General features: G+C 43.2%; 3 protein-coding genes across 11 annotated transcripts; 1 reads left to right on the forward strand and 2 right to left on the reverse strand.

The window, feature by feature from the left end:
* The first annotated feature begins 6,098 nt into the window (after positions 1–6,098).
* Positions 6,099–44,290, forward strand: LOC311104577 (RNA binding protein fox-1 homolog 2-like). 9 transcript variants are annotated; one of them, XM_084146447.1, is made up of 13 exons: positions 6,099–6,934; positions 16,452–16,502; positions 27,639–27,836; positions 28,056–28,229; positions 28,655–28,708; positions 29,284–29,376; positions 39,525–39,612; positions 39,737–39,793; positions 39,933–40,077; positions 40,959–41,004; positions 42,577–42,665; positions 42,946–43,084; positions 43,213–44,290. In XM_084146447.1, exons 1-13 carry the CDS (start codon positions 6,680–6,682, stop codon positions 43,255–43,257), a joined length of 1,434 nt encoding a protein of 477 aa, XP_084002573.1. In that variant the 5' UTR covers positions 6,099–6,679; the 3' UTR covers positions 43,258–44,290. The 9 variants fall into 9 exon arrangements, with proteins under 9 accessions (XP_084002573.1, XP_084002575.1, XP_084002574.1 ...); XM_084146449.1 differs by having other exon boundaries at positions 42,946–43,021; XM_084146448.1 differs by having other exon boundaries at positions 28,059–28,229.
* Positions 44,291–46,869: 2,579 nt separating this feature from the next.
* LOC311104641 (G-protein coupled receptor family C group 5 member D-like) lies at positions 46,870–52,416 on the reverse strand. Its single transcript, XM_084146490.1, has 4 exons — positions 51,929–52,416; positions 49,018–50,312; positions 48,676–48,731; positions 46,870–47,881 (listed from the first exon to the last, which is right to left on the reverse strand). Exons 2-4 carry the CDS (start codon positions 50,240–50,242, stop codon positions 47,783–47,785), a joined length of 1,380 nt encoding a protein of 459 aa, XP_084002616.1. The 5' UTR covers positions 50,243–50,312; positions 51,929–52,416; the 3' UTR covers positions 46,870–47,782.
* A 2,452-nt stretch (positions 52,417–54,868) lies between these two features.
* Positions 54,869–57,025, reverse strand: LOC311148528 (retinal cone rhodopsin-sensitive cGMP 3',5'-cyclic phosphodiesterase subunit gamma-like; the record flags this gene model as incomplete). Its single annotated transcript, XM_084185508.1, has 3 exons — positions 54,869–54,945; positions 56,659–56,699; positions 56,880–57,025. The coding sequence occupies 3 exons, from the start codon at positions 57,023–57,025 to the stop codon at positions 54,869–54,871; spliced, it is 264 nt and encodes an 87-aa protein (XP_084041634.1).
* Positions 57,026–72,089: the final 15,064 nt, after the last annotated feature.

A 72,089-nucleotide genomic window follows, 5' to 3' on the forward strand; every position in this document is an offset into this window, starting at 1 on the left:
AGGAGGAGGTGTTATGGTGTGGGGGTGCTTTGCTGGTGACACTGTCTGTGATTTATTTAGAATGTAAGGCACACTTAACCAGCATGGCTACCACAGCATTCTGCAGCAATACGCCATCCCATCTGGTTTGGGCTTAGTGGGATTATCATTTGTTTTTCAACAGGACAATGACCCAACACACCTCCAGGCTGTGTAAGGGCTATTTTACCAAGAAGGAGAGTAAGGGATGTAGCTCAGTTGGTAGAGCATGGCGTTTGCAATGCCAGGGTTGTGGGTTCGATTCCCACAGGGGGCCAGTATGAAAAAAAATAAAAAAATGTATGCACTCACTAACTGTAAGTCGCTCTGGATAAGAGTGTCTGCTAAATGACTAAAATGTAAATGTAAAATGTAATGGAGTGCTGCATCAGATGACCTGGCCTCCACAATCCCCCGACCTCAACCCAATTGAGATGGTTTGGGATGAGTCGGACAGCAGAGTGAAGGAAAAGCAGCCAACAAGTGCTCAGCATATGTGGGAACTCCTTCAAGACTGTTGGAAAAGCATTCCAGATGAAGCTGGTTGAGAGTGTGCAAAGCTGTCATCAAGGCAAAGGGTGGCTATTTGAAGAATCTCAAATTTAACATATATTTTGATTTGTTTAACACTTTTTCGGTTACTACATGATTCCATATGTGTTATTTCATAGTTTTGATGTCTTCACTATTATTCTACAATGTAAAACATTTTAAAAACAAAGAAAAACCGTTGAATGAGTAGGTGTGTCCAAACTTTTGACTGGTACTATATAGTGCCTTGAAAAAGTATTAATCCACTCAAAATACTTTGGAATGTCAAAGTGGAAGAAAAATTAAAAATACAAATTCAGATTAATACAAATTAAATAACTAAAATATAGTCGTTGCATAAGTATTCAGCCCCTTAATATATTCCGGACTCTGACATTGCTCGTTCTGATATTTCTTAATTTCTTTATTTTTACTTTTGGATTATGTGCATATTGTTTTGTATTGCTAGTTATTATTACTGCACTGATGGAGCTAGAAACACAAGCATTTCGCTGCACCTGTGATAACATCTGCAAATCTGTGTACGCGACCAATAGACTTTGATTTGGTTTTGATTTGATTGGAGCCACAAAAAATCTGAAATCATCATCAGGGGCCGCAGTGGCTCGCGGGTCTGCGTACCCACATCCAGCTAATTTCCTGCAATTCTACACATTCTGCCATAGGGTGGAGAGAAATGTTTGCAGTTTTTAATGACATCTGAGTGAGAGTGACTAACAAAATCAATGGGGACCCCATGTTTACTTACCAAAATAATCAATGTTAGCTGACATGGGCTAATTGAGTGACTGCCAGTGACTGCCAGAAAAACTGCTGATGCACAACCAAATTTCAAAATTGCACCTTGTATATTGTACTATTCTAACTCTCAATAATAAATTGAGACCCTGACTGGGTTGTGACTAGATTGAGTACAGCTACAACCGGAAGTTACTTTTTGTAGCATGTTAGGAGAGCATTTTAGCTAACCCTAACCCTTTTCCTAACCTTAACCTAGTTCTCCTAACCTGCTACGAAAAAGTCACTTCGGTCGTAGCTGTATTCCACCTAGTCAACCCCCCCCCCCCCCCCCCCCCGACTGAGTTCCCCCACAAAATTAAACCCAAACACAACAATTTGGTTTGGTCGGGGGCCCCTAGCGGCCGGGGGCCCTAATTGCACACTTATGTCTCGGGCCGCTTATGCCTGGGACTGGCTCTGGCTCCACCAATGGTACAGGAATTTATTTCTGAGGTCAGACCTACCCTGAGCACAGCCATCACACACCACAGGAGGTTGGTGGTGGTTGGTGGGACCTTAATTGGGGAGTCGTGCTCGTGGTAATGGCTGGAGTGCCATTCCATTCGCTCCGTTCCAGATATTATTATGAGCTGTCCTCCCTTCAGCAGCCTCCACTGACACACACACACAGGTGTACATTGAACATGAACAGCTAGCATATTGCAACTAGCATATTGCATTTGATCGGTGTATCATGGGGACACAAAAGGCTTTTGCTTCACCTTTGGTGTGTTAACTGTTATGTGGACAATCTCTTCCACGGGAACCAGATCCAACTGGTTTGGCTCTGTTCCATGATCAATGGAAGTTCATAGCAGGTTCAGTGGCTGCTGAAGAGAGGGCTGTGATAGCACTGACGGATACCCATCTCAAAGTGGCTGCAATCATCTTTTCTGAAGTAGTGATGCTGAAGGGATTGTGGAGGAGCAATGACAAAGGTGAAGTAGAGATAGAATTGAATTGGTTGTTGCTTGTTCACCTCACACCTTGTAAGTTAAATTCATCTTTGAAGTTTTTTTTGCTGTGATGTTCTTGCTTTCAATAAAAATGTGAGTGTTATCACAGACACAGCAGTTGATATAGCTTTTTTGGTGACCCTTAGAAATCACCACTAAAATAATATAACTTGGTGGATTGGCCACTGTGGGTGAAAATCCAGCACTTGCAGAAAGAAGAAATTAGGAATATACTTTATGTATAATTATTGAATTACATGTAACGTACATGTGAACGAAAATAGCTATAAGTAGCAGTAGAAGTATTGCTGTCTGTTAGTTTATTCCAATCAGGTTAGGGATGATAGGGTATCATAATTACTTGTTATTGAAATTGTATGCACTATATGGATTGCTGAAACTGCTGCTGAAAGTATTGGCCTGTTATAGCACATGCTTCCTCTCCTTTCCATTGCAATTAACACTTCTACATTAACGTGGCTGCTGCCATGATTGCTGATAATCCTGAATGAATCGTGAATAATGATGTGTGAGAAAGTTAGAGGCATAAATATAATACCCCCCTCCAAAAACGCTAACCTCCCCTGTTATTGTAATGGTGAGAGGTTAGCATGTCTTGGGGATATATTTGTGCGTCTGTAACTTTCTTACTCATCATTATTCACGATTCATTCAGGATTATCCTTAATCATGGTAGTATCCAAATTAATGTAGAAGAGTTTAGAATGACACAATACATTATTTACCATTCATTTCTATTGGGTACAAAATAATCTGAAACACAACCAAAACAAACAGCAAATGCATCCAACAAGTTTGTACAGTCACAATCTTAATGTAGTCAATGCGTGCTATGAATATGGGACCAAATACTTAACATTTTACTATTTTAATACACATATAAGTGAATTTGTCCCAATACTTCTGGTCCCCTAAAATGGGGGGGACTATGTATACAAAGTGCTGTAATTTCTAAACAGTTCACCCGATATGGAAGAAAATACCCTCAAATTAAAGCTGACAGTCTGCACTTTAACCTCATAGTGCTTGTATAATTTCAAATCCAAAGTGCTGGAGTACGGAGCCAAAACAACAACACAATTGTCACTGTCCTAATACTTTTGGAGCTCACTGTTAGTATTACTTGCATGCATTTACTTTCCCCAGTTGTTGGGGTGAGATTATTTCACACCTGCTACATTAGGCTAGAGTGAGGAATTTTCAACCTCTCCTTGTCCCAATCTGTAACCCCCATGTTTTAAGATGACCACCATCATTCCTGTTCCCAAGAACTCTAAGGCTTCATGCCACAATGACTACTGCACTGGAGCACTCACATCTGTAATCATGAAGTGCTTTGAGAGGCTGGTTATGGCATACATCAACTCCATCATCCCAGACACCCTAGACACATTGTCCCCTCCAAGCTCGTCACCAAGCTTAGGACCCTGGGACTGAACACCTCCCTCTGCAACTGGATCCTGGACTTTCTGGGGGGCCGACTCCAGGTAGTGAGGTAGTAGGCAACATCACCTCTGCCACGCTGACCCTCAACACGGAGGCCCCACAGGAGTGTGTGCTTAGTCCCCTCCTGTACTCCCTGTTCACCCACGACTGCATGGCCACACACGACTCCAACACCATTATCAAGTTTGCTGACCACACGACAGTGGTTGGCCTGATCACCGGCGACAATGAGACAGCCTACAGGGAGGTCAGTGACCTGGCAGTGTAGTGCCGGAACAACAACCTCTCCCTCAACGTCAGTAAGAACAAGGAGCTGATCGTGGACTACAGGAAACAGGGGGATGAGCACGCCCCATACACATCGACGGGGCTGCAGTGGAGCGGGTCGAGAGCTTCAAGTTCCTTGGTGTCCAAATGACTAAGGACTTAAAATGGACCACACACATGCGCACAGTCGTGAAGAAGGCGCGACAGCGCCTCTTCCCCCTCAGGAGGTTGAAAAGATTTGTCATGGGCCCTCAAATCCTCAAAAAGTTATACAGCTGTACCATTGAGAGCATCTTGACTGGCTGCATCACTGCTTGGTATGGCAACTACACTGCCCTCGATCACATGGTGCTACAGAGGGTGGTGCGGATAGCCCAGTACATCACTGGGGCTGAGCTCCCTTCCATCCAGGACCTCTATATCCGGCGGTGTGAAAGGAAGGCCTGGAAAATCGTTAAAGACTCCAGCCACCCAAGCCACAGACTGTTCTCTCTGCTTCCACATGGCAAGCAGTGCCGGTGCATCAAGTCTGACACCAACAGGCTCCTGAACAGTTTCTATCCCCAAGCCATTAGACTGCTAAATAGCTAAGAAAATGGCTACACGGACTATCTGAGTTTACCCTTGTATTTTAATGTATTTATATTTTTTGCACTCTCTATGCACACTCACAGGGCCCTACTCAAGCACACTGACACTCCAACACACACACAAACACTCACTCCATAATTTGCTCACACATACATAATATGCACATACATTTATACTGACTCTACACACCCGCACACCCACTCACATACAATCATCATATATCCTGATGCCTAGTTACCTTACCCCTATACATATCTACCAAAGGAGGTTGGTGTCACCTGAATTGGGGAGGACGAGCTTGTGGTAATGTCTGGAGCAGAATAAGTGGAATGGTATCAAACACATGGTTTCTATGTGTTTGATGCCATTTCATTTGCGTCGTTCCAGACATTATTATGAGCCGTCCTCCCTTCAGCAGCTTCCACTGATATCTACCTCTATCACTCCAGTATCCCTGCACATTGTAAATATCGTACTGGAGCTTACTGACCCTGTATATAGTATGCTTACTTACTTTCTCATGTACTTCTTATTTCTTATTTTTTATTTCTCGTGTGTTTTTGTTCTACCTTATGTTAGTTTTTGTTATTACATTGTTATTGATTGCAGTTTTGTAACTTGTTACTTGCATGTCCATTGATGAAGTTGTTTGATATCCACCAGGCGTCGCACTATCATAAAAAAACATGCTTTCATATCAATCCTGTAAAATAATTAGCCTTTGAAGCTGCCTAGGTTTGAGTGGTTTAAAATTGATCACATGTAACATGTGTGTAGCCAGGCCTACACTACCCTGCGTCTTTTCTCACACATATTTATTCTACATTGTTAAATTGCTAGTTGTGTGTTATTTTAGGCCTACCCCATCTATTCCCTCTTTATTTATAACCCCTCCCCCTCCGTTTCATTAGCTATATCACCGCCATCTGACTCTAGTGAAAGTCAATTAAAGCGTTCGGTGGAAACTGTTTATACTCGATTCCTTGTTCTATTCCTTGATTTGAGACACTCGCTCATGCGTGGAGGCTGCATGCGTGCAGTCGTTTGAAAAAAAATCAAAAAGACAGATGTCTCGCCATAAATCGTGGCAAGCCGTCTCATATTTACCAGCAAACAATCCCCTAAAAATAAACATACCAATTTACACGTTTAAATGTTTACGAAATTTGATTATTTGAATGTAGTCTATCGGTAATGACAAAAGTCGTAAAAAAGCATTTGAGGTAGGCTACTCTAAATGAAATGCCACTGTGTATATTATGGTTTAAAAAAGAGGAGGTAGGTGCAGGAGGGAATACGACAGAGAGGAAAAGGAGGGGAATAAAGAGAGTGCAGATCTAGGACCCGTCTAAATTGTTTACCCCAATCGTAATTTTAGCACATGGAAAATAACAAAACTGACACCAGATCAGTGAACTCTCTGCGGCCCGTTCCACACCACACCAATTGGGACGTACACTATAGAGAGGAAATCGTGTTCCTCGCCACTCCGTACACACGCCACTAGAATTCACTGAACATACTGCAAGAAAAAGAACGGTGATAAAAAGAAGGCTAGGAGAAAGAGAAGGTGGAAGCAATCGAAGGGCTTAAAAATATATTTCGTTGGGAGCGGAGGACGCATTCGCTTCGCAAGGAGAAGATTAGTGATTCAAATCATTTCCCAACATTTTCTATATTCGGCGGAGAAAGAAGTATCGTTAGCTAGCTAGCTAGCTACTGTTACGAGGTAGCGGAATGTGTAGCTAGCTAATTAGCAAGGAATTTAGATTTTTGTGTTTACTAGGTTTACGTGTTCTATTGTGACAATATTTTTCTAACGCTAGTAATCGTGTGAAATGTGCACGAGCCACACATGGTCATGGTGTTCTGTATTGATTAGACAATAACAATCTAGCTAGCGGTACAATAAATTTGGCCAAGAAGACCAGCTATAATCAGCTATTTGCACATTCAAGGAATAGCATTCCTTATCCCAGAATAGGGAAGAAGTCAAAGGTTTAAAAAAAAAATAGCTAGACTTGCAAGTGTAGACTAGCTGCCGTCCAATGTTAATGTCGACCGACGTCGCATCCATAATGTTACCCGTTACTCGGGGAATGATGGACCGGGAAAGGGACATTGATACAGCAACCGGACCCCACGCGAACACGACCGGGGGTCCAGCAGCAGTAGTCCGGGGAATGAAACGAGGGGATCCTGAGCCCGATGCTCAAACAGCTGCAACTTTGACCGAATTAGCAGCAGCAGAGTGCAAACGGCCAAGGATAGACGGGACGGTGGGTGTTGGTGACATTGGACAGGTAAGGAGTAGAACATCAACAAATGAAGCCAAATTGCTGTTTGTTTCCGTTCCATGTGTTGTTTACGTTGAATGTGTGCTACATTGTAACCCCTGCATTAAACGATTTCTATTGTTTCAAGAACATCAATGGGTCATGATGATGATGATGTTGCTGACAGGCAGGCCCACTCATCAATAGCATGCCTCGTCGCAGCAACTGCAGTAACGAGCGTGCCGTAGAATTACAATCTAGGTACAAAACGTGTCTTGAACATTGTTCTGTGCTCGTGGCAGCTAAGGTAACATCCTGATTATGGGCGAGACAAAGGTAATATGATAGCCCACAGCTTCTCGGCAATGACAGTTAAGCTACAGCAAAGATCCGACGATACATAAGGGCCTTTCAGGCACTTACATACACACTGATATTCCCGTCTTTACCATGATGGTCTGTCTTTGTCATTGGGCATCATATCAAAGCCTCCGATACAGGAGGGTACCCGCATGGGAACAGTCATTTGTGCCAGTCCCCCTGGTCTGTGATTGGAGCTAGTTGCTAAAAAGAGGAGAGAGACAGGGAGTTTGGGGGAGGGGTCATTACAGGAGAGACAAAGAACAGACCTATTTTTGTGAATAAGGGAGTATACAGGAAGGGGCTTTAGGATACCTTGCCTCTAGCTATGGGCCTCTCCATGACTTGACTGCTGATACAGCATAGCAACAGTGCTCTGCTCTTCGGCTAACCAGTGATATTACACACACACACAGCATCCGTAATCCAACAGAGCAGAGCATCATTGAAAGTAGCAGTCAAACATGGTTCCGGGTCAGCTGTGGATAATTGAATCCTGGGGATTGGGAAAATGCTTCAATTGGTACTGCTGCTAACCTATTGCAATGACAAATGGGCATGCCATGTGCCTCACACCATATAATGGATGGATGGTGATGACAAAAGGTTATGTGTAGATGGTGTGGCAATGAGAGGTGCAACATTAGGATCTTCCTGCCAATCACTTAAATTGATTGCCTGCCACTGGGGGTCAGGCTGGAAATACGCCCACGGGAGAGAGGGAGGAAACAGGAGGATAGAAGGCAGTATTTACTGTATGAGAGAGAACATTTAGCACAAGAGAAGGAGAAAGATGTCGAAAAATCCTCTATGTAGCTTAGTTGAGGTTTGACAATAACTAAGGGTAAACATTAGGAAATGACATTGGTGGTGCTTAATGTTATTAGACAGGATTACATCATCCAGTCCTGTAGGTGACACCATTTTCAGTGCTGAGAAGATGAGTTCACACATTTTTTTGGGTGCAGCGATGGATAGCTATTGGATACTCATTGCTACCCAGAGGACAGGATGGGTAACAGCCTAAATCATGGCTGAAATATTAAATGAGAGAGGAGTGTCCTGTCATCTCCATCCTCTTCTTTTGTTCCTGTCATCCTCCCCCTCCCCCTCCCCCTAAGGCATATTTCCAGACTGCTAATTGACTCCTGGTCCATAGAATTTGAGTGTGCACTGCCAGTGAGACAAACCTCCCCACCCCCGCTCACTGTCTCTGCCGTTCTCTCTCTCTCTCTCTCTCTCTCTCTCTCTCTCTCTCTCTCTCTCTCTCTCTCTCTCTCCTTCTATGCAGTATTGATGTGCCCTAGCCCAGTCCAGTCTGATAGTGTACAGTATGCTGTATATGCCTCCCTCCAGCACCCTGAGAGCAGATTTGTCCTATCGTTGGCAGTAAAGAGGCTTTGTGTCGCGCTAACGAGATCAAAGCTCATTTAGGAGAGGGCATTAACCAGACTGATCGCTTCAAGGGGAGGAGAGTAAAGGGGGAGTGGGTGGGCGACGCTACGATATAAACAAACCATTAAGATTATACAGTTTTGCACAGATAAGCTCCAAAGGTGCAGTATTCTTTGAAACTATTAGGCTACCAGGGAATGCTGACTAGTAATAGCGGGAGCATTGTGTGTCATTAAAATGAGAAAGTAGGAGATATAATGTGCAGCAGACTAGTGGACACCCCCTCCCCTTACTTTCTCTGCAGCGTCTGTTTAATGATTGTCACTGAACTTTGAGCGCAATGCAGCGGTGTCACCCTTGACCTTTCACCCCTTGAGATAAGCTCAAAGTTCTCTTCAAGATGTTGCTCAACACAACAGTGCTCAAACTTTCCCCCCCTTTAAAAACATTTTTTTTACAGTCCCCCACTCATTTAATCAGATGCAGGGCCTGCCACTTACACTCACACGTTAACTCTGGACACTGGTTGTTGTTGTCATGTTGTTGTCACCTCCCCTTCTTTCTACTCCCCCCCCCCCGCTGCTCCCAAACTGTCATATGTACTTCCATCTCCGCCCCCGAATGTCTCCCTGTCCGTAACGTTGATTCATCCTGTCTTTCTCCTTCTTTTGGTCCACTCAGCTCCTCCCTCCATCCTCAGCGTATCACCCTCTTTCCGACCCCTCTATCCCTTCTTCCCCATCCCCCTCCTCCCTCACCATCTGTTGACCTTATGCCATTTTACCCTCCTCCCTCCACTGCTCTCTTTTTCTGCCCATTTGCTCCAACTCTCAACTTCTTTACTTTTCCTAAAATAGAAAGTGGGGGAGAGGAAAAAACTAACAGAGTGACGCCCTTTAGTTGAGCGTACAGAGAGAAAGTCACTGTATGTGTCTGTACATTTCTGATCTGTACAGTCTGTAGGTCCTGGCTCTCAGAGCAGCCACACCTCATAACTACCCCTCTACTGTAAATGTGTGTAATTAATACCAAAGTGGATGGTACCCTGTTAAATTGCAGTTTATATCTGCATGAAATAGGTTTTTTGTTGAGCATAATAAAAGCTTGAAAAACTTTACAGACTCAAAGCAGACCTGAAATGCATACTTGGCCAAAGCGCCATATGCCCGCAGAAGAAAGTGTGTGTGTGTTTCAACAATGAGTATCAAGTTCAGACAACCCTCCCCCACCCTTTAAGGAAATATGAGTCACATGACATTCTTGGGGTATGATTGTCTCAATTTCTTGGTTTCTTCTTTTTGCTGTATTTTTCACTTCTTGTCTTTGTCTTTCTTAATCCCCACATTCTTCCACCCCTGTCTTTCTCTCCTAATTTCCATCTCACTCTTGTTCTTTCTCTTCTATTCATCCCCCATTCGTCTCCCTCCCCCTTTCCTCCAGACAGATTGATTCCAGATGTTACCAAATTCTTCTCCTCTCCCTCCCCCTGTTCTAACCTAAACTCCTCCCTCTTCATCCTGCCTTTCTACTAGAACAAATCGTTTTTTACTGCAACCTTGTTATGTATTGAAACGTGTGGGGTAGTTCTGTGTTCCAAGTGATGCGCTACATTGTGTTTTCACTTATGGTGCCTTGTCAGAGTTACACTCACTCTGGTTTACATTGCCAGAGGCCTTGGATATCTACATCCTTTCAAATGTTCAGTGTGTCGCATCTTCATCAGTCCTCCACTGTCCAGCCTTTGAAGACTACCAGTGTTTTTACCTTGTGTGTTGCTGAATACAGCCCTGTCCGTTCGGCGGCTCTCCCACTTTAATGTGGCGCGCTGAGGAGTGTGTTCCCCCAGAGGACGAGGCACGAGGGGGAAATTGGTTCCAGATGAAACAGGAAGTGGAGAAGGGGAGACAAAGAGAGGGCTGTTTTATGCGGGAGAGGGAGCCCGGACACTGCTGGGCTGAATAGCATACATCTCACTCCTCTGGCATGGGTCATGTATGCTATAGTTTGTACTGTCCAGACAGCATCACACATCAGTCTGTCACTCACTTCTGCTGCTCACTACTTCAAAGCTCTCTGTGCCCCGTCAAATGGTGTCCCTCTCTCTCTTGTTTGATTGACCTCATTCCTCTTTCCCCTCCCTGTTTTTGTTCTGCCACTCCCTCCCTCCACCACTGCCATGTCTCATTTTGGTGTGGCTGTGGAGTCCCATCCAGGGTTAGTGCATAAAGCACAGCCAGCACAGCTAGCTTTCTGAGAGGGCATCTCTACCGTGCTGTCGCCATGGCATCCTGAGTCAGGCCTTTCCCGCGATTGGTTGAAAAAATGATAGTAGGGAGGGACCAATTCCCCCAGGAAGCAGGTCGGGGGCAGAAGCAGGAGGTTTATTTTTTTATTTAATTTTTATTTAACCAGGTAAGCCAGTTGAGAACAAGTTCTCATTTACAACTGCGACCTGGCCAAGATAAAGCAAAGCAGTGCGACTAAAAACAACAACACAGAGTTACATATGGGGTAAAACAAAACATAAAGTCAAAAATACAACAGAAAATATATATACAGTGTGTGCAAATGTAGCAAGTTATGGAGGTAAGGCAATAAATAGGCTATAGTGCAAAATAATTACAATTAGTATTAACACTGGAATGATAGATGTGCAAGAGATGATGTGCAAATAGAGATACTGGGGTGCAAATGAGCAAAATAAATAACAATATAGGGATGAGGTAGTTGGGTGGGTTAATTTCAGATGGGCTGTGTACAGGTGCAGTGATCGGTAAGGTGCTCTGACAAGTGATGCTTAAAGTTAGTGAGGGAGATAAGAGTCTCCGGCTTCAGAGATTTTTGCAATTTGTTCCAGTCATTGGCAGCAGAGAAATGGAAGGAATGGCGGCCAAAGGAGGTGTTGGCTTTGGGGATGACCAGTGAGATATATCTGCTGGAGCACATACTACGGGTGGGTGTTGCTATGGTGACCAATGAGCTAAGATAAGGCGGGGATTTGCCTAGCAGTGATTTATAGATGGCCTGGAGCCAGTGGGTTTGGCGACGAATATGTAGTGAGGAGCAGCCAACAAGAGCGTACAGGTCACAGTGGTGGGTAGTATATGGGGCTTTGGAGACAAAACGGATGGCACTGTGATAGACTACATCCAATTTGCTGAGTAGAGTGTTGGAGGCTATTTTGTAAATGACATCGCCGAAGTCAAGGATCGGTAGGATAGTCAGTTTTACGAGGGCATGTTTGGCAGCATGAGTGAAGGAGGCTTTGTTGCGAAATAGGAAGCCGGTTCTAGATTTAACTTTGGATTGGAGATTCTTAATGTGAGTCTGGAAGGAGAGTTTACAGTCTAACCAGACACCTAGGTATTTGTAGTTGTCCACATACTCTAGGTCAGACCCGTCGAGAGTAGTGATTCTAGTCGGGTGGGCGGGTGCCAGCAGCGTTCGATTGAAGAGCATGCATTTAGTTTTACTAGTGTTTAAGAGCAGTTGGAGGCTACTGAAGGAGTGTTGTATTGCATTGAAGCTCGTTTGGAGGTTTGTTAACACAGTGTCCAATGAAGGGCCAGATGTATACAAAATGGTGTCGTCTGCGTAGAGGTGGATCTGAGAGTCACCAGCAGCAAGAGCGACATCATTGATATACACGGAGAAAAGAGTCGGCCCAAGAATTGAACCTTGTGGCACCCCCATAGAGACTGCCATAGGTCCAGACAACAGGGCCTCCGATTTGACACATTGAACTCTATCTGAGAAGTAGTTGGTGAACCAGGCGAGGCAGTCAATAAGAATGCAGTGGTTGACAGAGTCGAAAGCCTTGGCCAGGTCGATGAAGACGGCTGCACAGTACTGTCTATTATCGATCGCGGTTATAATATCGTTTAGGACCTTGAGCGTGGCTGAGGTGCACCCATGACCAGCTCGGAAACCGGATTGCATAGCGGAGAAGGTATGGTGGAATTCGAAATGGTCGGTGATTTGTTTGTTAACTTGGCTTTCAAATACTTTCGAAAGGCAGGGCAGGATAGATATAGGTCTGTAACAGTTTGGATCTAGAGTGTCACCCCCTTTGAAGAGGGGGATGACCGCGGCAGCTTTCCAATCTCTGGGGATCTCAGACGTTACGAAAGAGAGGTTGAACAGGCTAGTAATAGGGGTTGCGACAATTTCGGCGGCTAGTTTTAGAAAGAAAGGGTCCAGATTGTCTAGCCCAGATGATTTGTAGGGGTCCAGATTTTGCAGCTCTTTCAGAACATCAGCTGTCTGAATTTGTGTGAAGGAGAAGCGGGGGGGGGGCATGGGCAAGTTGCAGCGGAGGGTGCAGAGCTGGTGGCCGGGGTAGTGGTAGCCAGGTGGAAAGCATGGCCAGCCGTAGCAAAATGCTTGTTGAAATTCTCGATTATTGTAGATTTATCGGTGGTGATAGTGTTTCCTAGCCTCAGTGCAGTGGGCAGCTGGGAGGAAGTGCTCTTATTCTCCATGGACTCTACAGTGTCCCAAAACCTTTTGGAGTTAGTGCTACAGAATGCAAATTTCTGTTTGAAAAAGTTAGCCTTTGCTTTCCTAACTGCTTGTGTATATTGGTTCCTAACTTCCCTGAAAAGTTGCATATCGCGGGTGCTATTTGATGCTAATGCAGTACGCCACAGGATGTTTTTGTGCTGGTCAAGGGCAGTCAAGTCTGAGGAGAACAAGGGGCTATATCTGTTCTTAGTTCTGTATTTTTTGAATGGGGCATATTTATTTAAGATTGAGAGGAAATTACTTTTAAAGAACAACCAGGCATCCTCTACTGACGGAATGAGATCTATATCCATCCAGGATACCTGGGCCAGGTCAATTAGGAAGGCCTGCTCGCTGAAGTGTTTTAGGGAGCGTTTGACAGTGATGAGGGGTGGTCGTTTGACCGCGGACCAGTTACGGACGCAGGCAATAAGGCAGTGATCGCTGAGATCCTGGTTGAAGACAGCGGAGGTGTATTTAGAGGGTAAGTTAGTCAGGATGATATCTATGAGGGTTTGTTTACGGATTTAGGGTTGTACCTGGTAGGTTCGTTGATAATTTGTGTGAGATTGAGGGCATCTAGTTTGGATTGTAGGATGGCCGGGGTGTTAAGCATATCCCAATTTAGGTCACCAAGCAGTACGAACTCTGAGGATAAATAGGGGGCAATCAGTTCACATATGGTGTCCAGGGCACAGCTGGGGGCTGAGGGGGGTCTGTAGCAAGCGGCAACAGTGAGAGACTTATTTCTGGAAAGGTGGATTTTTAGAAGTAGAAGCTCAAACTGTTTGGGCACAGACCTGGATAGTATGATAGAGCTCTGCAGGCTCTCTCTACAGTAGATTGCAACTCCACCCCCTTTGGCAGTTCTATCTACACGGAAAATGTTATAGTTGGGGATGGAAATGTCAGAATTTTTGGTGGCCTTCCTAAGCCAGGATTCAGACACTGCTAGAACATCAGGGTTGGCGGAGTGTGCTAACGCAGTGAATAACTCAAACTTAGGAAGGAGGCTTCTGATATTTACGTGCAGAAAACCAAGGCTTTTACGGTTACAGAAGTCAACAAATGATAGCTCCTGGGGAGTAGGAGTGATACTGGGGGCTGCAGGGCCTGGGTTAACCTCTACATCACCAGAGGAACAGAGGAGGAGTAGAATAAGGATACGACTAAAGGCTTTAAGAACTGGTCTTCTAGTGCGTTGGGTACCAGAGAATAAAGGGGGCAGATTTCCGGGCGTTGTAGAAAAGATTCAGGGCATTATGTACAGAAAAGGATATGGAAGGATATGAGTACAGTTGAGGTAAACCTAAGCGTTGGGTAACAATGAAAGAGAGAGCATCACTGGAGGCACCGATTGAGCCGGTCTCGGCGTGTATGGGGGGTGGAACAAAGGAACTATTTGAGGCAGTTTGAGAGGGACTTGGGGTTTACAGTGAAATTGTATAATAAGAACTAACCCAAACAGCAATAGGCAAGGCATATTGACATGGGAGAGAGGCAGAAAGCAATCACAGGTGTTATTAGAGAGAGCTAAGACAACAACTGGTAATGGCGATAAAGTTTGGGCTGAGGCTAAACAGAATAAACAGGACAGGGTACCGTGTAAAGGAACAGTCCAGCAGGCATCAGCTGTGCAGCTGAGTGATCATAAGGTCCAGTGAACAGCAATATGTGAGTCCGAGAGCAGTTCAAATTGGGCAGGAAGCACAGTTGTAGTTTGCGTGTGCTAGCGGGCTAGGGCTAATAGCAAGTAGCCATTTGGTTGCAGCTAGACTAGTTTCAGCTTAAGGTTCTTGATAAAAGTTATAAAGAAATAATAGAATCCTTTCCACGTTGGGTGAGGCGGGTTGCAGGAAAGTGTATTTAGTTAAAGAATGAAAAGTAAAATTGAGAAATATATTCAAAAATAGACAAAAAACAGAAACTGGCTATTTACACTAGGACACAGAAAAAAACCACGACCGCACTGCTACGCCATCTTGGAGTCTGGCAACAGGTTACTCTGTCTGTTTACAATGAAGAGGCCAGGACCACCTTTTTACTACATTACACCAGCCCTGGCTGCTCACTGAATGGAAGCTAATGGAGATAGTGTATGAATTTAAAATTAGTTGCTGACTGTCGTCTTTTAGCACAAGCACAATGGAAACATATTCACCCTTTTAACACGTGTGCAGTGTGCCACCCTCCTTCCCCTGAGCATGATTGAAAAGGCTGTAGTCTCGTTACTCTGCCTGTTTTCCCTGCACAGTGTACCGCTAGCATGCCAGACAGGATCGCTGGAATCCTCTCTCCTTACTGTTGTCAAAATATCATCGTTTTGGTTTAACTTTTCCCCTGTTGTTCTATCCCACCCCCCCTCCTCTTACATTGCCGTGAACAATGGCTCTTCTGCCGGCGAGAAATGGCTCTTCTGCCAGGGGGAAATGGCTCTTCTGCCGGGGGAAAATGAGAGGGAAGAGCGACAGAAATAATCTAATTAGAAGTAATTACAGAGTAATTAACCACAACACTCGATTCTGGGGCATGGTCAGGGGAAGGGTGCGCTCTTTTTGTTGTTGCGGAGTGCGATTTTTTTGTCTGCTGAATAAGGAACTGGCCTGGCTGCAGAATGATTCACCAGCTGCTCTACATGGTTGAGGCAGCGCTCAGGGTCCAAACCAAAAGGGTCATCATGTTAACTGTTAACTTGCACAATCCTTTGCCTTTGTGAAATGTGCCCCCTTAAGTTCCCTGCTTCTTTCCTGCACCATACGTATTTTCATAAATGTGTTGGTCTCTAGGGCTGAGAATTGCCAGGGACTTCATGATACGATGTTATCACGATACTTGCCGATACGATATGTATTGCGATTCGATACTGTGATTTTGTGATTCGGTGTTCCAAACATGTTGCTCACCATAAGTCTGCTGCAGAGGGACAAGAGAGAGCCATGAGAAAATGAGTTTTGATAAAACTGCTGAAAACAAGATGGAGAACAAGCTATGAAGGAAAAATACTGGAGTTTTGGTGCAGATACAACACACTAGCGCAAACATAATATTGCGATATTGTCAAAATGATGCGATATATCAGCAAAAATAATATTCTGAAATGTTACTATATACATTTTTTCCCCCATCACTAGTAACAGCTAGGCTGTTTCTCCTCGCAGAGGCATATTACTTTGTTAGGGGTCGAAGATGTGAGCTGAAAAGTGACTTCATGTTAAATCACATCACATTTTTCAAACCCTTACCTCTCTCTCTCTCTCTCTCTCTCTCTTTTTACTTTTTTTTTTAGAACAACGACCCTTTAACCCCAGGTTTCCTTGGATACCCACCTCACAGCCAGGTAAGAGAGAGTACCATCTTACTGATTTCTCCTTTAATTCTCCTTTAATTTTGGTATAATTGATGGATGTGTCATGGAGTTTCATGAAACAGGTTAAAGTACCGTTGATGATCTCTTATGAAAGCCCAACCCGAACATAGCCTACAGAAACAGTGACGACATTTTCCACTCTGAATCATTTTGATCTGCCTGGCTGCTGTGCACACTTTTCCACAATCCACATTCCCCTGCTCTCTTTCCCCACCTCTCTCTCTAATTTCTAGTGCTCTCCCTCCATATTGGTTCCAGTAATGAGTACCTTATGTGCGCCAGACAGGGCTGTTTCTGACAGTCTCTTATCTGCCTGGGAGCAGCAGCACAGTGCTGTGTCTTCTGTCTGTTGTCATGGCTGAGATGTGAGTGCAGGTCTCTGGCAGAGCCACAGGAGGGGGGTGTTGGTCTGCCTCCCCTCCCTCTCTTCTCAACATGATGGATCTCCACAGCTTTATCTCCATTATGTGTTTTTTCCTCCTGTGTGCGTTCCTCTACCCCTGCCATCTCCTTTCTTGGGAATGCAGCTCGCTCGCTGCGTGTGCTGAAGAGACGGGGAGGGGGGGGGTGGATGGAAAGCACAAGAGGCAGGAGAGAGGGAAAGCGAGAGGAGGGGAAGTTGGAGACTGAAGCAAGTGAGCCACCATATTGAAGTTAACCTTTCTGTGGTGAGGTAATATATAGGCTAGACCAGTGGTATTCAAAGTCGGGGTCGCGACCCGAAGTGGGGGAACAGGGGAACTGCAGTGGGGTCACCAAAATATAAAAACAAAAATATTGAGTAAATGTATTTATTGGTTTGTTTTCATTGTGATAAGAGATTAAAAATTGAATGAATTAAAGATTATTTGTTGATGATTTGACCGATGTTAAGGTTGTTAGGTTTGGCAAGAAATTTCTGCGGAAAAAATGGGGTCCCCGCTGAAAAAGTTTTAATACCATTGGGCTAGACACGGCTGAAATAACATGCATTTGGTAAGGTTGTTATATAGTTATGATCCAAACAAACACATGGGAACCTAACTTACTTATTTGATTCAAGACTAGTCAAACATACAACCAATGTTTTAAATTATTTAATGCTAGCTAGTTCCACGGGGGGCCAGTATGAAAATGTATGCACTCACTAAAAAATTGTAAGTCGATCGGGATAAGAGCGTCTGTTAAATGACTAAAATGTAATGTAATCGGCCTCAGAGTACACATAGGAGTTGAGCCGGTTGTCATGCAAAGGGTTGGAGGAGTTAGTCTAGCCTATCTACATTCTAGCTGGAGTTCCTATGGGCTGTTGTGCGTTGGTTGATCTACCTGTAGGTTTGGCTGTGTCAATAGGGACAATGTTTATGCATGGTGGCTTAGCCAAAACCCTACGTATGTGGGTCTGTCTGGAGGTTAGTAGGGTATGGTAGTATGAGGCTAGTGCCCCTCCTCATCACGTTTAGGCTACAGAAGCCATGATGGTCCTAGTCAGTCAGTATACAGTGACCACACAGTCCTGTATCTGCCTCTGATGATATAGAAGAGAACACGTTTGACTGTGGGGTCAGTAGTACTGGTATTCCATGCAAGTGTGTTTTGCTGCAGTAAATGCACAATTACATTTTACACATCCATACCTGAGGACCACGATGGAAATAAGCCTTTGGGCTTTATTGTGTTTTTATCCTTGAATTTTGATGTATGTATTTTTGTCTCAAATCTAATTGTATTTGTCACATGCTTTGTAAACAACACGTGTGGACTAACAGTGAAATGCTTACTGAGGGGCCCTTCATAACAATACAGAGAGAAAGAAAACTGAGAAAGAAAAGTAAAACAAGTAATAATATATACAAAATGAGTAACAATAACTTGGCTATATACAAGGGTTGCCAATACTGAGTCGATGTGCAGGGGTATGAGGTAATTGAGGTAGATATATACAAATTACTAGGAATAAAGTGACAGATAGTAAACAGTAGCAGCAGCTTATGTGCTGAGTCAAAAAAGTTAGTGCAAAAAGTCAATGCCGATAGTCCGGCTAGCTGTTTGGTTAACTATTTAACTAACTATTTAGCGGTCTTATGGCTTGGGGCTAGAAGCTGTTCAGGGTCCTGTTGGTTCCAGACATGGTACATTGGTACCGCTTGCCATGCAGTACCAGAGAGAACAATCTATGACTTGGGTGGCTGGAGTATTTGACATTTTTTAGGGCCTTCCTCTGACACCGCCTGGTATAGAGGTCCTGGATGGCAGGGAGCTCGGCCCCAGTGATGTACTGGGCCGTACGCACTACCCTCTGTAGCGCCTTGCAGTCGAATGCCAAGCTGTTGCCATACCAAGCAATGATGCAGGCAGTCAAGATGCTCTCAATGGTGCAGCTGTATAACTTTTTGAGGATCTGAGGGCCCATTCCAAATCTTTTCAGCCTCATGAGGGTGAAGAGGCATTGTCGTGCCCTCTTCACAACTGTGTTGGTGTGTTTGATAGATCCTTAGTGATGTGAACACCGAGGAACTCAAAGCTTGCGACCTGCTCCACTATAGCCCAGTCGATGTGAATGGGGGCGTGCTCGGCCCTCCGTATCCTGTAGTCCACAATCAGCTCTTTTGTCTTGCTAACATTAAGGGAGAGGTTGTTGTCCTGGCATCACACTCACTATAGGCTGTTTCATCGTCGTCGGTGATCAGGCCTAGTACCATCGTGTCGTCAGCAATCTTATTGATTGTGTTGGAGTCATGCGCAGTCGTAGGTGAATGGGGAATACAGGAGGGTACTAAGCATGCATCCCTGATGGGCCCCCGTGTTAAGGGTCAGCGTGGTGGATGTGTTGTTGCCTACCCTCACTAACTGGGGGTGGCCGTCAGGATATCCAGTTGCAAAGGGAGGTGTTCAGTCCCAGGGTCCTTAGCTTAGTGATGAGCTTTGAGGGCACTATGGTGTTGAACGCTGAGCTGTAGCCAATAAACAGCATTCTCACGTATATGTTCCTTTTGTCCAAGTGGAAAAGGGCAGTGTGGAGTGCAATAGAGATTGCGTCATCTGTGGATCCCTTCGGGGTGGAATGTGAATTTGAGTGGGTCCAGGGTGTCTGGGTTCATGGTGTTGATGTGAGCCATTACCAGCCTTTCAAACCATTTCATGGCTACAGATGTGAGTGCTACGAGGCGATAGTCATTTAGACAGGTTACCTTGGTGTTCTTGGGCACAGGGACTATGGAGGTCTGCTTGAAACAAGTTGGTATTACAGACCAGGTCAGGAATAGGTTGAAAATGTCAGTGAAGACACTTGCCAGCTGGTCAGCGCATGCTTTGAGTACGCGTCCTGGTAATCTGTCTAGCCCTGCAGCCTTGTGAATGTTAACCTGTTTAAAGGTCTTACTCACATCGGCTACGGAGAGCGTGATCACACTGTCGTCCGGATCAGCTGGTGCTCTCACGCATGGTTCGGTGCATAGAAGGCATTTAGCTCGTCTGGTAGGCTCGCATCACTGGGCAGCTCACGGCTGGGTTTCCCTTTGTAATCCGTGATAGTTTGCAAGCCCTGCCACATCCGACGGGCATCAGAGCCGGTGTAGTAGGATTCGATCTTAGACCTGGATTGACGCTTCGCCTGTTTGATGGTTCATCGGAGGGCTAGTGGGATTTCTTATAAGCGTCTGGGTTAGTGTCCCGCTCCTTGAAAGCGGCAGCTCTAGCCTTTAGCTCAGTGCGGATGTTACCTGTAATCCATGGCTTCTTCTCGTTTGGATATGTACGTACAGTCACTGTGGGGACGACGTCATCGATGCATTTATTAATGAAGCTAGTGACTGATGTGGTAAACTCCTCAATGGCATCTGATGAGTCCCGGAACATATTCCAGTCTGTGCTAGCGAAACAGTCCTATAGCTTAGCATCTGCTTCCGTATTGAGCGCGTCACTGGTACTTCCTATTTGAGTTTCTGCTTGTAAGCGGGAATCGTGAGGATAGAGTTATGGTCAGATTAGCCAAATGGAGGGGGAGGGAGAGCTTTGTTATACGTCTCTGTGTGTGGAGTAAAGGTGATCTAGAGTTTTTTCGCCTCTAGTTGCACAGGTGAAATGCTGGTAGAAATTGGGTAAGACGGATTTCAGTTTTCCTGCGTTAAAATCACTGGCCACTAGGAGCGCCGCCTCTGGATGAGCATTTTCTTATTTGCTTATGGCCCTATACAGCTAGTTGAGTGCGGTCTTCGTGCCAGCATCGGTTTGTGGTGGTAAATAGCCAGCTAAGAAAAATGTATGAAAACTCTCTTGGTAAATAGTATGGTCTACAGCTTATCATGAGGTATTCTATAATATAATATGCCATTTAGCAGACGCTTTTATCCAAAGCGACTTACAGTCATGCGTGCATACATTTTTTTGTGTATGGGTGGTCCCGGGGATCGAACCCACTACCTTGGCGTTTCAAGCGCCGTGCTCTACCAGCTGAGCTACAGAGGACCACTTGTTACCTTATTATATTATTATTATTATATTATATTATATTATATTATATATTATTATTATATTATAGGTATTCTAACTCAGGCCAGCAGAACCTCTCCGGTTGGAGCAGCCTACTACTTTTAATAGTCTAATAGATTCAATCAACCAACCTAAATAGTAGAGCTATGTATTGTTTGTTGGTATGTAGGGATGCATACATTGGCATTCAGATCAATATTTCCATATCGATATATAATCCATCATGGACAAGAGAATATTGATTAGGACTATTGTATCAGCCCAGAATGCCCATATCAGTGTATCCCTATATGTATGGCCTTATGATGATCTGTGTTTGTGGGGTAGGGGCATTGTTTGAGTGTATGTGTGTGTGAGAGAGAGTGTGATGGAAATAGCCCTTTGTTTGAAAGCATGTGTGTGTTTGTGTGCCTGCCAGGGTGCACAGTAAATATGGCTGTGCATCTGTGTGTTTATCAGTGTGTTCAGTCTGTGTAGTTAATCCTTAGATCATCCTCTCATCCTCCTCACTTACACCCTAATCCCGTCATCCCTCGCTCTTTCCCCATCCCTTTATCCTTTTATCTCTATCCCGTTATCTCTCGCTCGCATCCACTGCCTCTCTCAGCTTCTCTCACCACCTCTTTTACCCCTTTCTCACCACCTCCCATCACCTCTTTTGGTCCCTCTCTCCCTCCTTCGCTCCCCTCCCTCTCCATCTCTCTCTCCCCTCTGTAGTAGCCAACCTCAGCAGATGTCTGCATACTGGCATAGACGTTTTGCAGGCAGGGCAGAAAAGGGGAGAAAAAAAGTATCTTAAGAAGTGCAGGGGAGCTGCACTCCTCTCTCCCATAGAACCCCAACAATACTCTAGTGTAGGAAATGGAAAAGCGCAATGCAGAGTAATAAATATACATGTTGTGGAGGTGTAGAATGGGGCCGTAGCAGTTTGAAGCTGTTTCCTCTCTGGGTAATGAACATGGGGAGGTGAGGGGGAACTGCCTGCCTGCGAGCCTAACATGGGGTTGACAAGCTGCCATCCAATAAATAAATGATTAAAAAAACCTGCAATGCAGTGGGTAGCGTTACAGTGTGAAACGGAGCATCTTCTACTCAGGGCTGCCAAACAGCAGCTCCTTCCTTCCTAACCTGTCTGTACCTAACCAGAGAGGAGAGGGGAGGGGATGGAGAGACTGGTAGATAGGAGGGACCCAGCCAGGCTCAGAGAGAGGGAAAGTTTGAAGGGGGATGGAACATGCAGAAGCCATGACAGAGCAGAGCAGGAGAGGTAGTGTGAGTGAGAAGTGACACACGTCAGAGGAAGAGGAGAAGAGACTCGAGAGCTGTCAAAGAGGAGAAAACTGACAAGGGGGCAAACAGAAAAGAAGGTAGTGACAGGGGGAGAGTGACAAGGACACAAGGCTTGCGTGGTGCTAAGGGAAGGGGGAACACTGGCGGAGAGCGAGGGAGAATTTGAATCTGTGAGAGACGTGGACAGAAGGTGCTTCCCGGCAGATGGTAACAGACCACATTCAGAGCGGAATAGAGAGAAAGAGAGGAGAGACTTGAGGCATTTCTTCCTTCCCGTACAGACAATGATGGGGCTGTACTATCCTGCGGTGTTGCCGGTGAGTTCACATCATAGTTTTCTGTATGCTCCTATCCAGTATAGCAGGTTTAGACCTGGAACATCTAAAGATGTTTACCTAGCTAGTTTTGATATGTTGCACAAGGCAAGGCCTCAGATTGCTGCATGGAGTTATACTGTTGTTTCTCTTTTACCACAAATAAATGCACATAACCTAGACACTCAGTGAACGCTCAGTGATTTGTGACTGGTATTGTGTAACGACTTATGTAACGTAACTTGTTTTTTCATTTAAATATGTAGATGTGTTACTGGCAGCAAGAGGGGTTAACTGTGTACATGTTCTAATGAGCCTGCTGCCCCAACATGTTCTGTGGTCGTGTCTGTGCATCAGGGCCCTCAAGGAGGTACAGGCTTCTGCAAATGTCTCTGTAAATTAGCGTTGTTGAGCTGTGTGTATGTCGCACGTTGCGGCCATGCTGACTCTACAGAACATCATGGTAGTCCAGGGGGTGCAGAGAGGGGGGGGCTGTTGGAATGAGGAAGAAGGAGAGAGTGCTACAGCAATTCTTTGTTGTCTTCCCAGCTGTCTTTGCTGTTTAATCCCCCCTCCTCCCCCGTCTGCTGAGTGAAAGAGACAGGTGCCAACAAACAGTTGTTACTCTTTCCCCTCAAATTTTCTCTGTTGGTACAACCCAGCCTCCCCTCAATACTGGATGGGGTGCTGTGAGGTTCTGTGCTCTGGGTGCTGATTGGACAGTTAGCAGCAGGAATCTCCCCAAGATCTTTTAACTCCAGCACATTCATTTCTAGGGCTGTGTGACTTGGAGCTCGACCCTCCCATTTCTCTGCTGTTTCTCTTCCCTCAGGCATCAGCAGCTGTTACCTAAACATGTTTTTCTCCTCAAAGGGCACGGGCAGCTAAGTGGGGGTGGTGGGGGGGTTCAAGTGTGAATGGATTTTAAAGGTGTCACCAATCATCCACTGTTCCATGGGAGATAGAGAGAGAAATGAGGTTAAGAAAATGCCTTATTTTAGATTACATTTCTTCATTATAACCCAGATTAAAGTGTATGCTTGTGAGTGTGTTAGTGTTATAAATGCTGTGTTTGCTACCCCATCAATTGAACTTACAGCTTTGCTATGATGCAACCAAGCAAAGTGCAAACACAGCAACCAACAGTATGAGTGCCGGGTTCTGAGAAATGGTGTGATGGAGGTGTATTTTGCTGCATCACCTCCATTACTGCAGCCACCCTGCTTGGTTTAGAAAGGGAGCCCCACCCAAGCGTGCGCCCCCAGGGGTAAGAGACTTACCTGCTGCTTCACATTTGCACCAACCAAACTGCTGCAGAACTGGCAGACAGTATTGCAGCACTAATGCACTCTGAGACATCCGTCTCCACTACAGGCTTACTGCTCCTCACTCTGCCCATCTATCTAAACCTGCAGTATTGACAATCCAGCTGGCTCAAGGGACATGCAGAACAGCATTGAGCTTTGAATAGACAGCACAGCAAGTATGTTAATTTGCACACATGCACTATTGTGACTGACAGAAACAATGGCCAGTTCTGCTGCAGTGCAGTGTTGAGTCTCAGAGGCTCCTTAAGCCCCTTCCCCCACTATCGGCTGACGGAGCTGGTTCAGTTCAATGGACACATGGCGCAGCAGCGTTTATTCTCTTGTCTTCTTCTCTGGGCTGAAAGAGAGGCAATCCTCACTAGTGTTGGTGGCTGACTCAATCAAATATTGTGGGGAACAGCAATTGGGCATGGATGTTAATCCTCCCAAATACACTAATTCATCCCCCTACAGCAGGCTATGTCTTAGGGTGCTGGGTTGTTTCGCTCTGCAATTAGCTGCATAGAGCAGCGTTTCAAAGACAGACTGAAGGATTAGGAGGGTCATGTCAGTGAACTTGGCAAAGGTTAAGTGTCAGGGATGAGGTTTGCTGCTCCACCATACCATACCAGACATCTTTCAGAGTTTTGGGACTGTGTATGGCCACCATGGTGTTGGAGCCGTAGTAGACATGGCTCACGTTGTGCAGTCTGTAGGAGTATATAATGGAGAGGCTGCTGAGGGAAGTCTTTAAAGGTGTCCTGTGAGACTGGTCCAGCCAGGCTTTCAGAATCAGAGTGTGGTATGACTGAACATCCAACTGGCCTTGCATGGTCCCATCCTTCATGGCCAACAACAACCTCTGATCTATTTGATACATTTATGTCAGTGAATACAATAGCCTATACTACCGCCAGACCTTTAGAAACTGATCAACTATTTTGTTAAGAGTCCAATGCTCTGTTACCCTTAAATGAATTGCCATGTGTTATTTTGCTTGTGGTGCCTGTAGGGTTTAAGCCAATTAGCTGTTAATGTACCGCGGAGGGATAGGCTGTATATAATGCATTGTGATTTTCATTGGTTGACAACCCTGAAGGAGTGACAGGGTTTCAGCACATAGGCACCCTTACATGGAGATGGGAGGAGCTACAGCGCTATGCTTGACTGGCTCTTGGGCTCCATGGGTCACGTTTCGTAGCGGCGGTGGCTTTGACTGACTTGGGGGGGCAGAGGTAGAAACCCTCGTCTGGATTTCATCAAGCGAGGAGGGTGAAGAAGCAGAGGAAAAAGGAGAGGGAAAGCATATCTACTTCTCCAGCTGCAGAAAAAGGAAGAGGAGCGTACTACTGCATTGGAGAGAAAGGGGGAAAGAGGCGGCATATTTAATGAAAAGCAATGCGTCACAGTAGGCGATAGATTAATAGTGGTCATTCAGTTATTCTGCCATGATAAACGGATTGGGATTAGACTAACTAACTGGTTAAAGAGATTACTGTAGTCTACTAACGCTCTTCACTGACTGTGTCCTGTGCAATTTAATTCTAATTATTTTATTACGCTGCAATCACTGCACACATATTCGCTGAATATTTTGACCCACATTGCAAGCCCTCTCTCTCCCCCCGGTCCTCTTGGTGTATGGAAAAACCTATGGTGTCTCAGGTAACACTTCTGTACTACCGCCACTGTGCGTGAAGAGAAAGAGGGATGCAGAGTTTAGCCTGTCGTAATTCAGATGGTGCATTTAATATTGTGTTATATACGTTTATGCAGAAGAGTAATTCTGAAGTTATTTTGAAAGGGTACCTTGTGGTCAAATGAGATTAGTTATGCTTAGACTATTTTATATTAATTCCTGCATTGCTTTTGAACATCACCTAGTGGCTTACTAGTGAGTTATGATATGCTGTATTGTATACAGATATACATATTTGTGAAATATTATACAATTGACTGTACAACCCCCTCGGTCTCCTGAAATTTGTAAACAATTTGATAATTCAGTTTCAGTTTTTAATACAGTGTTTTTCCAGATATTATTTTATCCTTTCCTTTTTGCAACACAGCATGACTCCCTTTTATAATACCGTCTCCCTCCTTTCTCTCTCTCCCTCCTCTCCTGCTCTGTGTGTGAGATACAGCCATTTAGGGCAGTGTTACTGTTACCTCTCAGTCAGTGTGGCAGGAATGTCCAGTTGACAAATGTGTTGAGTGCTACCAGGCCCCAGCCAGTACCTTCTCCTACTATTTAGCTTTGTCCATCCATCAGTGGATACCAGTGAGTAGCCTAAATATCCATTCCAGTACTCACATGATCGAGATACTGTACTGCTAGAAACACCCACTACTCTTCCACCCCACCCCCATCCTCTGAGCCTCCAACACAGATTTGGATTTGGTCCCTGTGACTCAGACAATGAGAAGCACCCTTTACTGGCTTGTTACAGGCTTGTGCATGTTTATGGATGACATGTCTTTACAGGAGGAAGGAGTCTTTAATTCCCTACATTTAACCTATTTGGAATCCTCCTTCATTTAATCATCCTCCCCGTTTTATGCAGGATTGTGGCGTTTGTGCTATTGTTATTATTAAGTTATTGGCATTGCAATGAATGCAGTATGCAATCAGCCTCATACGCGATTAATATGAACTGGAATACATAAGAAGTGGCTGGTGGAATATAGGAGTAGAACAGTTTTTCCATCCTGTTCTGAATTAAATCTACTTTTGTTGCACTCGTTATCTTAGAGGCACAGAACCGAAAGTTCACTCCTCCTTATCTAGTAAAGGGGATTTAACAGTAGCTGGGACGGTTCTTTCCACTGTCGTTTCAAGATGAGAAGTCTGCAGTCTCTGGGATTAGTGAATCCTCATTTACTTTACTGCACCGCAACTTAGTTTCCCTGGTAATTAAAAAGGCTGTCTGGAGCCTGGGTGTCGCCTCGCCTAGGCCTGGCTGACTGACTGACTGGCCTGTTTTAATGGTATTGGATGCTGTCATCATGCCTGGAAGGCCACGAAGCAGTTTCATGGCCCGAAACAAAATGGCGCTACCCCCCCCCCCCCCCCACTCCCACTCCTACTCCTGCCTCCCTACAGGCTTTTACTGAGCTCTTTCTGAGCACAGTTGGGGTGCTTTTGAAGTTATTACAGGATGTCCTTGAGTGTGTGACTGAAGAGTGCTATATCACAGTGTCACCATACCATACCACAACACATAACTGACACCTTTTTTTAAATCGTGACCGGCCAACGCTACAATCCATTACCGTGCTTATCATGAAGACAGCATAGTAACAGTGCTGTGGCAATGGCCTGGAGCTGTCTCCCAACTCAACTGCTTATGATATGAATTCATATCAAGTGTAACTAAATAGGATAGCAGTATCTGTTTTCACAGGGTATAACAGGTAAAAAATTTTGTAAATATTGTCTGGATATGTGTGTACATGGATAGTTAGCATGTTTGTGTAGCAGTGTGTGTGTGTGTGTATCAGATTTTGTGACTGTCAATAATAGATGTGGTTGCAGTGAATATTTAATGGTAGGCTGACTGAAACGCTCTTCTGTCAGAGATATGTAGAGAGAGACGGAGTAGGAGGGAGGGTGAAATTTAAGCTGTGTTTTTAACCCTCGTTCTAGTCTCTCTCCCTGCCCCCATCTGCACGGCACAGTACAGTCATGCCTACCAGTATTAACCCTGTCTTCTCCTCTCCTTCAGGGTTCTCAAGATTCAACGGGGGGCCAGGAGGGGCTGGTGCCCCCGCCCTTCTCAGCGTTCCCTCCACCACCCCCTCCGCAGAACGGCCTGGGGACAGAGTTTGGCGGTGCTTTGTTTGGTGCAGGTGGGCAGGGGCCATCGGATTCAGGGGCTGGAACAAATGGCTCAGCCACCACTCCCAACGTCTTACCCACCCCGGTGAGTGTTATGGTTGGTTTTGTTGTTAGGCTCACTCTCAGCATTTGTCCCGACAATGCTTGAGAGTACTCGGTTCATTCCATTTATCAGCCTCTCTCTCTCCTTTTCTCTCTTTTTCTCTCTTTTTCTCTCTCTCTCTCTCTCTCTCTCTCTCTCTCTCTCTCTCTCTCTCTCTCTCTCTCTCTCTCTCTCTCTCTCTCTTTCTCTCCCCCCCCCCAGCAGATAGAGGTGTCCCCAGGACAGGTAGATGGAGTGGGGCAGTGCGTGGCAGTAGAATTAGCAGGAGGAGTATCCGGTGCTGACGCCTCAGAGGCCAAAGGAACCCCAAAACGACTTCACGTCTCCAACATCCCCTTCCGCTTCCGAGACCCTGACCTCAGGCAGATGTTTGGGGTAAGAATCTGGGAACTTCCTTGTTGTCCTTTGAGATGAGGATTATATCAGTATAACTAACCCACCTGTTGTTTAATTGATGGTTGGTGTCAGAGTGGGTGTTGAGAAGAACAAAGGGCCAGGCAGTCACAAAGGGAGGAACACTCATATTCTTTGATTTGCTCTATCACAGGGCCATGAGAGCCATAGAGAGGTAGTCAGTAGTTAGTGAATGATTGAGGAAAGGAAGGCATTAGTAACTTGTTAAAGGGATAGAAATGGAGACAATAGAAGGTAGGTGCAATTTGATTGAGAGTTTATTTTGGTACAATACTGCCTCCTAGTGTGCTGCAGGTTTAGTTCACCCCTGATTGTTAATTAATTAAACAGAGTATATAATGCAATTTTGGTTTGTATCCTAAATTCTTGTGTTTGTTGATTTTCAGCAATTTGGGAAGATTATTGATGTTGAGATCATTTTCAATGAGAGGGGCTCAAAGGTGAGTGAGATGGTAACATGTCCTCAGTCCCACCACTGGGGAAATTATTATGATGAAAAAGTCAAATGTAACTTTACAGGACTGTGTCTAAATGATACATTTTCTACACTGCACTGTGTCTTACTGACCTGCACTGATAGTATAAACAACGGGTAGTATTATGGGTAAAAATAACACTCCAGGCCGCTGTTGAACATCTAAAACTAGATTGAAAGTATGTCGAAATTATAATGGACTTATATATTTTCTAATAACTGCCCTTTTTCTGGCCTGCAAATTGATTTTGACAAGCAAATTGGTTACAAGAAAGTCTGTGCGGCCTTCCGTTGAATTTCGAAATTCCATTTGCCCAACCCTTCACTAATCAGTAACCACTGTATCAGTTCTAGAACAAACAACTGTATAAACCAGTGATTACAACTGTATACCTGTTCAGTAAATGTGTAATGAAATGAGTGAAACTTGCTAACTCAAAGGGCTTTGATTTTCTCTAAAACAACCAGTATGTTTCTTCCACCTCTCTCCTTACGGTGTCTTTGTGGTGCTCCTCTTTCCCCTCTGTCTGTCTACCCCAGGGCTTTGGCTTCGTCACGTTTGAGACCAGCGCCGACGCGGAGAAAGCCCGGGAAAGGCTTCACGGCACGCTAGTGGAAGGTCGCAAGATAGAGGTAATTTAACCCATCTCCTCCTACTGCCATTGTTCCTCTGCCTGTACACTGATTCCGCTAGCTGCCATCCTTTTACACTGACATGCTCTGATGTGGTCTCTGCTGGTACCCCCAGATGGTTTGCTGCCGTTTAATTTTTTTGGGGGTTTGTCTTGTTCCCTGGTTCATTTGGGGCGTGGGGAGAGTTGGGACACCTCAAGGCATGCTGGGAAGTTTCCTCTCTCTGCATCGTTTAGGTCTCAGTTCTGTCTTGCACCATTTCTTATTTCTTATTATAGCTTCCACTGCCTTTGATTTCAAAATACAATCTAAATAATCTTTCTCTGTTGCTGGAACCGCGGGACATTAGGAGAACATGATAAGACGATGATGCATGGCCGATTGTAGCCGGGTTGCTCATATCTTAGTCCCTAATCTAGAATGTTCCTTTTTTTCCCGTGCTGCAAAGTGGTTGTGACAAGCTTATGGCGCCTGGCCTCCAGCATGCAGCACAATGCATGCACTCCTCTACTCTCCATCTGTAAAATAACTACGGCATATATTTGATATTAAGCTCCGTCCTTTCACAATTATATTTGTAATGAAAGTGTGGCTCGTATGTGATTGTTTCAGGGTTGGGGAGAAGCTGAGAAGATGCATGTTTTTCTTTGAAATATTGTCAGTTTGCGTGCCAGTGCTATCCTACCCATCTCTGGAGCAGATCTATTATAAGCCAGGTTCTTAGCCAATCACAATTCTGCATGGGCTCCTGCCTCCTTGCTGTGGGAGTTGTGTCCTGCATGATGGTGATGGCTGGTCCCGCCTGGGATTCATCTGCAACTCTCCAACATCTGGTTCTGAATGACACCTGCATCCAATGGTCTATAAGCCCTAAACTTCACCTTCAGTCAATCAGCAAGTTGAATGGATACTGATGGAGCCCAATGAAAACCTGCATCAGTTAAACTTATATAAATCAACAACCTATTTGTTTGGCCCTGGTAGTTCTGTAACTTCTGTCTCTGTAGTCTTTGTAGTATCTTCTTGTTTCATGCATGATCTTTATCACTTTAATTGTAGGGCAGTTTCCCTCACTCTTCTTCACTTTTTATCATTGCTGCATGTGTGACAGTAGTTGTACTATCTGACGCTGTGGCCAGTCCTTTGTAAACTGCATGGGTCAACAGGAGTGTCTGTCATCAGGTTTGTCTGTGTTTGACTAGTGCATGGGTTAGAACAGCCGTACAGACTAAGGCCAAATAAAGGTTGTTCTGTATTTATACGCTCATTCAACACCGAAGGAAAAGCCCAGCATTCCTTTGAGCCAATGCTATGTGACGGTTCTTCTTTCTCCTAGAAGTTGTTTGCAACCCTAGCTTAGTCATTGGTCATACAATTTCAATAGTTTTTTTAAACAATTGCCGTTATTCTAACAGATGTGAAGATACTAATTAAAAACTGGCTAAGCTTAGAGGCAATGTTCTGACATAGGGAATGTTGGAATGGGGAATGGTCAGTTTTAGTGGCCCCGTACTAGGCTAGGATTAGATTACACTTTGTTTTGCTTAGGAAACTCTGAAAGATATGCCATGGTAGTATTTTACCAGATAGTTTTTGAAATCAGGAGTGTGAAAATTCTCTGTTTGCTATCCTTTTGCATGGGATTTATTGGAAGTATGTGTGCATGATAATACTATGGTGTTCTAACATGGATGTCAATGCGGCACTAGTGCGGACAGTCTGATTTCTTGCATGTCGTTTATATCGGCTATTTTGTTAAGACTTTTACATGATTTTGGTGATAGTGATGTGGACTTTTGGTTGTTTGGCATGACGTGTTCTGAAAGTTGAAAATGCCTTGCTACTTTTATGAAGGTCTGTCCATCCATAAAACAAAAAAAGGCAATAGTTGTTGATTGGATTGAAGGATTTATTTCATGTTGTTGACTGAAGTCTGTCAGTGCATGGGAATCTGTAGTGGTTTTTCTCCTAGCTAGTTAGTTTGGAATCCTAAGTGTGCATGGCTATTGGTTCTACATAGAGTGTAGTATTGATCTCTGCAGTGACCTATTATATTACATCGAAGTGTACTTCTTTTTGTCTGGAATAAAACTCTGCGCTTTGAAGAAGTCAGTTTCCCGTGCGCGTCCAGTGTACCCATGTAAGTGGTCCAATTCACTAGTCTTCCTGCTGTTTGTGTCTCCACTCCACTACTCTGTGTCTAAGTCTGCACACACACCATGCATCTCCTCCATCAGTCTGTGTTTGTGTGTGTGTCCTCCTCATATCAAAGGGTATTCCACAAAAAGCACTCTAACTAAAGACATTGACATCACACCCCATAGACATTTAATCAATTTTCAGGCAGTGACAATTATATGCCATCAAGCAACTCATCACACTGATGTTTTGAAAGTGACATTTAAGACATTTGACTGTGGGATACCCCGACATTTGACGGATTAAGCCCTTTAAGTCTTTTCACTGTGCTGTCACACCACATTTCCCACCCTGAAGTACTGTAGTAGTAAGTGTATTGAACGTGTAGGTGTCTCTCTCACCCTGAAGCATGCCGCTCTTGTTGACGTGTTGGTGTGATGGGAAGTGATTACTCCGTGGCGCAGAGTTTTAGACAGACATTAGATGCAGTAGAATATGAAGGTGTAGACTATCACCCAAGTAGTGGTAATAATGAGAACGAGCGACGTCTCGTCCCCTGGTGCTCTTGAGTCTGCATGCATCTCATCAGACACAGGGTCTTAGAGAGGAGAGCTCCTCACTCCGAGACCAACCATATCACCACTGCATGAGCCTGAGTCTCAGACTAAAGAGAGAAATGAGCGTGATAAGTACTGACTTACTGGTGCTGTTCATCTGATCCTGCATGGCTGATCCGTTCTCAATCAGTGATAGATGTACGCTACACTACTGCGGGTGGCAAACCGCTCACAGCCTCCATTTGAATACGTTTTGTCAGTCTTTTAAAGAAAAGGGTTATGTTCTTCAAGAAAACCAATCAGACTTGACGTTTAATCCTGACATTCTACCTCGGTGTCAACCTAATTGAAAAGGCATTGATTTGAATCTTTTTTCAACACCAGGTCTTTTAATTGAGCTTTAGATGTGAATTGGCTCAAATCAAAAGAAGGCTGTGATCACTCTGCGCTCCAGAAGTGTATTACTGCTCGAAATGGGCTGTTTGTGATCAACTGGGCTTAGCTTTGGATTTAGTCATGGTTGTTGTTTGTTTCAGATACTTTGCATGATTGACAGAGAAAAAGGGGTGAACCTGTGAATGGATTGGTGTGGTTGTATGTGTGTGTGTGTTGATGTGAGAGCAGGGCAAAAGGAAAGGGGACAGGGAGTATGAACTGTTCCCTTTCCACTCCTCTCTCTTTCTCCCAGACCACAGGCTTCTCTCTCTCTCTCTCTCTCTCTCTCTCTCTCTCTCTCTCTCTCTCTCTCTCCCCATGCCAGTCGAGTTTGTCTTCCTTTGTTTCTCCACTGTTATGTGTTTCTCTGTGTGACACTCCCTGGTCCTCACCCTCTTGTCTTGTCTACGTGCCCCTGTGTGTGTAATACCTCTCATTGTATTTCTTTTCACGTGTTATATTTTAGTCTTTAGTCCCTTACCCCCATCCTCTCTTTTTTTCTAGTTATTTTGTTGTTATTCATGGTGGAGCTAAATGTTCCAAAGTATTAAAAAAAAAATACAATTACCCCCCTCTGCGGATCAAAATATGAATCCTGCCCACGTCGCCTTTTACTAAGAATCATTTTACGCTACATTTCACTTAAGTATTTATACTGTCACTCTTGACCGTGGGAGACCTATTTTCAGACGCAATTAAGCCAATCTCTTAATACGAAAGTGGTCGACCTGGTTTTTGAGTCTCTTACTCCTCTCTTATGACCACTATAATTTGCATACGTTGAAAGAAGCACCCCTCCAGTCCGTCGATCTGTCTCTCTTCACAAGTAAATGAAAAGATGCTCATGCATTGAGCAGAAACTCATTTTAGATGATTTCTCTCTCACTTTCTCTCTTTCTCTCAAAAACTCTCACTGCTTTCAACTGTTATCCCCATTTTTATTTCACATTGGGGGGATTTTTCTTTTAATTTATTGGGTTGTTTGTTGGTTTATTTATTTGTTATTATATTCTTTCTGTTTCCCTGATGACTTCTATGTGTGTTGTCAGTCTCCACGGTAACCACTCGCGTGTCCTCACGCTGTTTCTTCGGCAACGGTAAGTTGTGTATAAATGACATAATCGCTGATCTGACCCCCACCCCACCCTTGAAAAAGGCATTAGATCCAAAATCACATATTGTTTTGAATATTTCTAAAGAAACCGTTAATTTGGCTAGTTCAAATCTGTCAATTAGCTTAGTGGTAGTAGATGCTGGGAGCAAGACGTACAGTAGTTGCATGCTTTAGTTATGTCCACAGCATCTTTGTATTGTATATTACAAATCAATCCAATGTATGGTAGCCTAGCTACAGCATAGCATTGTTCTGATCTCCCAGCTATCCAGAGGATAAATCCCTGTTATGATGGGGCCTGTATTGATAGGGAAGGTAGCAGTGATGAGACACACACACACACACCGACAGACACACACACACACCGACAGACACAGACACACACCGACAGACACAGACACACACCGACAGACACAGACACACACCGACAGACACAGACACACAGCCCATTGACAGCCTGGTCCAACTAGTAATAATAATGGATCCACCCCACACCCTCCCCCTCCCCTTCTCTCCTCTCATTAACACCTCCCCGGGAATGTCCAAGTTTAATCATCCTCCTCTTTGCAATGACATGGCTGACCAGAACCCATTTGATTAATTCTTCATTATATGTATATTTTTCCTAATTAATTGTAATCACCAGTAATGACAATAACCCATGGCTCTCTGGGAGGCTCCTGTTCAATTGTGTTATCATCCCTTCAGCTGCTTCAGTCAATGTTAGTTAAGGGGAAAATAAATATTTTGAGAGTAACTTTTCTTTGTCTCCAGTATTGGGTGGGTTTCAGATTCATGGGAGGGCCTGTGTCAAGTGTAAATGTGCAATAGGCCGAAATCGCTTCGCCATTTCCTGGTTGAAAAAATTCCAATAGTTAGCCTAATTTCAGTTTGTGACAAACAAGCGATCTATAGTGTAGAGAATCATTGTACCATCTAAATATATTTTCAATAACGAAAATATATTGTATTTTCAGCTGTTTGAAGCTGGTGTACAAAACTGAAAGTAAAAGACTCAAACTAAACTTAAGAACGGAAGCATAGAAATAGCGTACATGGAACAGATCTACCGCTTCTTAGACTTTCTTTCAATGAGAATGACAGATCTATAACTCACATTTCTATGTGAATTTGGTCGGGTCCCCAAAAAGTTACATATTGAAGCTTTAAATCCTAATGCACAACATGTGGCTCTTCTGCTTTCAGGCACACATAGAAAGTAGCACAGAAATTACAGTTACCATTTTCAAACAGGACCCATCATTTATGCTGATGGGAAAGTACAATAATTTATCAGTTGAACTTGTACTTGCACATAGTCCAATAGGGAGTGGCAGTAGAATGAAATCCATCTCAGTTTGTGCAAGCCGTAAGATTCCCTGTTGAAAAGTGTTGGGGTGACAATTTTTGCATAGAATTAGAATGCTAGAATGGTAATTCTCACTCGCATGGTGGTGGAGGACATGTTTAGAACACTGCATTGCTTCCTACAACATGGTGTGTTTTTCCATAGAGATCTTATTAAATTACTAGAGGGGCTATTTCATAAGCCCTCAAAGTTCCAGAATGGGGTTAAAATTGCAGCCATATTGGTTAGGGAGAAATCCAAACCAGTCTAATTGGAATTAATGGCTGTAGAGGCATAATCCAGATTTTACTTATGTAGGAAAGTTAAAGTAAGGTATGTGATAAATCATAAATGGTGTAATCAAATTATTGTCAACCTAAAATATTGTGATATAATTATAAATACAGTTTAAAGGTATATACCAATTTTCTGTATAAATAGCCTCTAAAATATATGTAAACCATACATGGCAAAATTTTTGTTTTCATGGGAAGTTGAGTTTCATTATATGATATAATATCAGTATTTGTTGCATTTACAACTTGTCTAAGTCCTATCATCAACTAATTTCAGCCAGTGTATGGCTGTGGATTGACTGCATTGTTCAAATGGAATGTTGGCATATTGGCAGTTACATTTTTTAAACCAATGGAAACATTCCTCTGAAACTGGCTGGCTTGCTAGCTAACAAACATACAGTGCAGATAAATTCTTCAAATTACTTATTTTACATCCGGGATGGGCAACTATGGTGGGGGCCACAAAAAATCAACTCATCATGAGGGGCTGCAGTTGCTCCAAGCTTTTGAGTTCATTTTGTGCAATTCTACAGTTCTACAAATGTTGCCATGGGGCATAGAGAAAATGTTGCTGTTTTAAAGCTAGTTTACTGCCATTCTAAAAAATGTGACATAGGGCGGAGAGAAGATTTTTCAAATTTTAGGACAAATGTAATGATTTTTCCCCCAGTTTTAGAGTTAATTACGTGCAATTCTACTCATTTTGCCTTGGGTCGGAGAGGACAATTAGCAGTTTTGCAGTTCATTTCCTGCAATCCTACACATTTTGCCATAGGGTGGAGAGAGATGTTGCAGTTTTTAATATATCTGAGTGAGACTGACTAACAAAATCAATGGGTGCCCCCCGGGCTCTAATTCGACCTTGATTACTACAAGTTTAGATAGCTGGCTGCTAGACTAACTTACCAATCTAAAAAATGTTAGCTGACATGGGCTAATTGAGTGACTATCAGTGACTGACATAACAAGATAAAAACAGTTGATGCACAACCAAATTTCGAAATTGCACCTTGTGTATTGCACTATTCTACTTCAACAGTAAGTTGAGACCCCGACTGAATTCCCCCCCCAAATAAATATCAGAGGGCCTTCAAAAGGGGGGCTGCGGCCGCTAGTTGCCCATCCCTGTTTTACATGATCTTATCACAGCACTGGCAAACCATGTTAGACCAACTCCCTGACCAAAATGGCTGACCTTTATCCCATCATAAAAAGATTAATGTCCATTCTAGTATTCTAATTCCTAATTCTATGTTTTTTTCTATGTTCTAAATATGAAAGTATACTGCGCTAAAGTGTATATGCTTATGTATTTCACGTTTTGAAACTTCAGGGAGAATCACTCATGGAAACCGAAACATTAAAACAGGGTCATAGGCATTTGTGGGCTTGGGTGGACACAGGCCTACCCACTGGGGAGCCAGGTCCTGCCAGGTCCACCCAATCAGATTGGATTGGCCCTGTTGGCCAATCCACATTTCTGCATGCCCACCTACCAATTTCTGGCTACGCCCCTGCATTAACAAAAGGTACAAGCTTTATGTCCATTAAGCAGTCAAAAATATATCTGTCACAGGAGTAAGTGAAATTGTAATTGTTTAGAAAGGATGGCTCATCCATCTGTCCATATTTTCTCTTCACAATGAAAAACTGTGTTAATCGTGTTGGTCCTCTTAAAGTTTGAGGATTTTTGAAGTTCAAATTGCGAGCAGTAGCAGGGAATCTTATGGAATGCACTTTAAGAGAATACTCAATCACTCTGTAGTGAGTGTAGTAGTCTATATTAATGGGATTAACAACAAGGACTTAAAAGCACACAGATGTAATTCTGTTCTGTAAATACCTTTGTAGAATAGCCTAATTTCTGAAAAGATATGGGGTTTAAATAATGATTTATATAAACACATTGGGTTTTTAACTCGGTGATCCTTTGGTCTGTCTTTTGCTGTCCTTTTATCTTCTTTGGTTTGGTTTTCCTTTATTGAATTGTGTGTGTATAGTAGTTTCTGTACTGGTCTTAGTTTGTGACACAGTAATAATGCCTGGCAGTGAATCATGTATTATTTGATTTCTCTTTTTTGGGGTATGAGGATTGTTCTTCTCTCTCTTCCCTTCATCCTTTGGTGCTCTGTCTCTCTGTCCCTCTATCCCTCCACATACAACTTAGGGAGATTTTTTGGAGAATGGTCACAGAATCTAATTGCTTTTTTTTGAATGACGCACCTTGGTATTTGTTATTTTTGTTTTTGAGAAAGTAATTGTTGATTTTTGTTGTTGTTGCTTATGTAGACAATGTCTCTCTCTTCCTTACACCATCTTTGTGTTTCCCTGTTTCTGTATGTGGACTGGCTCTGTATCTCTGTCTCTCTCTCTCACCTGCATCCCTCTCCTGAACTCCTTACCTGTCCCATCTGTCTCTGTATGTGTTTGATATGGGAGTGCTGCGATTGTTTTGATTGGTCTCTATGCTGCATCCGACGCTTGCTGATTGGCTGAATTACATTTTTTGGTTCTTTACTCTCACTCTTGGTCATGTGATGCGCCCATATTTGGCTGCGTATAATTTCTGTGTTATAAAATTATTTATTTTGTCCAACAAATGTTTTTTGCACCCCTCTTTCTCTCCCTCCTCCTTTTATGTATTGATGTTGATGTCTTTTTAGGTAAACCCCAACAAGTTTGGTTTAATTTGGGGGTGGTTTGGGTTACTTTGGTCCAGTTCTGTTAGTTCTGCTGGACTGCTGTGGGCTTGTGTCCTAAGTTGAGTGGTGGGATGGAATGGATGGGGTTGAATGTTTATTATTAACCCATGCAGATGTGTTTCTCACTTTGGTCTCTGTTTGATTTGCATGTCTACCTCTCTGTGAGATTGATCAAATTGCATTACCTCCCCTGGCATTGACATACACCACTAAATATACATAAGGAAATTGATCATTGCCCAGTTATCACACCCAAAATAGAGCTTTATAAGTGACCCGGATATGAATGCTGTGATGTAAAAAGATTATCAGCGTTAATCTGATTCATTAGGCTGATTTATTTGTTTTATTTTAGTGTCTTCCCTCACAGGGACAATTACGTCAGCTAATTGAATCACTCAAGGCTGACCATCTCATTTGCAATGAAGGAAAATTAGGTAAATCTAATTTCCATTTGAATCAGTGATAAAGAGTATGACTAGCGGGGTGTTGAAGGCGGCTAAATCTATAATGGCCTTCTAAATGGAACCTCATCACATAGAGCTCTCCAATTGGCCGATAGGTCATTAGTAGCTCACAACAAAGTTTGACATGGCGCAACGTCACACTCAAACTGCAATTGCACGGCACAACAGTCATTCTCATAAATCCCATCAAAGGAGATGGATAAAGATTAAGGGAGCCTAATATGGCCCTTTGAAGTTCAGTGAGGGGATAAGCCTAGCTAGCAGCCATCTTGGGCCTCCAACAGCCGGGTGCAGCACTAGACAGAAATGCCAGCCTTTGTTCACACACCTGCATACTACAAACACATATTATTATTCTCCTGCAGTGCCACGTATCCCAGCTCTTCTCCTTCACCTTATCTCTCTGTCTTCTTTTCTTCTCTTACCTATAGATCTCTCTCGCTCTCGCTCTCGCTCTCGCTCTCGCTCTCTCTCTCTCCTCTCACCGCTGGGCACAACCACTGGCTCTCAGTATAGCTAGTTGTCTCGAAACAATGAATCATCGATTACACTCCTCTTGGGCAGAACACTTTAATTGCATGACTAAGATTCCCCCTAACAACCCTCCACCAACTGATGTACACGCGTGCACACACACTCACATACACACCGTAAGGGAGAGCAGAGACTGCTTAATCATAACCGATGTTGTCAGCTGTCGTATAACTGGCTAGGAAGGAGGCAGCCTGGCAGGGATGAATTAACGATGTGATGCGTCAAACCCACCACCATATTGATGTGAATGATCCAGTGATGGTGAATGGGAGCAGACTGTAACTATGGCCTCCCTGTATGTGGACACACAATCACTATTTTATTGGCAAATGATGAAGATGGTGTTGTTAGACAGCAGGAGTGTTATTACCATTGTATTATTCACACATTCATTTTTAGGTATTGTTTATTTATGAATTGCTATCAACTGTAAATGTCTAATATTGGTCCACTTGTGTGATTTGTCTTTTATATCAGAGTGTTTATATGTGTTTCCTCCATTGAATAGAACAGGCCAAACGTTGTGCTCACTGTCCCTCCTCCCACTCCCCAGGTTAACAATGCCACGGCCAGGGTGATGACCAATAAGAAGATGGTCAGCCCCTACCCCAACGGAGAGGCCCTTAGCACCCTGCCATACGGTAACCAGATGCACACCGCTCCATTAGCCTCATTACGATCCATACAACACTTCAATACCCATCTTCCTGTGTATCCACTATCTATATGAAACCCTCCTGTTTCTGCCTCCTCTCTGCTTCTCAGCTGGGTGGAAGTTAAGCCCAATGGTGCAGGCTATGTACGGACCAGAGCTCTATGCAGGTAAACCTTGTCTTCCTCTTAGATTGCATGCCCTTTATTTCACCCAAATCCACTTGTCTTCATTTACACATTCCTAATTCATAGTGCCCCCCAGGCGTTGGATGTTCATTCTCTCTCTCTCTCCTTTCCTCTCCCTCAGTTCCAGGGTTCCCCTACCCGTCTGCGGCAGCGGCGGCCTCCACGGCAGCTGCGTTCCGTGGTGCCCACCTTAGGGGCCGGGGGAGGCCAGTGTACAGCGCCGTGCGTGCGGCAGTGCCGCAGCCTGCCCTCCCTGCCTACCCTGGGTAACAGATTCAACTACAGAATCCATCCTCTGAAAGGACACACATAAGATGACATATTTACACATTTCTATACATTCCTCAATAGTTTACTATAAATACCAATAAGCGTAATGTCATTAATTTGGTAGTATAGACACTCATACACAAACTCCCTCTGATGCAGAGCAGAACACTAATTTGATCCTGTGCGTCACGCTGCACAGAAAGACCAGACACATTTTTTTCATATTTTTCTATGTTCCAGTAATTCCGCAAGATTGTCTCATAGAGAAATTGTACTGTGTTGCATGTTGCTGGGCTTTGCCAATTGGTTAATGAGGATGCAATTGCTGTGATATTTTGGATTTTAAAAACTAGTGCTGTAGGAAATGCCTCTTCCGTATTTAATCCACTACTGCCTGTCTTCAAACAAACGACTGGCTGACTTGTCCTCTCTGTCTGTCAAGGACCTTTTCCTCATCAATGTAAATGAGCCTCCATTCCCTCTCCCTGGGGGATGCTGCTAGAGGATGGTACCCTATAGTACAGTCATGTTTATCATTACCACTTTGTTCAGCAGTAATGGAAGAAATTAATGGAAGTGGTATTTCCTCTGCATGCTGCATGTGTGTGAAATAACTTTTCTATCTCTCTCTCTCTCTCTTTGTGCGTTCACCTTTCCCCTCAATCATCTCACTGTTTACTTTCATCCACCCTGGCTTTCGTTCCTGCCACTCTGGTCTTGGACCATCTCACTGTACACACCGACCCTTCCATCTCCACTTCTCCTGTTCCTCCCTCCTTTGTCCCTCCCTCTCTCCTCCCTCCATCCCTCTCTTTCTGTCTGCCCTCTCTTCACCTGCAATCTCCTCTATCTGCCCCTATCTGACTTTCTCTCTCAGCGTGGTGTATCAGGATGGTGGGTTTTATGGAGCTGCAGACTTATACGTAAGTATATTCCCACTCCTCACTCTCCCTCACGACTCTCTCTCCTTTCTCTCTGTGCGTTTCTGCATGTGCATACGTAAATGCGCTGCACAGAGCTGCCCAAATGTGACTGAAAAAATCAACTGTTTCATGCACACAGCTCCTATATTGAATTATGCTAAGGGTAACACTCTTTATTTTACCAGTCCACCACTGCTTGGAATCACACCAGTGGGTCTGAGTTTCCCCAGAGGACAGACCGACTGTAACAGAGGATGTTGTAGTCTGGTGTTGTAACACGGGGTTCCAACATGGGTAGCCGGGCCGCTCTGTGTGCGCTTGTGTCAGGCCGCATGTCTGTCAGTGTGCGTGCGTCCAGGTTGACAATGGCTGTTTCTGTTCTCTCTATAGAATAGTGTTTCAGGACTCAGTCATTAGTAGCAGATTGGCTCAGGTAGGGTCAATTACCAAACACAGTGTGCATTTGTGTTATCCCTCTGGTGATTATGATCTTTTGATGTTGTTTTGTTTTGAAACGGTAACTTGCTTTTTTCATTTTCCTACTAACTCACTGACATCTGCACAGGTGGATTGTGGGGAAGGGGTTTGTTACTAAGCTACTAAACAGCGTGTGTTTTTTGGCAGTTTGTTCAAGGAGAACCTGGTCTCTGAAATTTAGACTGCTGACAGTGATAACATGAAAGACGGCAGTTGTATTTGTCCTTTAAGTCACTGGCAGAGAGCCTCTTATTTCATACAAACACCATTGTTCCCAGCACCATTTCTTATAATTGGAAGTTACCACAGCCATTATGCTGAGTAACATCCATAGCTGTAACAGGTACAGAGATGAGCTGGAAGATACTCTATCTGTGTAGCAGCAGTGCCCTATGGGGCTGAAATTAAAGATGAGGAGAACACAGTTTCTTATTACTAAAGCCTGTCCCCAACCCCTTCCCGGTCTCAACTCTGTCTGGAGCTACAATTACTGAAGCATGCTGATCAACGTCTGCATGCACTATAGGCATAGGCCTACCTTTCCCCTCTCCCCCTTATCTTCTCCCCCTCAGCCCCCCTCCCCCTGCCTCTGTCCTGTCACTAGTTGTACTGCAGGTTTCCAGGGGAATGCTGGGGGTTGTGTTCTGTATGATTAGGTCCAAATGCAGTGGTGTGTTCAAATAAGTTTGCGTTGAATAGGGGCATGCATGCTGTCTCAATGCCAGGAGGTGACACTGTGAGTGTGTTTGCGTGTGCCATCTCTATTTTCCCCCTCTTTCTTTGTCTATTATATGCATATGAGAGATCACAAAGATAATATGGATGATTCGTGTAAATGTTACTTATATCTTTCTCTATAATTCTGAATCTTTGATATGCTGCATTATTGACGATTGTCAACAACCTCCACTGTTTTTTATTTATTTTTATTTGTTGTTAATACTTCAATCTTTAACCACAAATGTTCTAAACTTGGTCGTTGTACTGTGTGATTCTTTAACTCACTCTGCACTTACACAACTCTGCCTCAGTAATAATCCTGTCTACCTCAGCTGTACTGTGGTGATAACCTCCATTTGTCCCTCTGTCTCCCAGGGAGGCTATCCTGCCGCTGCCTATCGCTTTGCTCAGCCTGCTGCTGTAACCGGGGCAACTGCTGCCGCTGCTGCCGCTTACAGTGACAGGTAAGAATAAGGACGTTCGTCTGAGGACTTGCATCCAAAACCAGCAGCCTCGAAATGCAATAATGTGACCAGACTTTTAAACAATAACATGCTAGGCTATGACTCACAGTATAAATTATTTAGTTGTGTTTTTTTTTGGTGGGTATTTATGATACACTTGATCTTACAAATATTTTGTTATGTGATTGTAATATCTCAGCCTATTCAGTGCAAGGTGTGTGTTATATTCTCACTAACTATGTGCAGCTAAAAGATGTGTGTTGGTATTCCCCTGGGACAGTTATGGACGAGTGTACACTACAGATCCCTACCACGCTCTAGGTCCTGCTGCTGCTGCCTATGGAGTCGGTGCCATGGTAAGAGCACCCCAACCTCAACACTACAACAACAGGCTGGAAACTGAATTATCTTCACTTTATGTAAATGTAGTTCTTTACTTCTTGCAAATCTTTTTCACTGCTGTCTGTTGTTTAAAAAAAAGACAGCTACATCCTCCTTTCCTTATTTCTAATTTCTCTTTCTCTCTCTCCCTTTCTCTTTGTTCCAGGCTAGTTTATATCGGGCTGGATACAGTAGGTTTGCTCCTTACTAAACAGCACTCGCACCATGGAATTCCATATTTCTGAACCTCTTCATTTGGAAAGAGCTCCCCTCCATTTTCTACGGGGTGGTAGTATAAACCCATGTGTTTTGGAAAAAGGTCATCCAATCAAGATAAACTCAACTGTAACTCGGCTTGCTTCAACTGTCACACTCACAGTGACATAGTAATGGACGAATGAAAACTGCCTGTGAATTTCAAGACTGGCAACAATGATTGAAGACAACTGTGGGAAGAACAAGAATGGTTACATAAAAAAACACTATTGGACGTGGATGGAGAAATTGCTGCCCACCAGTAACTTTTTACACTACAGCATTACAAACCTTTGCTCCTAATAGTCTGTGTGGTAATAATACCCAATGCCTATGTTACCAAATTTAATATGTACACATACAAAACTGTGCTCAGTGTGTTAGTTCAGCCTCAAAGTAGGCCATCTCTAGCCTGAAACCCTAGGTCCTTTATATGAAGCACTACATTGACAAAAACCTGCCCAGTGGAGGAATCACATCAGTTAAACACCTGGGCAAAGCAAGGAACACGTCCAAGTTCTTTTTTTCTTTTAAAGAACCTGTTCAACAAAAAGGTGAATGGCATGGAGAAATGCAAAAGTAGCGAAAAGTCCATAATCTGACGCAGTTAAATCTAGGTAACAGCTGTTGCTCTGAAAATGATTAGAGCAATCCAAACAGTCTACCATTACACCACCAACCCAACTGTAAAAGACAAAAAATAAGATAAACGGTGTGAAAATGACAAGGAAAAAGAAACAAAATGACTTGTTTTTGTTCTGCATTACCTCAGTTGTTATTTTCTTTAATTGTCTATGAAAAAGCATTATTATATAATGTGGATGCAATTAAATTACATCCACCATCATCATTTTCACATTTTCCAGTTGATTAATACTGTTATTGCTGGTCTATAAGTATTATGATTATTATTACTGTAGTTGCAACTATAATGACACAAGTGTTTCGATCTGTATCATGCATCCTTACTATTATATACCTACATTGTCTTCTTTTTTCCTTTTGAGAATATTGTACAACTCATGCCTGCTCAACACAACTCCTTATACATTTCTCTTTACTAGACTATATGACATTCCAGGTGTAGCATCACAATTGTGACTGAAAGGGGTAGAAACATTGAAAGTGTCTGGCCGTAGCTAACAAGCTGTATAAACCAGTCATGCAAGCTGGACCCAGCTATTCACAGATAAGAATGGACATCTTAGGGGTTTGTGGGAACAAACCAGATGGTAGGAAACATATGACAGTTACAAACACTACAAGTTGAGGTTACTTTTGGTTTCACCATTTTAAATATATTTTCTGTCAAATTGACACAAATACAGACACACGAGAAGTGAAACACCCTAATGTTCACCCAATGCAATCTTCCTCCCTCCTAAGTCTTTGGGAATGTTATAGTCCAGTATGTATTAAAGTCACTGCCTCAATGCTTCTTTAAGGTACAGGAAGTGACCAACAAAAATATATAAATAGTCTTTGACCTATTATGTATCTCCATATACTCTGAATATGTTATTATTGCTATTGTTTGTCATTTGGTTCCAAAGATTCTCTAAAAGCACACTTGTTGGTCAAGTGTACACACATTTATTATACTTTTTATGATTGTTGTTCTTGCTGTTATTTTAGCTTTTATTCTATTTTATGGTGGGTTCAAAGTGCACCCTTTCAGTTTGCTCATGGGGGTGTTTTAAAAGTACCCTGTCCTGGGAGATGTCATCTGAGAAGTGGAGAGAGAAGATGGGGGGCAAACATGAATTTATTTACATCTTATAGCAACAAATTAATAGACTTAAAATCACAAAAATAAATTTGGGAACTGGCAAAGTTGGCCTTTTAAAACGGGGCTGCTGAATGTGCCGAGGGGTTTGGATGAAGTGGTCCCAGGCAGATGAAAAGGCAGTGTAAAATGTTGGGTTAAATAGAACATTTAGGAGTCCACAGTAGACTTGAGAGGGGGATTTGACATTTTGATACAGAATAAATGTCAGATTAGATTGAATGTGATGGTGAAACAAAGCGTTCTATTCCACACAATTTTAAAGAGCCTCCCCAAGCCTCCTTTGTCCAATTGGGAGTGAGTGTGTAGTTCAGGGACAGTTCTAGGGTGGAGGACCCAGAGAGCTGAGCCATAAACCACCTGTTGACATGATGAGTACCATGTTACTAGCTGTTTTATCAGGGCTGAAATAGGAGAGGGACCAGGTGAAGGAGGGTGATACATACAGCTGCATTAGTTATTCTGTTGAGTATTTATGCCATGATATAATGAGAATAAGAATTTTGAACTTTTCTTAAAAAGTATTAAAAGTATCAGTATGCATGTTTTTGTGAGAAGGACAGGGTCAAAAGTCATTTCATTTGTTGCATGAATCAAACAATTTCTATGGAAAGGAGGTTATGTGAGATATGAAGGCAGGATTGAGAGGGGTCTCAACATAGTCCACTTTAGTTTGTTTGTAGCTAGGGGGAATAATGATATGTAAAACACTGCTTGTTTATGCCTGGGTTATCTATGTTCTTCTGTGGTCATGATATCATTTGAATTACCAGTTATATCTCTTAGTTCAATTTTAATGTGGAATGTTGAAACCCTGCAGTTTTTCTTTTGAAGTATGTTAAGTAAACCAATGACATTGTCCCACCATGCACACATCAGTTTAGCACAGACAGAACTAAGGTTGATGTTTCCAATGCGCTGCATTGTAGCACAAGACTGCTCTGGCACAGCAACTGACCATCCCTCCATAACCTTCCACTTGTTACCCAGCAGTGGCCCTCTCACGGCTGCTGAGATCACCTTAGACCCATCTGTGTCTGACTTACCCCTGCACTGTGCGGAAGTCAACCTAGTGGGAGTTGTTGGACAGGGATTTCATATGAGTTGGAATTGCATGTGACTTTTTTGTTTTCACATGTGCATTGCTAAGCTCATTGATCCAAGTGATATTTTTTTATTTTCTTCAACAAGTGACTTGTGTGTTTTTCCTCATGTTTGCCCTCTGTTTCCTGTCATTGTTATTGAATGTACAAAATAAACGGTTTGGTTTTTATACTCCTCTTTTCTCAACTCCTCATTTGGGTAAAATGTTTGGTAGATTTTGTTGCCATTGATTATTGTTATGTTGTCTTAGGGTATGGCCACATGGCATTCGTCATGATTGTTGTTCACTAGTAGTAGCGCTGGTGGCAACTATGCCAACTTGAACTCTAAAGTAGAGTTTTACCTCCTATAGCCAATTTTCTCTAACCAAACTCGTTCATTGCCACTTAGGGAAAAAATAGACCATTCTCTCATTGCATCTAAAGTTAATGAATGTGAATGTCTGGGTTGAGTTTGGAGGAAATCTCATATCCCTGTTAATTGCTCTAATGCACAAGAGGCTAATTGCCCAGTTGATGACATGCACTTCCAGATTATTGAAGTAGGACTAATTGAAAGGATTACATTGAGGGCTGTTTGATCAGTGAAACAATAAAGCACATGGATCCACTGAATTATTGAGGTATTGACCCCACTGACTCGCCCACTATGGGAGGAAATGAGATGACCATGATGCCTATAGGCAGAGTATAAAGTTATATTGCTCTCATATGTCATTCCTAGAGCACTACAGATCTATCATTCATATCAGTAAACAATATTTGCATGTGGAAATTACATGATGGAATGCATTTGTTTACATTTGGTGGCTCAATAATAGTATGAACATTGAGGTAAATTGAATCCCACCAACAATAATTCACACATGTTGTACAGTGTCACCTAGTGGTTAAACACAGTACTACCACATTCAATCTAGCTCCTGCTGCTTTTTTTGTGAGAGAATGAATCAGCCCTCTGCTGTTAGATATGACTAACAAATATACCTTTTAACATTCAATTTTAATAACACTTTTTCAAACTGCACAATATGCATAGTATAACATTGATTTGTATTTATAAACTGGGGTTTAAAGAAAAAAAAGCCACCATGTACCTTTACATAAGAAGATGTTAAGACATGATGACAAGGGTCTACTTTAGTGCTGCCAGGTCCTTTCTCTCCTCTCCTGCACACATGCCTGGCGCTGCCTCATCCCTGCAGTTTGGCACCCTAATACAGACAGATTCACGCCGCCTCCTCCCTGGGCCTATTAGACACTGTCTCTGGTGTTTTCAAGCAGCATGTTGCAAAAACACTTGTCACATTAGCTCAAATTCAGTAAGCTCATTCTATCTGGATCCAGCCTGAGTAAAGATTAATTAAATTAATCAATCAAGCCTTAGTCACATAATTATGGAAATCATGTTGCAATTCAGGTTCTATACAATAAATATACATTTGTAGCTGAACTTCAAAAACATTTCTGGGTCATCTGAGAGTGCATGTATATGTTCAGCTGTTAGGCTGTCTTTGTGTGTGTGTGTGTGTGTGTGTGTGTGTGTGTGTGTGTGTGTGTGTGTGTGTGTGTACACGAAAAGCAATGTGATCCTAATCAGACATGCTGTGTCCATAGTATTCATCATAGGGCTCGCTGATGTTGGTAGTCTGAGGACGAGGGATGGAGTAATCTTTGTCAGGATCTATTTCCTGAAACAGACACAGTGAAACATTAAAACATTCATCATATTAGTGCAGTTAATAATGGCAATTAGTTGTTCAACATTACAGATACATTGCTTGTAATGGTAAGGGTCATATTCTTTTGTAAGAGGTTATTTTATATTTTATAAACAATACAAAACATACACATACAAATGACAACATCATACAAACATCAACTACATCACACCTGCCCAGACCGACTAGCACACACCCCCATCTCCAGCGCCCGCATCACTTTCTGCAACATGGCCTGAAACTGCACCATTTTGTTTCTCTCCGTAGCCCACGCACTTTCAATATTGAAATAATAAATCATTTAATTTTTCCATTGTGTTAATGATGGCGGATTGATTGATTTCCATGTTTTTAGTATGCGTTTTTTCAAGATGAGTGATGAGAAGAGAATCGTCCAACCCATCGGGTATCTCACTACACCCTCATATGCCATGTCTTGAAATATGCAGACAGACGGATTAAAAGTACATTTACATTGTAATACTTCTGGCTGCCAACTTTCTAGCTCCGCCCACAACTTCCGGACTTTATAGTGTTCCCAGAAAGCATGGATTATTGAGTCTTTATTAGTTTTACACTTAAGACATGACTCTGCCCTTGTGCTGTAGAATTTGTGAATTTTGTCTCTTGTATAATACAATTCTATACATTATCTTGGATTAAGCATATATTTTTGTTAGTTATTCTTTGTTACAACACATATGCTGATTCTCATTCCTTTTAATCACTCAGCAATGCCCAGAGCCATTTTGAGGCCTACTCACTGTCATTGAGAATCCAGACTCATATGGTGACTGGAAAACGGGGTCTTGTCTTCTGCCTGGGGAAGAGAACACGATACAATGACTCAATTATCTGCAAATTCCATACAGTGAGTATTAAAGTGACTGATTGTGTAATTAACCTCATATGTCATATCTTATTCATTGGAGCTAGTCCATATATAATTTAGCTTCCATGCTAACTTATTAGTACTCTCCCAACAGTCAATTGTCTGTGTTTCTAATGTTATTTTGCTGATTAACTAAACGTAGACATGCAGTACAGTACATTCCCCTGCTTTACTCCTTTTCAGTGCTACTGTTTCTCACTTCTCCGTTCCTCACCGTCGTTCTCAAAGCTTCTGTTCTCCCTTCCTTCTTTCGGGCTGCCCAGCCCTGGCAGGTTGGCATTGGGACTGGTCCATCCGCCAAAGTTGAGGGGGCCCTCCTTGGAGCTGGCCTCCCACCTGCAGAGGAGGACCACTTGGGCCAGTCCGTGGCCCAGCAGCAGGACCCAGCCGTTGGCCACCAGGGCTATACTCAGCACCGGGTCATCCCACTGCGGCCGCCGGCCCATCTCCATGTTACCCCGGGTCAGCAGGGCGATCCACACCACCCAGATGGCAGCGGACAGCAGCAGGGTGAGGCAGAGCAGTGTGGCCTGGACCTTGCTCTGTCGGTGGGTGCCCCCGCTGTAGCTATAGCTGTAGGTGAGACAGGAGTGGCAGAGGCAGCACAGGGAGAGGACCAGGCCGGTGGCCAGCAGAACCAGCACGTAGATGAGCAACATGACAAACTCCCCCTGGGAGTACTGACAGGGCTGGCCGTCCCGCAGCAGTACGATGATCAGCCACTCTGTAGCGATGACCACCTGGAGGGTGAAGAGGGCCAGGGCCACCCCACTCTCCCCCCAGCCCCGGGTCACAGCGAAGCCCAGCAGGGCCAGGCATCGTGCCAGCAGGCAGGAGAAAGCCAGGGAGAACAGCACCCCGAACAGGAAGAGGCGCGTGGGGCATGTCTGGGGGGTGAGGCGGATGACGAAGGCAAAGGTCAGGGCGAAGACCCCTGCCGTGCTGACCAGGAACAAAGCCATGGAGGCTACGCTCCCCCCGATGCCCCTGCGCTGGCGGGACGACACACACATCCACAGGGTCCAGAACAGCAGCCCCACTAGCAGCCCTGAACTGACCACAAAGCCCAGTGAGGCCAAGCTCTCCACCACGATACCCCACACCACCTGACGGTCACACAGGTAGGAGTAGATGGGGTCCAGATCCGCCCCACACCCCAGGATTGCATCCTGGGAATTAGAGTTTGAGGAAAAGTTGCGCTGGAGGAAGGGAGTGGTGCCTCGGTTGATAGTGGATTTTACAGTGGAATTATTAGTGGTGGTATTGGGGATAGCATTAGAGCTAGTGGCAGCAGTGTGAGGGATGGTTTGGTTGAGGGTGCTGTGGGCATTCAGTGTGGTCTGACATGTGCTGGGAAGTGGGACATTGAATAGTAGGATGAGAAAAATTGATTTGTGTATCTGGAATGGAAAGATCATCTTTTTCTGTTTTGTCAGCATGTTGTTGTGTCCTTCCTCCCTGGTTTTCTGTTTTGATGGTATACTCCCTGCTCAGGTGGGCCTTTGCTACCTAGAAAAAGTAGCATCCATGAGAGCATGTATTTTTGACTCCGAATATCTTTATTTATAGAGCATAGCGGTATTTAGCACAATCAAATAAATTAAGGTGCTTTTGAATAAAGATCAGAGAGAGAGAGAGAGAGAGAGAGAGAGAGAGAGAGAGAGAGAGAGAGAGAGAGAGAGAGAGAGAGAGAGAGAGAGAGAGAGAGAGCGAGAGAGAGAGAGAGAGAGAGATAGAGAGAGAGAGAGAGAGAGAGAAGCCAGAGAGAGAGAGAGAGAGAGAGAGAGAGAGAGAGAGAGAGAGAGAGAGAGAGAGAGAGAGAGAAGCCAGAGAGAAGGGAGCAGCCAGAGAGAAGGGAGCAGCCAGACCACAGACATGCCAGGACAGGGCAATAACTAAGAACAGAGGAATTAGGAGTGATTTCATTAGGAACAGGTTCTAGATACTCTACACCAGGGATGGACAACATGGAGGGAGTCGGGGCCACACAAAATCTGAACTCATCATGAGGGGCCGCAGTGGCTCGCGGGTCTGCGTACCCACATTGTTTAACAGCTAATTTCCTGCAATTCTACACATTTTGCCATAGGGTGGAGAGAAATATTTGCAGTTTTTAATGTTATATCTGAGTGAGACTGACCAACATAATCATATAATAGTATTATACTGTATTTTATACAGGACAGTTTAGATAGCTGGCCGCAAAACTAACTTAGCAATCTAAAATATATTTAGCTGACATAGGCTTATTGACTGACTATCAGTGCTTTATATGACAAGACAAAAACTGCTGATGCACAACCACATTTCGAAATTGCACCTTGTGTATTCCACTATTTTAACTCGCAGCAGTAAGTTGAAAGCCCAACTGATTTCCTAAAAGAAAATATATAAATTAATTGTAAAAAATTGGGGACCTCCCATTGCCCATCTCTGCTCTACACAGAGGAAAAATTGAGAACTACATTAACTCATAAAGCCGTGTGAAACCAGGAAAGAGAGCAATAGGGAGTGAGCGTGACAGTGAAGGCAAATGCGAGGGGGGGTTGACACACTGAGATTGGAAGTGAGAGGGAGTGAGAGAGAGAAGCCAGAGATATACTCTCCTGATAGTTGATTGTCACTTCCTCTAGTTCATAACAGAGCCCTTGTTTCAGTATCAGAGATTCAAATATGACATTTAATATGCTTATCGCTGGGTAAATATGGCCCTGGCCCCTTTATTTAAAACTTAAGGATAACTCTGTTTTGCACAGAGGACAGGAGATGAAACTTTACAGATGATTTCAGGAACATGTTTATGTGACTGGTCATTTGTTATGTAACACAAACTAGTATGAAACATAAACAAATATTTCATAAAACAATTGTTTTGAATGTTATGTTTTTCCGTTAATTGGGTCGTTGAATTGGTTGACCTTTACCCAGTAACAACAGTCTAAACAATAATGATAAATTGTCATCCAACAACAGGAGACATGAGGGCATCATTGCTTCAGCTGTTACTTTTAATCTTGTGAGCAACATTTTTACTTTAAAACAACAAACTCTTCCTGTGTAGGCTATACCTCCATTCAAGCTGAAACTTTCAAACTAGCGAAGAAGAGTAACATGAATTGACTTACCCTTTATCCCGAGGCTTCAGTGCATCCACCTCTGTGGTTCCTGGGTATTTCTCTCGTACTTGTAGTTCCACTTGAGATTTGCAATGAACTCTCAGCTGATGCATCAGTAGACAGTCATCTATGTATGAACATGCCTCCTAACTCAAGGATGTTCCCATATCTTTTACAGGCAGTGAGTGCAAGAGGAAGGGAGGGAAAGCAGGAAGAAAGGAATGAGAGAGGACTGATCCACCCCTGACTTCCCCTCCTCTCACTCTCTTTCTCTTAGTCTATCTCACAAAACAGCAAAGTATAGGTGGGGCTCAAACCCCTGGAGGCGATGGAACAGGCACTGACACACGCACAAATACACACACACACTCACGCACACTCACGCACACACACATACAGTATCAACCACCCCCTCTATACAGTTTCTCAATAGATTTGACTTTCATATCCCCCTCTTTATCAGTGCATATGTATGCAACAACCACAGATTTTGGTATGTTTACAAGGAAATGCTAAAGTTGAACATCTAGCTATGAGAGTTGACCACGTGATTGGAAATGATATGCATAGGCCCAGATCTGAATGTCAGGTCATCATAAATAATCACACTGCTGGTTGCTATGTTACAGAGAGAGGTTAGAGGTGAGGAGGAGGGTTTCCACTGGTTACTACAACCTCAAAATTGGCTATTCATTAAAACAAAAATTTGCTTTTTGGTTTTAACTTAAGGTAAGGGTTAGACATAAGTGTGGTTAAGGTTAGGTTTAAAATCTAATTTTTGTAGAAATAGACAGGGTTTATTACTTTGTGGCTATAGTAACTAGTGACAACCGAGGAGGAGGGAGGAGGCTGAATAACACAACTGACTCATCTAGCAGTCCCTAAGATTAACAGTAACCACTTAGAGATAACCTCACAACATTGATACCCCTCAGGTGGTGTACGTCAGGGAGGGAGAATGCCTTCCACTGGGTCTCTGTATGAACAAGCCCGTGCTGAGCTCCTGGGCTCAAGTCTGTACAGGCAGGACGTTCTGCAAGGTGTGTGTAAATGGAGCAGAGGGGATAGACACTGAAGCTTTCATAGAGACAGACACAAAGGCCAGGACAGTTTGCCTGTTCACAGTATAGGATTTCCATAAGCTTCAGGGAGCTAGAAGAATAAACAGTATCAGCAGATTGTCAAGAATTACTAAATAAATACTAAAGCACAGACACAGAGACTGACCTATGATCACAGGGCATGAACCAAAACCATGTAGCAATACAAATGGGAAAGACGTTTTGAGAAATATATTTTGGGGACTGAGAAATGAAGGAGTTGATTTCATTTACATTTACGTCATTTAGCAGACGCTCTTATCCAGAGCGACTTACAGTTGGTGCATACATTATTCTTTTTTTATTGTTTTATTTATTTTTCATACTGGCCCCCCATGGGAATCGAACCCACAACCCTGGCGTTGCAAATGCCATGCTCTACCAACTGAGCTACCTCCCATTCCCTCCCCTACCCTGGACAACGCTGGGCCAATTGTGCACCGCCCCATTGGTCTCCCGGTTGCGGCCGGCTACAGCAGAGCCTGGATTCGAACCAGGATCTCTAGTGGCACAGCTAGCACTGCGATGCAGTGCCTTAGACCACTGCGCCACTCGGGAGGTTATGTATATTTCCCCTTCCCTTTGTGTGCTAAGTGATTGTGACACCCATTGGAATATTCCAAAAGTATTATTCTTACTCAATACTTGTGGTTGGTATGTCATGGAAATGAGACATTGTTGTGTAAGACACTGGTGACAGTTGGATGTGTTTCTGAGATAAGGACATGTACAGTATGTTTGGGGAAAAACATAGGAACCGGTGAGAAATATACATTTGTTATAGTTTCAAACTACAGTATGTTATGATGGAGCAATGTAGAAAAAATATGGTTGAAATATTTGCTTATGAATGTTCATTGCCATTCTTAATGAATGTTCTTTAAAATAATGTCAGTTATTAGTGAAAAGTATAACATACTCATTTTATACCCCATCATGGAAGGGGTTGTATTTTCTGATATTTTCTCAGAGATGACAGAAGAGAAAAGGACAACATGAGTATTGAAAATAAAAACTTTAATGGAACTATCAGGACATACAATCACACATACACATTCTGTCATGTAAATGTGTTTGTGTGTGTAACACATCAATATATTTATATTTAGTTTGGTGGCATACCGTACACTAAGAAGGGGGTAGTGTGGTAGCACCACAGGGATAACAGGGAATGCCTTCACCATAATGATCTATGACAAAGCATTGTAGTTTTGGTCATCACAATATATATCACACACCCTCCTCCCTGGTCTCATCCCTTTCGTTCCCTGTGTGTTCACAGTGGCACGCCTTTATCAACAACAAGTAAAAAACACAATGAAAAAAAAAAGACAAAAAATAACTTGGGGTAAAAAGGGAGGGTAACGAATAAAGGTAGAGGCTGCATTGGAAACAGGGACATATTTACAGTTCTGTAGTAGTCATAGCTAGTCTTTTGCTTGCGTCCATTGCTGTGGTTGATGGTTGACAGAGGAATTGAGGGACTAAAGGGATCTGAGGGATTACAGAAGGAGAGAGGGATGGGGGAGCCGAGGTAGGCTATTGTAGAGAGGAGGGGTAGGTGTGGTCTCGTCGTATCACATCAAGTATCTCTTATGTCCTGTATAAAATACAGTATAATACTATTATATGATAATAATAAAAATAAACAGTTCAGTGTTCCGTCTGCCCACCGTATATGGTATTTCAGGCCACAGTGCCTGCCACAACAGACTTAAGAACAGCGTGGAGTGAAGAGACGACTTTAGGGGGATGGCCAGTCGCCTTATGGTGGCGCGCCAGACTAACACAGAGGGAGGGGTCAGAGGTTAAGAGCGGAGAGGTTAAGGGAAGGCAGGAGGCAGCAGTCTTAGATGATTCCATATTTGGCCAGATCACTGAGCTCCATGTCGCCGTAGGCCTCCCATGGGCAGACCACTGCTATGTCTAGAGAGAATGAGAGAGGGAGAAACAATTAGTATTGATTGTCCAGTTGATGAAAAAGGGCAAGGAACACTTGTTGATTGTCTTTGTTATCTATCAACAACCATATACAGTGCCTTCAGAAAGTATTCACAGCCCTTGAATTTTTCCACATTTTGTTCTGTTACAGCCTGAATTGAAAATTGATTAAATAGCGGGGGTTTTTGTCACTGGCCTACACACAATACCCCATAATGTCAAAGTGGAATTATGTTTTTCAAAAAATTTCAAAATTTATTACTAATAAAAAGCTGAAATGTCTTGAGTCCATAAGTGGGGGTTGTTTCTTCACAATTCACATAAAAGTTGGATGGACTGTGTGCACTAATAGTGTTTAACATAATTTTAAAATGACTACCTCATCTCTGTACCCCACACATAAAATGATCTTTATGGTTCCTCAGTCAAACAGTGAATTTCTAGCTCAGATTTAACTTCAAAGACCAGGGATGTTTTCCGATTCCTCACAAAGAAGGATACCTATAAAATAATCAAAGCAGACATTGAATATCCGTTTGGATGGTGTATCAATACCCCCAGTCTTTACAAAGATACAGGCGTCCTTCCTAACTCAGTTGCCAGAGAGGAAAGAAACCGCTCAGGGATTTCACCATGAGGCCAATGGTGACTTTAAAACAGTTATAGAGTTTAATGGCTGTGATAGGAAAAAAACTGAGGATGGATCAACAACATTGTAGTTACTCCACAATAATAACCTAATAGACAGAGTGAAAAGAAGGATCCCAAAATATGCATCCTGTTTGCAACAAGGCACTAAAGTAACACTGCAAAATATGTGGCAAAGCAATTCACTTTATGTCCTGAATACAAAGTGTTATGTTTGGGGCAAATCCAACACAACACATTACTGAGTACCACTCTCCGTATTTTCAAGTATAGTGGTGGCTGCATCATGTTATGTGTATTACATTTACATTTTAGTCATTTAGCAGACGCTCTTATCCAGAGTATGCTTGTAATCGTTAAGGACTGGGGGAGTTTTCAGGGTAAAAACTAAACGGAATGGAGCTAAGCACAGGAAAAGTCCTAGGGGAAAACCTGGTTCAGTCTGCTTTCCACCAAACACTGGGACAGGAATTCATATTTCAGCAGGACAATAACTTAAAACACAAGGCCAAATCTACACTGGAGTTGCTTACCAAGAAGACAGTGAATGTTCCTAAGTGGCCGAGTTATAGTTTTGACTTAAATCTGCTTGAAAATGGTTGTCTAGCTATGATCAACAACAAATTTGACAGAGCTTAATTTTGAAAATAATAATAGGAAAATATTGTAAATCCAGGTGTGCAAAACTCTTTGAGACTTACTAAGAAAAACTCACAGCTATTATCGCTGCCAAAGGTGATTCTAACATGTATTGCCTCAGGGGTGTGAATCCTTATGTTAATGAGACATTTCTGTATTTCATTTTAAATACATTTGCAAAAATGTCTAGAAACATGTTTTCACTTTGTCATTGTGGAGTATTGTGTGTAGATGTGTGAGAAAAAACATATATTTAATCCATTTTGAATTCAGGCTGTAACACAACTAAATGTGGGATAATTCAAGGGGTATGAATACTTTCTGAAGGCACTGTATACTGAAAGTAGAAATACAAATATATAGATGAACAAACATGACTACTGATGATTGCAGATGGAATATCAAAGTTACCTGTGCCAAGACCCTCCATGCCGGGGATGTCATCACCAAATCTGTAATTGACAAGGAGACATGTTTTGAATCTTACAGATTCTAGAATTTGTCTTTCTTTATTTATACAGGTTTGAGAATGTGAGAAAACTGAGTGCTTGTTAGTGTGAATAAGTGGAACGGTTGTGTGTGGAGTTTGTGTGTATCTGTGTGAATGTGTGACGACAGAGAGAGATTCTCACCCTTTCTGGCCAGGCTTGGGGGCCTTGCTTTTGAATGTACGGGTCTGCCTCTGCTTGAACTTAGGGGGTCCCTTCTTGGGGGTGGTGGGGCCAGCTGTTCCGGCGGGCGTGGCCAGGGCGCTTCCTGCAGGGGGAGCTGTGTTCATTTCTGCTGAGGTCTGACACAGAGAGAGAGACAGAGAGAGCGATTGTTACAAGACTGTACATAATATAACATTTGAAATGTCTCTATTCTTTTGAAACTTTTGTGTAATGTTTACTCTTAATTTCTGATTGTTTATTTCATTTTTGTTTATTTCACTTGCTTTGGTAATGTAAACATGTTTCCAACATTAGAGAGAGAGAGAGAAGAGAGAGAGAGAGAGAGAGAGAGAGAGAGAGAGAGAGAGAGAGAGAGAGAGAGAGAGAGAGAGAGAGAGAGAGAGAGAGAGAGAGAGAGAGAGGGAGAGAGAGAAAGAGAGCTGTTATAGTGTTGGCCAGAAAGTCTATCATTTCCCTCTATCTTGTATTATCCTCACTCCTATTTTCTACATCTATCCTGGCTAGTTTTACTTCACTTCAGGTCTGTCCACCCCCCGCCCCCCCCTCTCTTCTTCTCTACTGCTGTCTTTCTGCTTTCTCTACTGCTGTCTTTCTGCTAACTCCAGACTCCCTCCAGCCACTTTACTGCTTATCAGGATAGATTAGGGGGATTTGGCTAAACAGCCAGATTATCTCTGATTCCATATAAAACCCAATTTGATTAATTGCCCTTCTTAAATCCCAGGAATGTCCTCTGTGTCACACTTAATCGCGTTGATCACGAAGGGAGGGGGGAAATCAACCCCTTAATTTCTCAGTCCCCATAATAAATAAATAAAAACGTCTCTCCCATTTGGGTTGGTACATTGTCTTGACCCGGGCCACTCTCCTTTCTTAGCATGGACATCTTCTTTTTGGATGTCTGATTTTACAATTATCAATTATTTTGACCTGACTAAAGTATTGAATTGACTATCCCCCACTGAATTCCTATACATGCACATAGCATCGTAGAATTATTGTAAACGAAATCTTCACTACTGTACATCTGATTTATTTTAGATCCCATTGGCCTTTGATGTCGTCAGGGGAAAAAAGGTTGATCCTTATGGCTTAGTAAGGAGCTCGGGACGGACGCCAATTAATTATGGTATTGAGACCGGCAGTGGCTGACCTGCCAATCTCTTTAGTGGCTCAGACACTATACTGGACAACAGGTGAGGCCACACTCTGTCCTTGTTCCTGTTCTCCTTCATCTGTTTAAGCAGTATCCTCCTAATCTGTCTCCTGAGTACCGCCTTCCCCGAACCTGGGAGCTCCATAATCCTGTTAACATAATGACGTGGATGGAGCTCACTTTACCAGGACACGTTATGTAACTCAACAGATGCTGCACCTGCATGAGATCACAGATCTGGCACTCCCTATACTGCTGCCTAATGCCCATCCAGAGTGGATAGAGATCTGTAAAGCTGCGCAAAAGCATCTGTTGCTGTGATTTCAGTCTCTGCTTCCAACAGGTAAGTCTAGCCTCTCTCAGATATCTGCCTTCCACTGGACTTTTTGGATGCACATTGAAAATCCTGTCATTGTTTTACAACTTTTTAGATGTTGCATTGCGGTTTTGAAATTTCACCCTAAGGAGCAACATTTGATTTCTGCAGGTCAACTGTTTCTACAGTCACATAATTGATCAATTGATTGGCACAAATGTTTTCCCACCTAGTTTCCACTGCACTATTATTTAAAAAACTCCCAGGATCCTCTACATCTCTCTGTTACAATATCAACGCTAGCATATCACTTAGTGTGAAGCAATGCATTGGGCATGCCTTCTTATTGGTAATCTAGTAATGTGCCAATGATTTTAGAGTCAAGATGCACACATTTGTAGCTATGTGGACTTCTGTCTACCACACAAATTGATTCCTCTATGCAATATGTCCATATTGCATTGTTTCACTTCCCAATCTTAATGCACACTCATTGCTATCATGCTATAATTCTCAATTGAGCAGGTTAGCTACAATTACAAATGCATGTACATTCTGCATCATGGCTACAGGTGCTAGATTTGCATGAGTCAATCAATCACAATCTTAGATGTTCCTGCTTGATACTCTTGGAACTTTTCCTTTATACTTCCTTTACACGTTGTTTGTACTTATACTGTAGCACTAATGCATTCATCTGGATTAGCAATAAGTAATTAAGTAGTAGTAATGTATTATTTCTAAGGAATAATAAAGAAAAGTAGCAGTAAGTAGTCTCCCCCCTGTAACTATTCCCCAGGTCGTTGCTGTAAATGAGAATGTGTTCTCAGTCAACTTACCTGGAAAAACAAGGGTTAAATAAAAATAAATAAATAAAAAGTCTCTGCCTCACCTAATTTCACAAATGTTCCAAAGAGCTTCTGTCTCTCCTGAGAGCTACTGCTGCATGTCAGTCCAAGAGCAAAATGAATACAAGGAACAGGCCTTCGTTTTAAATACCCCTGATTCTTAATCCTGCCGTCTCCTGGTTTCCAGTCACATGCTCTCCAAAAAGGTCAGCCAGCTCCTTCACCACCCTCCCCCCACCTCCATTCCTGGACATCAGAAGGGGTGGGGACATCAGTAAGTCAGGTCAATATGGTCGTTTTTAACTAATTTATGCAATTAAGCCTTGGCACACCTGTGTCAAGCTTGTCAAAGGAGTCAACGTTGTCTGTATGTGTTTGCGTTCATGGTCCATGTGATGGGTCTTCAAAGAGTCTGCTTTGTCACTGTGATTGGTCTTTAAAGACTGTGTTGTCACTCATGATGTTCCTTTATCCTTGTGATCAGGTCGTATGCTTAGAACACTATCTTCTCCTGACAACTATTTTATTGCTTGAGTGGGATATTTTACCTAAGATACACAGATAGCTCTGGTAAAATAAAAAAATAACACATACACACACCTGAAAAATAAACAACATTTCCTGACTTGTCATGTAGGTTAGGGGTCAATCTACTAAAGTTATTTTACTTGGTGATAATCAGTGTGTCTCTGTTTTTAATGTATTTTTGCAGGTGGCATTCTTTAACAGTCCTGTTACAGCTGGTATATAGGCCTACCTGGAATTTACTAGAAATGTATTAGGGAACAATAGGTATATTTTGGTATTTATTTTAAATCAATCAAACGAATTGCTTGTTACGTGGACCGTGGTATCAGGGACTTCAATCTGAGGAGCCAGAGAGAGGTAGTTATTTAGTTATAATAATGTTATTATTATAATAGTCATTAAATTAATAATATAATTATGCTGTAAATAACAAGTAAACCAACACATTTTAAGCACAATCTTCAAAACTTTCATTGTTCATTTTAATTGAGAACGTTTTTCAAATCAGAAATACCATCAAAACATTTCTGATGAAACAAACATTGAACCCAATAGCAAAAAAGACCAACATTCTTCAGAATGGATTTTGTTTGAGTGGAATAAAATGAATAATGGATCAATCCCATTACTCATAATTGGCTGGATTTTTTTTCCAAGTTAACTGTAAACCAAGTTAGTCGTCATGTCCGTCTTGCAGTATTCTGTATATACAATCATAGCATTGAGGAAGTACTGTGAATCTGCATTGTGTAAGATCACCTTTTCTAGTATGTGACTACATACTGTGAGTGGAATACTTTCAGCTATGTATCCAATCACCACGCAGCATCTTACTGTATCAAGAACATTCAAACAATAAGTGATTTTTATGAATGTTTCAGAGCTAACTGTAAGCACATAGTTCTGACATTCGTTTTAGAGCAAATACAACAAACTGTAACAGTAGATCATTCCCAAATCACTATAGTTTTTTACTCTATACAGTACAATTTAAGTGTAGCACTACATCTCAAGATCATTACACACCATTAAACTATTTTTTACCCCATTAATTTCTTCAGTGCTATTTTTATTAGTAATAAAGTGCAGCATGAATTGAAACCTCTGTATGGGGAGAGGGTGGAGTGTTGTATTTTACATTTCCTTGTTGAATATGTGGTAAAAATGTTAATGTCCATGGGGAATAATTAGAAGGGAAGGTGCCCATTTAATGGGGAAATGTACTTACTACGACTGTGATATGTGATTATCTCACCTAGCTATCTTAAGATGAATGCATAAGAGCATCTGCTAAATGACTAAAATGTAAATGTAAATGAACCGTGACGGTGCTGGCAAAATCCACATCGTCACAGGAGGCAACAGTCTAACCACAGAGCTCTGACGTGCAAAGAAGTTGACCTTGAGGTCTGGCATGGTTAAGTGGCCAAATATGGACCTACAGTTAATGGGGTCATTCTGGATTAAAGGTTTAGGACCCGTTTGTACAGGACAGACCAAGCAGGACATACCAAGGGCCCTTAAAAGAAGCTGACACTATTTCATATACAGTACTTCATCACATACCTGATAATGGAGGTCTAGGGACCAGTACTTCATTAATTGGTGAATTGGTAGCAAAGTTGACAATATGCCCTTAGAGGTCCCGTGTCTCATAAAATATATTTCATTTAATTTGGATCTCTTACTGAAACAAATTATTTTAATGAGAATAAGTAGTCATACATTTTGCTCCTCAAGTTGAGTCTTAGATATGTTGACCCAGAGCCCTGGTCTGATCTGGTTTTGAGGGCAGGTCAGTTATAGAAACCCTTATCATCTGAAAGACTCAGTAGCATGGATATGGATAAGCCTCTCAGACAGTATCTGGGTTGATGAGGTTAGGACTAGGTCATTTCTTGGCCCCTTTAGAGAGATCTTGATTCTATGTTCAATTATTGACCAGTGACAAAAACAGATCATATCCTGTAACTACATACAGAACATTGGATAGACAGAATATTGCATTTTTTGTTGATACATTGCGAAGACACCACTTGGTCTTTCACTTTGCTGTCTGTGCACAGATGAAATCAATGTCGACGAAATGTCTAGAATAGAAATTGCATTAGTATACGTCAGGAAGCTATAGCGCAAGATGTTCTTTAAGTACAGTTGATGTGATTAGGGATCTCTTAGTGATGACCTGTCTGACAGACAGTTAAAATACAATTAACTGTTGACAACCATTTTTCCATAAACAACACTGTCATTTAACTTGAAAAACAACAGAAAGTCAAAGCATGGTGTTAGTATTAGTAGGTCAATATGTAAATATTTTGAGACCCACAGGCCCAGCCTTTTCTGTGTGCGTGCTCACAGTAATATTTGGATAATTGGATTACACAGGGGTTAAGAAATTAGCACTGATTTACTTGGATGGGGTTTGACTTTACTTATAGGCTATAGGCAGTACATAGACAGACAAACATACAGTATGCATTCTACATGAACTGTCTTGGTGTGTATATTGTATGTTATATTTTCTGGATACAATGTGTATATTCAGGGGATACATATTGTGTGTTATGTTAAAGCCCTCTGTGCTATGCTGCATTGAGTACATTGCATGCAGATATGCATTCATTCAATATGTTTCTCCTTCCTCAGATAGTTCAAAGACATTTTGATGGAGGTCTGGAGAGTCGTCTGTCTCCTAGACACTGAGAATAACACACAGTTTATTAATATGGTCCAGACTGGGAGGACCTGACCTAGGGCTGGGCGATATATCGAATTGATTTGATCAATTGGAATGTATGTTTTTGCGCGGTATTCCAAATGCCTGTATCGCAGAATCGAGGTTTTTTGTACTTTTATTTTTTATGAGCGTTCATGTCCGCTTTTTCTCATGTTGTCTTTTTGGTCTCGTTCGCTCCTCCTGTGCTGTGCGCCTTCCCATTTACACCAGAGATCTGTATATAATGACGAGATGCTCATGTCTCCGCCCTAACAATGGGAGTCATTGTCCCAAAGGCGGGAAGGCAGGCGACAAGCTTAGGTTCAAAATAAGCGCATAGAAACGCATTGGGCTTATTTTGGACAGATTTTGGTGAGAGTGACACCTCTCCCTTCGCCCCTTTCTCCCAAGGTCCTCCCCCTACCACTCACAACAACACAGATGAGAGATCACTTCTTCCTCTCAGACAAAGGGTTTCGCCTCGCTATTTGGATTTGAGGTTTGGTCCAACAGAATCGGTCACATGGACACCGAAACACGTGTGGACATTATTTTACTGTAATAGAGGAGAACTTAACCTTTCGAACCATAGTCTGTTTACGTTTCAACTCTTCAAATTTCGAGCCGAGCAGACACTACTAAAACGGATCTACCAATGAACATTAATTCAGGAAAATTAATGCTCAGTTTGTCGCGCGCGCATTACGGTACCAGGTATATCTAGCAGCATTTTAGTCAAATAAAGATTGTTATACTAGCTGTTCAGTCTGTGTTTTATAAATGTACAATAAGCATAAAACAATTATATAAGGAATTGGCAACTCGTTCTCATTCTGAGAAATAAGGTAGGCAACATCTGAACAAACCGGACAGGCTAGCATGCTGTTAAAACAGTTGGAGACGGACTGAAGGTTGTGTTCTTAACAATTAAACTGTTTTGCCTTGTTAGCTGAATTCAGAGTGTGTGATTATATCTATATCCAATTTGGCTAACCTTTAAATATAAATATTAGCTGGCTACTCACTAGAACGCGGGCTTTTGCTTGAGAGATTGTTTATGAAACCGGTGTTAATTTTCTATAATGCCTGCTACATTATTTGTGAATGTCATTATGCATGGTTCTGTTTAAATGTGTAACAAAAAGGGCATTTTTATAGACAGACCTGAAAGCCACACAAAAAAAGCAGGTACAACTATTTTGATAAAATAATTACATTATTAGTGGGTCTTATGATTGTGGAAGGCATATATTCAGCCCAGGTATAATTTCACAAGCTCTGAATTCATTAGATTATTGCTGACTGTTAAAAATGCAGTGTATTTGACCTTTAATTGTACAACAAAGCTTATTTAGAGAAAACGTTTAAAAACAAATCGAGCTATATATCGTGAATCGGCCAAAAGTTTGAAAAAAATGGAGATATGAGTTTTAGGCCATATCGGCCAGCCCTAACCTGACCACAAACTAACATTTAAAAGCGGTCACAGGTGTCTCTAACTCATTACATGTACATTTACGTCATTTAGCAGACGCTCTTATCCAGGGCGACTTACAGTTAGTGAGTGCATACATTTTCAACTCATCTGCCGACAGTGGTCTAGTGTAGTCAACCAATTTATACTGTTGATATCCATTATTCTATACACCAATTTATATGGCACTACTCAATTATAAGCCTGGAATCTTGCCGAAAAAAATACAATTGCCACTATGCCTCTTTAGTGGAATCTTTTTTCTGGAAGGCAGAGTGTAGGCCCTACCTGCCACACAAAACCAATGAAGAAGCAGAACTGTGACACTCTGGCTCTGGGACTTTTGTATTTGAGCCAGGGTGTATTTTGTTTTGTTGGGTTTTGGTTTTGTTTCTAGGTTTGCCTTTCTGTTGGCTGCATTTCTAGGTTTGGTCGATGACTCCCAATCGGAGGTAACGAGTGTCAGCTGTCGGCTCGTTATCTCTGATTGGGAGCCATATTTATTCTGATTGTTTTCCTGTGGGAATTGTGGGTTTTTGTTCTAAGTTCAGTCGGTGTACTGAGGACGTTACGGTTCTTGTTTTGTTTTGTCGTTTATTCTACAATAAAGTCATGTTTCTTGGACACGCTGCGCCTTGGTCATACTTGGACGACATAGACCCTCGTGACAGAAAAACCCACCATCATAGGACCAAGCAGCGTGTCAAGCGGCAACAGTATCCACCTATAAAGGATTCATGGACATGGGAGGAGATACTGGCTGGAAAGGGTCCTTGGCCACAACCGGGAGAATATCGCCGCCCTCGTGAGGAGCTGGAGGCAGCTAAAGCCGAGAGGAGGCGGTATGAGGAGGCAGCACGGAGTCAAGGCTGGAAGCCCGTGGGTACCACCCAAAAATGTCTTGGGGGGGGGCTTAAAGGGAGTGTGGCGAAGTCAGGTAGGAGACCTGCGCCTACTCCCTGGACTTACCGTGGAGAGCTAGAGTACGGGCAGACACCGTGTTACGCAGTAGAGCGCATGGTGTCTCCTGTACGCAGGCATAGCCCGGTTCGGTACATTCCAGCTCCACGTATCGGCCGGGTTAGAGTGAGCGTTGAGCCAGATGTCATGAAGCCGGCCCAACGCATCCGGCTACCAGTGCGTCTTCTCGGGCCGGCGTACATGGCACCAGCCTTACGCATGGTGTTCCCGGTTCGCCCACATAGGCCGGTGCGGGTTATTCCACCTCCCCGTACTGGTCGGGCGACGGGGAGCATCAACCCGGGTAAGGTTGGGCAGGCTCAGTGCTCAAGGGGGCCAGTAAGCCTGCACGGTCCGGTATTTCCGGCGCCACCTTCCCGCTCCAGCCCAGTACCACCAGTGCCTACACCACGCACCAAGCCTCCTGTGTGTTCCCAGAGTCCTGTGCGTCCTGTTGCTGCTCTCCGCACTAGGCCTTATGTGCGTCCCCAGGGTCCAGCATGCCCTGTTCCTTCTCCCCGCACTAGGCTTTATGTGCGTTCCCAGGGTCCAGCATGCCCTGTTGCTTCTCCCCGCACTAGCCCTGAGATGCGTGTCCTCAACCCGGTACCTCCAGTTCCGGCACCACGCACCAGGCCTACGGTGCGCCTCAGACGGCCAGAGTCTGCCGTCTGCCCAACGGGGCCTGAACTGCCCGTCTGCCCAAAGGCGCTTGAACTGGCCGTCTGGACTGAGCCTGCAAAGCCGCCCGTCTGCCATGAGCCTTCAGAGCCGTCCGCCAGACCGGAGCCGCTAGAGCCTTCCGCCAGACAGGATCAGCCAGAGCCTTCCGCCAGACAGGATCAGTCAGAGCCTTCCGCCAGCCATGAGCAGCCAGATCCGTCGGCCAGCCATGAGCAGCCAGATCCGTCAGCCAGCCATGAGCAGCCAGATCCGTCAGCCAGCCATGAGCAGCCAGATCCTTCAGCCAGCCATGAGCAGCCAGATCCGTCGGCCAGCCATGAGCAGCCAGATCCGTCGGCCAGCCATGAGCAGCCAGATCCGTCAGCCAGCCATGAGCAGCCAGATCCGTCAGCCAGCCATGAGCAGCCAGATCCTTCAGCCAGCCATGAGCCGTCCAGCCAGGATCCGCCAGAGCCGTCCAGCCAGGACCCGCCAGCCAGCCAGGATCCGCCATTGAGTCCGGTGCTGTCCCTTAGCCCGGTGCTGCCCCTTATCCTGGTGCTGCCCCTTAGTCCGGTACTGCCCCTTAGTCCGGTGCTGTCCCTTAGTCCGGTGCTGCCATTTAGTCCGGTGCCGCCCCTTAATCCAGTGGGGTTTAGTTGGGGGGTGGTCATGTGGAGGAGGCTACGGAAGCGGATAGTGACTAAGGTGGGGTGGGGACCACGACCAGGGCCAGAACCGCCACCGTGGACAGACGCCCACCCAGACCCTCCCCTAGACTGTATGCTGGTGCGCCCGGAGTGCGCACCTTTAGGGGGGGGTACTGTGACACTCTGGCTCTGGGACTTTTGTATTTGAGCCAGGGTGTATTTTGTTTTGTTGGGTTTTGGTTTTGTTTCTAGGTTTGCCTTTCTGTTGGCTGCATTTCTAGGTTTGGTCGATGACTCCCAATCGGAGGTAACGAGTGTCAGCTGTCGGCTCGTTATCTCTGATTGGGAGCCATATTTATTCTGATTGTTTTCCTGTGGGAATTGTGGGTTTTTGTTCTAAGTTCAGTCGGTGTACTGAGGACGTTACGGTTCTTGTTTTGTTTTGTCGTTTATTCTACAATAAAGTCATGTTTCTTGGACACGCTGCGCCTTGGTCATACTTGGACGACATAGACCCTCGTGACAAGAACTGGGTGCACTGGTTTGTTTTTATTTAGTCTCAAGTTGATTATGTGTGTAGTTTGTAACATTGCTAAATGGGACAGAGAACCTATATCGATAATGCCTTTTAATTAAGCCCTGTATCATACAGTATATCATTTTCAATTGGTATCAACTAAGTATCTTCATATGGGACTGTCAGGAAGAGAGGAGCTTTGTTTCAGCTCACCCAGTTCTAGACCAAAGGTGTCTGGACAGATAGACCATGTGAGAAGTGTGACACTGCATAGATCCTTCGTATCCCCCTTAATCGCCATCGCCAAATTATCCTGAAATAGAATACCAACACTGACCTGTCACCTTATTGGCACATTTCTTAACTGGCACACTTCCTACAGAGAGAAAGAGATAATTGCCTTTAATAATTATTCTCATATAAAAAGGAATTTAATACAGTGCCTTCAGAAAGTATTCATACCCATTGACTTATTCCACTTATTCTCACCCATCTACACACAATACCCCATAATGACAAAGTGAAAACATGTTTTTAGAAATGTTTGCAAATAATGAAATGTACATAAGTATTCAAACCCCTGAGTCAATACTTTGAAGAAGCACCTTTGGCAGCAATTACAGCTGTGAGTCTTTCTGGGTAAGTCCACACCTGGATTGTGCAACATTTGCCCATTATTATTTTCAAATTCTTCAAGCTTTTTAAAATTTTATTATTTAACTAGGCAAGTCAGTTAAGAACAAATTCTTATTTACAATGACGGTCTACCAAAAGGCAAAAAGCCTCTTGCGGGGACGGGGGCTGGGATTGAAAAAATTAAAATAAAATATCAGACAAAACACACATCACGACAAGAGAGTCACCACAACACTACATAAAGAGAGACCTAAGACAACAACATAGCATGGCAGCTACACATGACAACACAGCATGGTAGCAACACAACATGACAACAACATGGTAGCAACACAACATGACAACAACATGGTAGCAAAACAACATGGCAGCAGCACAACATGGTAGCAGCACAAAACATGGTACAAACATTATTGGGCACAGACAACAGCACAAAGGGCAAGAAGCTCGGTCAAATTGTTTGTTGATCATTGCTAGACCACCATTTTCAGGTTTTGCCATAGCTTTTCAAGTAGATTTCAGTCAAAACTTTAACTCGGACACTCAGGAACATTCACTGTCTTCTTGGTAAGCGACCACCGTGTAGATTTGGCCTTGTGTTTTTGTTTATTGTCCTGCTGAAAGGTGAATTCATCTCCCAGTGTCTGGTGGAAGCAGACTGAACCAGGATTTCCTCTAGGATTTTGCCTATGCCATTGTTGATTTTGTTGACTCTATTCCGTTTATTTTTTATTGTGGAAAACTCCCCAGTGCTTAACAATTGCAAGCATACCCATAACATGATGCAGCCACCACTATGCTTGAAAATATGGAGAGTGGTACTCAGTAATGGGTTGTTAATTGCTTTGCCACATTATTTTTTTGCAGTATTGCTTTAGTGCATTGTTGCAAACAGGATGCATGTACAGGCTTCCTTCTGTTCACTCTGTCAATTATTTTTGTATTGTGGAGTAACTACAATGTTGTTGATCCATCTTCAGTTTTCTCCTATCACAGCCAATAAACTCTGTAACTGTTTTAAAGACCATTGGCCTCATTATGAAATCCCTGAGTGGTTTCCTTCCTCTCTGGCAAATGAGTTAAGAAGGACAACTGTATCTTTGTAGTGACTGGATGTATTGATACACCATCCAAAGTGTCATTAATAACTTTACCATCTACCAATAGGTGCCCTTCTTTGCGAGGCATTGGAAAACCTCCCTGGTCTTTGTGGTTGAATCTGTGTTTGAAATTCACTGCTTGACAGAGGGACCTTATACATAATTGTATGTGTGGGGTACAGATATGAGGTAGTCATTCAAAAATCATGCTAAACACAATTATTGCACTTAGAGTGTGTCCATGCAACTTATTATGTGACTTATTAAGCACATTTTTACTCCTGAACTTAATTAGGCTTGCCATAAGAAAGAGGTTGAATACTTACAGTGGGGAAAAAAAGTATTTAGTCAGTCACCAATTGTGCAAGTTCTCCCACTTAAAAAGATGAGAGAGGACTGTAATTTTCATCATAGGTACACATCAACTATGACAGACAAAATGAGAAAAAAAAATCAAGAAAATCACATTGTAGGATTTTTAATGAATTTATTTGCAAATTATGGTGGAAAATAAGTATTTGGTCAATAACAAAAGTTTCTCAATACTTTGTTATATACCCTTTGTTGGCAATGACATTTACATTTACATTTTAGTCATTTAGCAGACGCTCTTATCCAGAGCGACTTACATGAGCAATTAGGGTTAAGTGCCTTGCTCAAGGGCACATCGACAGATTCTTCACCTAGTCGGCTCTGGGGATTAGAACCAGCGACCTTTCGGTTACTGGCACAACGCTCTTAACCACTAAGCTACCTGCCGCCCCAATGACACAGGTCAAACGATTTCTGTAAGTCTTCGCAAGGTTTTCACACACTGTTGCTGGTATTTTGGCCCATTCCTCCATGCAGATCTCCTCTAGAGCAGTGATGTTTTGGGGCTGTCGCTGGGCAACACGGACTTTCAACTCCCTCCAAAGATTTTCTATGGGGTTGAGATCTGGAGACTGGCTAGGCCACTCCAGGACCTTGAAATGCTTCATACGAAGCCACTCCTTCGTTGCCCGGGCGGTGTGTTTGGGATCATTGTCATGCTGAAAGACCCAGCCACGTTTCATCTTCAATGCCCTTGCTGATGGAAGGAGGTTTTCACTCAAAATCTCACGATACATGGCCCCATTCATTCTTTCCTTTACACGGATCAGTCGTCCTGGTCCCTTTGCAGAAAAACAGCCCCAAAGCATGATGTTTCCACCCCCATGCTTCACAGTAGGTATGGTGTTCTTTGGATGCAACTCAGCATTCTTTGTCCTCCAAACACGACGAGTTGAGTTTTTACCAAAAAGTTCTATTTTGGTTTCATCTGACCATATGACATTCTCCCAATCCTCTTCTGGATCATCCAAATGCACTCTAGCAAACTTCAGACGGGCCTGGACATGTACTGGCTTAAGCAGGGGGACACGTCTGGCACTGCAGGATTTGAGTCCCTGGCGGCGTAGTGTGTTACTGATGGTAGGCTTTGTTACTTTGGTCCCAGCTCTCTGCAGGTCATTCACTAGGTCCCCCTGTGTGGTTCTGGGATTTTTGCTCACCGTTCTTGTGATCATTTTGACCCCACGGGGTGAGATCTTGCGTGGAGCCCCAGATCGAGGGAGATTATCAGTGGTCTTGTTTGTCTTCCATTTCCTAATAATTGCTCCCACAGTTGATTTCTTCAAACCAAGCTGCTTACCTATTGTAGATTCAGTCTTCCCAGCCTGGTGCAGGTCTACAATTTTGTTTCTGGTGTCCTTTGACAGCTCTTTGGTCTTGGCCATAGTGGAGTTTGGAGTGTGACTGTTTGAGGTTGTGGACAGGTGTCTTTTATACTGATAACAAGTTCAAACAGGTGCCATTAATACAGGTAACGAGTGGAGGACAGAGGAGCCTCTTAAATAAGAAGTTACAGGTCTGTGAGAGCCAGAAATCTTGCTTGTTTGTAGGTGACCAAATACTTATTTTCCACCATAATTTGCAAATAAATTCATTAAAAATCCTACAATGTGATTTTCTGGAGAAAAAAAATCTCAATTTGTCTGTCATAGTTGACGTGTACCTATGATGAAAATGACAGGCCTCTCTCATCTTTTTAAGTGGGAGAACTTGCACAATTGGTGGCTGACTAAATACTTTTTCCCCCCACTGTATGTCACACCCTGATCTGTTTCACCTGTCTTGTGCTTGTCTCCACCCCCAACCAGGTGTCTCCCATTTTCCCCATTTTCCCCTGTGTATTTATACGTGCGTTTTCTGTTTGTCTGTTGCCAGTTCGTCGTCTTGCCAAGTCCTACCAGCGTGTTTTCCCGTTTTCCTGTCTCGCTGTTTTCTAGTCCTCCCGGTACTGACCTTTCTGCCTGCCCTGAGCCTGCCTGCCGTTCTGTACCTGCCTGATTCTGACCTGGTTTATGAACTTCTGCCTGCCCTGACCCTGAGCCTGTCTGCCGTCCTGTACCTGTCGGACTCTGACCTAGTTACGAACCTCTGCCTGTCCTCGACCAGCCCTTTGCCTGCCTCCCGTGTTATATAAATTATCTGAGAACTGAACCATCCGCCTCCTGTGTCTGCATCTGGTTCTTATCCTGAGTCGTGATAACTTATTGACTCAAGACATTTCAGCTTTTCATTTTTTATTAGTTTATAAACATTTCCAAAAATATAATTCAAGTTAGACATTATGGGGTATTGTATGTAGATCAGTGACACAAAATCTGAATTTAATCCATTTTAAATTCAGGCTGTAACACAACAAAATGTGGAAAAAGTCAAGGGGTGTGAATACTTTCTGAAGGCACATTATGTTTGAAGCTTTTAGGCTATTTGCATGTACATTTCTCCCAATAAATATATAAAATAAAATAACTAGCAATTTTTCATTCAAATAAACTAGATAAAACATTTAAAAAAGGAAATCAATGAAGCTCCTTTTCACTTTGCAGTGTGCAATCACAAAATCCTAACCCCCTTCAGTTCTGGGCAAAATCTCTTGCTACCATGGCAACAACCAAATTATCAGGATTTTCCGTTTTAGTCCTTGAAGGTATATGTCCCTAGAGTTGGAAAATGTGTGATAACGGTGCAGCAATGAGAGCTCTTTCTTTCATTCCTCCATCCCATACATTTTTCCAATAGGGATTTTACCCTATGACAAACTATGTCAGTATACAACAAGTTATTGCTCACATATACCCTTAAATCATATGTAATTTGAAAGCTTATAACTGCCCCACTACATGGAATTCTAAGCTTCCAACATCCAATGGCACAATATGGGCATTTTCTTTTTACACAAGTTGTAGCTGGTGCTTTCAAAGTTGGATATAATATATATAATTTGAAAGGAAATGTCAGGATCTTTCAGACCCACTTTTCAAACAAAGTTTAAAATGTATCAGGGTTTCCTTTTTAAAGCAATTTATACAGATAATTCTGATATGTAAACTAGAGGTCAAAGTTCTGTTGACCTGAACATTCCAAAAAAGGTGTCTGATGGATAACTGTGGATCTAAACTTTCCAATTATATATATTAAAGGGTATATGTGAGCATTAACTTGTTGTATACTGACATTGTCATAGGTAAAATCCCTATGGGAAAATGAATGTGATGGAGGGATGAATGAATGA

The sequence above is a fragment of the Coregonus lavaretus genome (assembly GCF_964263955.1).
Source record: "Coregonus lavaretus genome assembly, chromosome: 2".
Lineage (NCBI taxonomy): Eukaryota > Metazoa > Chordata > Actinopteri > Salmoniformes > Salmonidae > Coregonus > Coregonus lavaretus.

Bases quoted from the DNA above. Each gene is read 5' to 3' on its own strand.
- LOC311104577 (XM_084146447.1), top strand. From the start codon at position 6,680: ATGTTAATGTCGACCGACGTCGCATCCATAATGTTACCCGTTACTCGG. The intron at 39,794-39,932 runs GTAAACCTTGTC...CCTCTCCCTCAG, and splicing joins CGGACCAGAGCTCTATGCAG to TTCCAGGGTTCCCCTACCCG. The intron at 40,078-40,958 runs GTAACAGATTCA...TTTCTCTCTCAG, and splicing joins GCCCTCCCTGCCTACCCTGG to CGTGGTGTATCAGGATGGTG.
- LOC311104641 (XM_084146490.1), bottom strand. From the start codon at position 50,242: ATGCTGACAAAACAGAAAAAGATGATCTTTCCATTCCAGATACACAAA. The intron at 48,732-49,017 runs GTGAGGAACGGA...TCTCTTCCCCAG, and splicing joins CAGAAGCTTTGAGAACGACG to GCAGAAGACAAGACCCCGTT. The intron at 47,882-48,675 runs GTGAGTAGGCCT...TGTCTGTTTCAG, and splicing joins AGTCTGGATTCTCAATGACA to GAAATAGATCCTGACAAAGA.